The sequence below is a fragment of the Triticum dicoccoides genome, chromosome 2B (assembly GCF_002162155.2).
Source record: "Triticum dicoccoides isolate Atlit2015 ecotype Zavitan chromosome 2B, WEW_v2.0, whole genome shotgun sequence".
Taxonomy (NCBI): domain Eukaryota; kingdom Viridiplantae; phylum Streptophyta; class Magnoliopsida; order Poales; family Poaceae; genus Triticum; species Triticum dicoccoides.
Window position 1 is genome coordinate 647,296,935 of NC_041383.1, and position 72,089 is coordinate 647,369,023.

Sequence of the window (72,089 nt, forward strand, 5' to 3'; positions counted from 1 at the left end):
GGGTATTCTTCAAAAAGAAATACTGGGCTACCTATTTTCCTAAAGAACTGGTGCATGAGCATTTAGCTTTATTTATTTATTTACTTATTTATGTTTAGGGGACCATGAGCATGTACCTGGGCCGGATTCATGTGAGAGCCTCCCTTCCAGTTAATTATGGGCTTCTCTATTGGGCCTTCATCAGTGGGCTGCATGTTATCAGCAAGTGGAAAATGTGTTCCTACAAAAAATAGTATGAGCTACGTATGGTACGGGGCACTAAAGGATCGAACCGTGCAACGACTTCCAGAACATTGTGTTTGTCATTCTAACAACACATTTATTCAACCAACAGACGAAATATACTACTGATTGTACATTGAAAACAGCATCAGCAGCAACCAGGGCTGGGGGTGCAATAGAAGCAGTAAGCAAGCCAGAAGACTGAAGATGCAGCTCTCTCTTCCAAACCAAACATCAGCCATCATTACAAAAGGGCTGCCAAAAAAGAACAAGCATATGCATCAAACTAAATAAAGATCCTACTACACCAAGTGTATGCATCTAACTAACTAGATCAGTTAGACATTACTATTTATTAAGCTGTGGAGATTGGCTGACGGCTTTAACCAGATGGGTGCCTGATGGGGGAAACTCCAGCCAGCAGGTCGAAGTCTGATACTTGCGACCCTCTCTCCTACTTTGGGCTGTAGAGCATGGCGGCACATATCAGGGTATGGTGCATGCAGAGACGTATGGTACGACGTGTACACACAGTTTTGCCTGATGAAAGAAACCATGCTGTCATCATGATCCTTGCCATCGGTTATCTCCTGGTTAATCGTATAATTCAGTTCGACAAACAGAGAGCGTGTACCAAGGCTAGTTACCAGCCTCCAGTCAAAAATTCCTGAAGGCCCAGAGAAGCTGGGATCCTGCTCAAAGACCTTGCAGTGACTGTGATTGTATTCCATGAAACAACATGTCTGGCACGTGCGAACGATCATCAATCTTTCGTCGTCGTCTGATCGAGCCAGGAACCACCTGCAACTGCCATGCCGCTTTTCTTTGTAAGGTTCTGGGATTAGGAAGGGTAGGGACACCAGGCGGCCTACAACATGATATCAAGTTGGAGTCAAATAAAAAATGGCTCTTGATTTAGTCAATCTTAAGAATAGCATGTTATGAGCATGAATATTTTTTTAGTAAATGTTGACAGTAATATAAGCAAGGCATCATGATATCATAGGAAAGTAACATACTGCTGTAACAGCCATTTGTAGCGATGACTGGAGTAGGCCAGCAATACGTCCAGCCATAGAAGGAGTCGACAGCGTAAATGAAGCCCTTGTGTTCAATGGCATCAGAGAACCATGGAGGATGTATGATCCTGCGATGGACGTGCAGATTTATCCACTTACCGCAGTGACCTGTCAGATAGGCGAGACCGCGGTTGAAGAACACACTTAGCCTGAAATCTTTATAATTCGCAGATCTTGTGGGCACTTGGCAGATTACAACCTTGAGCAAATCAAACTTGGGATCATGTTGGCTACTATAAGATTCCGAGTATTCTAGGCTGCGGTGCCAAAGCAGTGCAGTGTTAATCGAAGGAAGGGGGATCAATCGCCAGGTGTAGACCTCCACAAGCATCCAGCTGCCGCGACCATCGACGGGCACCATCCAAGACGTGTTCATGCCGACCCAGTACATACCATTAATGTAGCTGAGGCTGACGGGGATCGGATCGCAGTGAAGGGGGTTGATGCTCACCACCCTACGATCGTTATGCTGCGTGACATGCTATTTCTGAAGATCAGGCGGCATCAGCAAGCAAGGAGCTGGCTTAAAAAGCTCTGGCCTAAGGGATTTGAGTAAACGGTACAGCCCCGACGAGCACACGGCGAGCGGCATGGTACTGAGATTGTCCACACGCGAAACAATGAGCTTGATTACCTCTGTGGGGAGCGAATTCCAGCCACTCTTTTGGCGGACGCTGCTCGGTTCTGCCATTGTTAGTGCTTGGGTTTTGGACGAGGGGGGAGGCGCCTTAGCGGGGATGGAATCTTGGACGAGATTATGTGCGGACAAAGATGCAGAAGAGAATATGTTCTGCGGGAAGTGGACAGGTGATGATGACTACAACATGCCGCTTGACTTACGAGACACATACCAGCAGCATAGGGTCATATCGATGCCAGACAACTTGCTTGAGTTATCACAGTACTGGTACTCCCTACAGTACCTACTACAGTACTATGCCCTAGCTTGCTAGAGTAGAGTAGTAGAGTAGGACTCTGCTCTACTACTAGCACCGGAGGAGTAGTATATTCTAATCTAAAATAGTTACAAACTTCAATGACCGATCGTGGAACGACTACGAACCATGCTCAAAGACCATGTCTACGCAGTGTTTGGACTTATATGCAAAAAAATAGCAAGATGCCCGTGCATTGCATGGCACACCATCATCACCAACTCGGTTTTTTCTCTACTCCTACTCCTATAAAAGACTCAGTTGGTGATGATGGAGGCGAGGAGGTGTGTTCAGCCGGGCGTGCAGCAGACGGCGCAGCACTATTCGATTTGTTATAAAAAAAGTAGTAGAGATAGAGACATAGGAAGGAGCACGAGGTAAGGCCTTATCTATAAATGTGGAGAGAGGTGCGGGTATCTTTTGTAAAATTGTCATAGTTGGCTTTCTATCCGTCAGATATAGATCGGACGGTCTATATTACAAGATGGCAGGCATACCATCATCACTAACTCGGTTTTCTATAAGAGTAGATATATATAGATATAGATAGATAGAGACTAGGGAGTACTAGTAAGGGCACCATCTACTGCTTCGTGTGCTACTCCTGCACTCCATTCGGCGGCCGCAACATCCCGTACAGCCACTCCCTCCTGCGCTCCATTCGGCGAGCACTGTTGAAATCTGGGGAGCGCACTCTCGAGACTGCTGGCAGCCACGACTTCATCGATGACGACTTCTTCCCTGACCTCGGCAACCTCTTCCTCAACGACATGTGCGACAACCTCAACGCCAACGGTGCTGCTCCCGTTGCACTGTATTTGTTTCTGTCCTTCCTGTTCGAAATCGTGGTAGAATTCATGTTTCTACTCTGTATCCTACTACTATGCTAGTCCACATGATTAATTTCATCTCTGTTATAGCCGTCATGATTTATTTTGTGCTTATTCGGATTAAATCTCGTAGTAACTTGCTCATAAATTCAACTGGCGCAACGTCCCCTACAGCCACTCCCATTTCATGGACGGCCTGGTCGATACCTCCAAGGAGCCCTTCGTCCACTGCTATGAGTGCCCGATGCCGTTTTGTGGCTCGCCGACGGACATGGTGCATCACCTCACAGATGCGTGTAGCTGTCACTGCTGGCCCTTGGCAGAGAACATCAAGTACGACACGTGCTACCGGTTCACTATGCCAGAGTCGCTGGAGGATCACCGCCGCCTGCTAGCCTCGGAGGAGGACGACAGTGTCTTCCTCTTGATCGTGGGCACCGGCGAGGCCCGCGCATGCCGCCGCCCCGTCTCTGTAATGTGCGTCAGGGGCATCGCCGCTAACGCTGACACTGACATGAGGCAAATGTACGGGTGCGTGGTCAATGTTACTACCCCTCCGGGTCGCGTGGGCGGTGACACCGGCCTCATCAGACAAACTTGGACTCTGGGGAGCTGGGACTATCCCGCCAATGTGGACTTGGAAAACCCATGGCATCCGTTCCATCCTTTACCCGCCGACTCGGTGCACGAGGACTCCAAGGAGGTTCACCTGGACATACGCATTATCAAGTGCACTTAGAAAACATGTAGTGTGTGTGAGGGTGCTTATGCCCCGTGTCTTTGCCGCTTTTGATTCTGTAAGCTTGTCGTTAAACTTGAGTGGCTTTCGCCGCAGTCCTTCCTTTGAACTGCTCCTCTCAGTGAGTTGATGTAAGACATTTTGGGTTTCATTTGATAATGGAACCGGGGAGGAGCCTCCCTGTTCTTCTAAAAAAATACGCATTATCAAGTTAAATGTTGATCATTAGTCTTTGCTCAATGTAATCCGCTGTCTAAAAATGTGGAGACTTCCATGCATGATCTTGCTCTATTGGAGTATCGCGCATGAATAAAAGTGTATCCGTTTATGGTTTAGTCTAGAATCTTCCATGTATGAATTTTTACTACAGTACTGGTGAAAGACTTACGATGAACCATTTCTTACATCTCCTCTGCCCCCTTGCAAGTCATCCTGATTTAATCCCTCCGTCTAGGTGTATAAGGGCATGGTTAATATTACTTAATAGGATGGCCAACTGTTGACTATAAGAAAGTGCCATGTCATCTGTAGCCAACATGTATAACAATCGATACTCAAAAACTAATTCTTAAAGATCATTTCTTGCAAGGCACAATAAGTGTTATTTCTTCACAAGTTTTGGGTGCAGGTTGAACAGTTGAACGCTTTTGTTTGCAAAATATACCTTTTTATCTATTTCACCCGGATGTTTGTGAGCTCTAGAGATGAGATAATATACGAAGAAACCTATCTATACCCGTTACACATGAGATGACCCCCACATCCTTTGTCAAATTAAACAACTCCCCGATCAATGCATTTCACTCTTCAGTGCAACGCATGGGCACCTTACTACTATAGATTAGTACGACCAAAAATTGAACTAACATTATATATAGTACAATAAATACTGATGCATGTCACCTAAAATTATATCATTCAGAACTATGTTCAAATAAGAATCCAACGATATAGTTTTTGTTGACATGCACTAACATTTTGTCAGTTAAATCTTCAGTTAAATTCAATGGGGGACTAATAAACCACGACCGATGTAGTACAAGTGTAGAGGGCGGCTCTGCACGGGAGTCTCGCCTCTCACCCCGCTCGTGGCGCGGCAGTAAAGCCGTCATATCACAAAACCCAACCACTCCCAGTAATAAATGGCCTGGTAAAATAAACGCACAAGCAACCATCACATCCCTCTTTCTTTTTTGCATTTCATCTCTCTGCATTTACTTTCTTCGGTTCATCTTCCACACTCGATCCCTAGCTACTACTCCTAGGGCCAGTTCTTTTGGCGGCTTCCCCAGCTTTTCCCACAAGACTAGTCACAATGGAGAGTAACAATAAGGCGCCTCACTCATTTATTTGGGATTCTAAACTACTACTCCGTCCTGGTTTATTCCTCACCATTGTAATTTGTGCTGAATTTTGACCAATGATTTAACTGATAAAATGTTACTACCTCTCTCTCAGTTTACAGGGCGTGTGCGTACCCCTAGGTCGTCAATTTGACCAACCTAGCACAAGTCATATATTACAAAATATATACCAAACATAAACTTCGGAGTTTCTATTTTCAGAAGGTATAATTTTTGTGTTATATAGTTTATATTAGGGTGATAAAATTGGCAACCAAGGTATACGCGCAGGACTTGTAAAATGAAACGGAGGTAGTACTCAAAACACTTAGGCGCGGTGCATCTAGGTGTGTAAGTCATGTTACGAAAACCAAATAATCCCAAAACACTTAGGCGCGGTGCATTAACTTCTACCTTGTTTCTTGTTTCTTGACATATCAACCAATAAGAGATAAAGAGTGCGCATGCTTTTAATGACTTGAGATATCAAACACGACATGCAGTGGTTAGTTCATTGCATGCAATACTATTAATTAGCAAATAAACATTAACGTTTCTCGTTTTCTCCTCCTCCTTGGTCACGGTGCACAGCCTAAGATGACTTACTCACCTAGACGGATGGAGTAGTGCATGTGACATGCACTAACATTTCATTAGTTAAATTTATGATCAAAATTTGACACAGATTACAATGGGGACCAATAAACTAGGATGGAGGTAGTAGTTACGGGATTACTAATCTAGAAGCCTAAAAGAACTGGCCCCTGGTACTCCTACTAGTAGTAGTACTCAAGTTGGAATTCCAATTGCATGACACAACTTGTTAGGCAAAAAATTCGATACAGGGTGTAGGAAGTGGTTTGGGAATTTGCATGCCTTTCCAACCAGTGAGATGCTCCGTACAAAGTACGACAGAGAAATAACCACAGAGAAGGAAGCTAAAAGTAAACAATCAAACGAGCATTTTTGCATTTGTTTTGCATTGAATCGTTTCACAAGCTTAACTAGTGTTGTTTTTCTACTTTTACAAAAACCGCATCGTAATGTTAAAACGTGCATTTGCACGTACATAAGTAATAGTAGTACTCCCTTCGTCTAGGTGTACAAGTCTTCCCTCCTTCTTGGTCACCGTGCACAACCAAAGATGACTTATTGACCTTGACGGAGGGAGTAGCATAGTCTGCAAGCATATATCGAGAGAGACGTGTAGTCCGATAGTATATAGTAAAGTTTGTGCTATATGCACGTACTTGCAAAATGCGTAATAATACACAACGTTTCCAAACATTCCCTTTTACATACTTAATTAAGGACGCTAAAAATTCCTGAACATTTAGGATTTATCATTTGCATCCCAAAACTAATGAGATCTCCTTACGAAACAAAAATTATACTCCTCCTAAAAGCCACGGCGCTCGCAGGAGCGCTTGCAGCGCGCCACGAGTGCCCTGGTGTGCGGCCGTTTCCCAGCGCACCGACACAACGCCTCTTCCTCAGCCTCGCAACTCGCGAGGTGCTGATTGGTGGCTTGTCGGCGGGCGAGCGCGATCTCACCGGTGTGGTGATCCGGCAACAACAGGTACTCCTCCTAGCTGGAAGCGTGCACCCGGTCCACGTACTGCCAATCATAGATGAGGCGCTTGGGCCCGACTGCACCCAGGGCGTCGGCACGGGCGTCCTCCGCCACCCTCATGGCCCTCGCACGAGCCTTCTGCCAAAGAACCAATTTCTTGACTCTCTCGGACGCGACATGGATCTCCTAGAAAGCTTGTTGCGCAGTGCGCTTCTCTTCCTTGGCCTTCTTCTCCACCTATATTTTGGCGCGCTGTGCTGGAGGAAAAGCTTCCCACAAGGCGACATCCATTTCTTTCCAAAGCTCCTCAAGGCTGGGGGGCTCGGCGGGCGGCGCGGTGTTCTCCTCGTAGCGGGGAGCCGACGCGTCCTCCGACGCGCGTGCTGGCGAGACTGGGAACGCCGACGCGTCCACCTCGACGCATTGCAGCGAAGAGAGGAACACCGACGCGTCCTCCTCGACTAGTGGCGGCGAGGAATGGAACAGCAACGCGTCGCGTCGCGGCGAGGAGTGGAACACCGACGCGTCCTCCTCGACTAGTGGCGGCGAGGAACGGAACGGCGACGCGTCGCGTAGCAGCGAGGAGCGGAATGCCGACTTGTCCTCCTCGACTAGTGGCGGCGAGGAACGGAACGGCCACGCGTGACCGTTCGCGTGGTGCAGCGAGGGGCTCCTAGGGCTTGGGAGGGGCGATGCCATGGTTGTCGATGTGAGAGGGAGGGGGAGGAGATAGCGATGAACGTGAACATGAGGGGGAGGAGATAGCGATGTCATGGGAGGCGCAGTATTTATAGCATGCAATGGCACACCTACGTAAGATATGGACTGAGCTGCACTGACTTAACTGCAGGTCCAGTTGTGTCACTGACATGTGGGCCAGTACATTGCCGGGCCCGTATGTCAGTGACCCAATGCACCTGAAGTTAAGTAAAAGCTACGTGGGCATATTTGTTGGAGTAAATTACGGGGGAGCGAAGGGGTGGAAATATTGCTGGTCACAATGGATTGGACAAGCGTGGGGGGAGGAGAGTCATGCATGCAGATTTTTTCACACGGGGTGGAGTGGTGGGACCGCCGGAGGGAGAAGGAGAGTTTGGCAGGCATATTGTTTCCACACATGGAGAGGAAAAGATTTGCAGACGAACGAGCTTCCTGCAGGTATGGGGAATGGTGCATAATATGTCATCTTGCATGCCGGACTAGGTATAGTCTCAAGTCATTAAAAACATACATGCCCCACACATGTTCATATTTCAAGGTGCACTAAATTATTGCATGCGATGATTAAGGCTGGACATCATGGTGGTATCTTAGCTGGTATCATGCACACGGGAATAGCAAACATGCTGATGTGGCAAAGAATTAAAGAAGAGAGGGGGGTTAGAGTAACTAGTGTTCATGCATGCATTGGTAAACACATTTTTTTGTGAAGAACGACAACATTAGTTGAGTACTTTTGCAGACTTCAAAAACTATTCCACCGCCTCTACTATCTTGCTAAGAGTAGGTGAAAATTTTGAGTCGAGCCCTTTAAACTAGAAGGGAGGTAGTGGTACTCTAATAGCTAGGTGTGTAAGTCTTCTTATGAAAACCAAATAATCCCAAAACACATAGGCGCGGTGCATTAACTTCTACCTCGTTTCTTGTTTCTTGACATATCAACCAATAAGAGATGAGGGCGTGCATGCTTTTAATGACCTGAGACTGTGAAACATGACATGAAGTGGTTAGTTCATTGCATGCAATACTATTTAATTAGCAAATAAACATTAATGTCTCTCATTTTCCCCTCCTCCTTGGTCACGGTGCACAGCCTAAGATGACTTACTCACCTAGATGGAGGGAGTATCAACATTCACAATGTCAAATCAATATTTTTACACTCATTATAAAACGTAGTTCTTATACTCATTATAATCAGTATTGTAGATATTGATATTTTTAGTATAAATTTGGTCGTGGGATTTCATTGATGCCTGTCAAAGCGTGGAGGAAGCGGAGATTAGGGCTTGCATTGCCGGTCTCTACATAGGTAGTACTCTTCATAATCCTGTAATTTTAGAGACTGATTGCACTTTTGTGGTAGCGTCTCTTGCATCGGGGGACTATGACAGGTCTGCTATGCGGGACCTAAAGATGAAAGTGTTGAGCATCTCGAAGTTGATCAACAATCTTCAATTGTCAAAGATTAGCTGTTCGGCCAATAAGGTGGCACACTTAATCGCTAAGTATAGCTTTGACAATAGATTAGATGGTATTCTTGTAAATAACGTACCGCCCTGTATGGTGAATATTGTATCAAATGAGTGTACTGGTGTGGCTGGTTAATTAATATAAGGTGGTGTTAAAAAAAGTATATATTTGGTCAAACACTTTGCAAATAGTTGACGGGAGTAAAAAGGACCAGAGGGAATATCATGCACGCGGAGTAGGCAATTTTTTTTTCTCATTTATAGCCGGTCGAAATCTCAAAGGGCGCGACCGCGCGAGGGAGGCGAAGGTCGTGGGAGGCGCGACGGTTGACAGAATTAAGTGAAGTTACATCCACGCACCGGCATGGTGTGCGAACAGGCAGAAGCTATACCGTCAGGCCTACAATATGGGTCTAGTAGACATGACATAGTGGGCCCCGCATAGTTCTCGAGAACTCTTTGGGGGCTTGCAGCCGTTTATCCACCAGGCAAGCCAGCAACCCCACGCCATTCGCACGCCCTACTCATCCCCGTCTTCTACCTCACAATAGTTCGCTCCTAGTCATCTCGTCCTTTCACATTAGTTCGCTCCCAGTTTTTGCGGGGTACAACAGTTCAACTTCTCCTAACCCTCCTCCAAAATCCATGGCCTCCCAAATCTCCATGGTCGCCGCTGAGTACCAGGTTAGAGCCATCACCGGCGATCAGTTCATCATCATCTACACACGTGGATCTGCGACGGTGAAAGCATGGCTTGCTCGCTTCCTACGCATGTTCAACAGTTCAACGGATGAGTGGGTCGCTGGGCTAGATGTTGAGTACACCACAGTCCTGGGACGAGAGAAGGATCTAAAGGACGAAGAGAGGAAGATGCCCGTCGTGATCCAGGTTTGCGTACATAACGTTTGCTTGGTCTACCACATATGCCATGCCGATGTTGAGTGCCAGGATTTTAAGAATTTCCTCAAGGACCAAAGAGTGAAATTCTTTACTGTAGGCTTTAAGAACGACAGGGATGTCCTGCGTCGGATAGGTCTCGTTGTAGGCCAGCCCTTCGATCTCCAGAAGGCAAGCCTGGTGTCCTCCTCTCAACCTTCAATGCTGACCCTAGCAGCAGCCATGATTGATCCTTCGTATGCTAAACTGAAGAAACCTCATCATGAGTTTCATCATGCATGGGAGTCGAAGACATTAGATGAAGATCACATCCTGTACGCAGCAATGGATGCCTACCTTTGTTTAAATATCTACATGGGTTGATGAAGAAGCAGAGCCCAGTGTCCGGTTCAAGCAAAGAAGCGTCGGCGAAGAGGAAGAGGAAGAGGGACGAGGACGAAGTCGAGTACGTGGACTCGGACTCCGAGTAGGTGGCAGTGCCGTCGCTCATGCTGGTTCTACTACAGTGTCAAGTGGACTAGTTGTTTAGTTTATTTTCAAGGGTGTGTTGTGCTGGGGCCCCAGCAGAACTATGTTTTTAATCTTTCTCGTTATTTGAACTCTTTAGTACGTAGAGTAGTACTAGTACTATGTCTTACTACTGTTCTTCTTGCAGTTGGTACTACTGCTCGTACCTTCGTGTTCCTACTATACTTAATACGTTCATACTAGTAGTATAATTCGGGTCAGTTGATTTGTGAACGAAGTTCGACGGAGCGAAGGAAGAAGACGGCAGAAGAGGTGGAAGAAGCCCTTGTAGCCATCCATGTTGCATCAAACAGCTCACATGAGTCGACTGACCCAAATTGCTCCTTCAGATTGCAGGATCCACGTGGCATTCAAGGTCTCGAAGGTAGATTCCGCGTCTGCACCCGGTTTGCGGGCTCGACGCGCGCGCGACCGGATTCCGCCGCGATAGCCACCATGCGCGCCTCCTCCGCGCGGGCGGAGACGACAATGACATGCTAGTTTCTCCTCGCCAGCATGCTGGAGCACGCGCACGTCCTCCTCTTTGTACGCTGCGTGCATAGACGCGGATCCACCAGTTGCTCGTGTGCTTGGCAGCGCGACGGCATGGCAAGGAGGGACTGGAGACGACGTGAGGGGCGAGCCTTCGGCTTCATGGCACAGGGATGGCGGCGACACGGCGGTGATGGGCAAGAAATTGTTGTCCGGAGTGGCGGCGGCATATTGATGAGTGCGCGCATGGGAGCTTACTTTAGTTTTATATGAGGTTGGTCAAACTTAAAAGAAAACCGTACTAGTACACGTAAACATTAGACTTAGGTAGTGCTTTTATTAAAAAAAATTGAAGTTAGTACCACAGCCACGATACGGAATCCTGTGCAAGTGCGTGAACCACGACCGCGCGGTCGATCGAACAGCGCGTCACCGTGTCGCGCTCGAAGGACATCCACCGAACCTTTTTGTGTGTGTGAAAACAATCCTCGAATATTACTCAACTTTTTTTCCTGGGAAAGCTCTTGACGCTGGAATATTTCCATATATTTGAATTTAGCTCCAGTTTGTGTTTATTTGGATTTGGACGTTTTAGGGGCGCCCTAGTTTTTTTAATACTTATTTTGTGTGTGTGACTGTGAGAGAACGTGTGTATGTGTCCATATGTGTGTTGTGGCAGAAGGGCAATGTGGAGACGGTGTGTGTGTGATACAGACATAGAGAGGTGTGAATGTGCAGATGATCATGCATGAGTGAGACATAGAAAGATGCCGATACGTTGTGTATACATGAGAGAATGGTCTTCTAGTTTACTTGTGTGTGTGTGTGAGAGAGAGAGAGAGAGAGAGAAGGTGTCGGTGTCAAAACCGTCGGATCTCGGGTAGAGGGTCCCGAACTGTGCGTCTAGGCGGATGGTAACAGGAGACAAGGGACACGACGTTTTTACCCAGGTTCGGGCCCTCTCGATGGAGGTAAAACCCTATCCTGCTTGATTAATATTGATGATATGGGTAGTACAAGAGTAGATCTACCACGAGATCAGAGTGGCTAAACCCTAGAATCTAGCATATGGTATGATTGTTGTTCGTCCTACGGACTAAAACTCTCCGGTTTATATAGACACCGGAGAGGGCTAGGGTTACACAGAGTCGGTTAGAATGGAAGGAGATCTTCATATCGTATCGCCAAGCCTACCTTCCATGCCAAGGAAAGTCCCATCCGGACACGGGACGAAGTCTTCAATCTTGTATCTTCATAGTCCGGGAGTCCGGCCAAAGGTCTTAGTCCGGCCATCCGGACACCCCCTAATCCAGGACTCCCATAGTAGCCCCTGAACCAGGCTTCAATGACGACGAGTCCGGCGCGCAAGTTGTCTTCAGCATTGCAAGGCGGGTTCTCCTGCAAATTCTCTGTATCCGTCGAATAGTGTCCGGCTTCTAGTGCGTGCTGCCCTCCTCTGCTTCTGTGCCCCATAATGACCATCTTCCACGTGTCAAACGAATGCGAAAAGCAAGGGGATTTTTTAAGTTACCCCCCTGGTTGCGTTAATGAGCCGCCCATAAAAGAGACGGGGATTTAGATCCAATTCACACCATCTTCCCTCTGCGAGATTTCATCAGATTGCCTTCGACAGAGATCCATTCCACCATGGCCGGTCGGTGCAGCTCCTCCTCTCGCCCCTCCAGCGCTCAGCCCGGAGATTGGGGGCAGTGTTCCATCCCGCATAGCGAGCTAGTAGTGCTTCAGTCCAAGGGGCTTCTCCCCCCAGCATATATGGTCCCAGTTCGAGGCGGGATTGCTACCTATAGCGACGGAGAGCAGGCGGAGAGTGTCCCCAATCCCTCTCGAGGAGAGCGGGTATGCCTAGTCCCTTATTTGATGAGAGGACTCGGATTTCCAATTCATCCATTTCTTCGAGGGTTGCTAGAGTTCTACGGCCTCCAGCTACACAACCTCACGCCCGCCTCCATTCTGCACATTGCGGGCTTCGTGGCCCTCTGCGAGCTGTTCTTGGGCGTTGAGGCCCATTTCGCTCTGTGGAAGAGGTTGTTTTGCCTTGTTCCTCGTTCTTAGGAGGGGTCTATTTATCAAGTGGGCGGAGCCGAACTATGGCGCATCGCCGGGACCGGATATCTATCCGACACCCCAAAGAGGGTGTCCGAAGACTGGCCCTCGGAATGGTTTTATATAGATGACGTCCCCCTGCCAGACCCTGTACGGATCGGCCTCCCCGAGTTCAATAATGCCCCATTGAAGAAGTGACTGAGTTGGCGCCCACGGAACCCTTAGAGGGAAGCTGACAGGGACGTCCTGTACCTGATGAGCCAGATAAGGTTGTTGGCTCATTCCGGACTGACCATGATCAAGGTCATGGCCATATGCATCACGCGAGGGGTGCATCCGCTTCAATACAGAGGCCACCCCATGTGGGATTTCAACGGGGAGGATGATGCTACCCGGTGCGGTCGCAAGGGGTCAGATTCTGCCGCCACTTTAACGAGAATCTTATCCGCTTTGTACAAGGGGGAAGAGGAAGAATTCCTCCGCGTCAACCCGGAAGGTGGATTCTCTATGTACAATCCTCCTAGTTGAGTGAGCGGACACTTTCACTTGCCTATCCGTTCTCTAAATTCCCGTAGTTGAGTACTTAGACCTGTAATGTTTAAACGCAGGAGCTGCGCTAGGCTGTGAAGGAAATAAACAACTCTGCTCCACAACCCGAGGATCCGGAACGGTCCCTCGATCCGGACTCCCAAGAGGATCCGGACTTATGCGTGGAGTTGGTTGATGGAGTATTTCATCAATTGAGCAAGGATAACTCTTTAGTGGCCATCACGGCCGACTATCCCGGACTACTTCCAGCCTCCAAGGTAACTAAGACCGAAGTCCCAGTATTCTCATGTTTTATCTTGCATGCCGTGCACTAACAATGTTTCGCAGGGTAAATCCTTGAGGCGGAAGGCCGAGCCCACGGTGGGCAGCCAACAAGGGCCGCTGAAACCAGGCGGGCCAAAAAGAAGTGCGGACCAGATCGAGATTCCGGTGCAACGTTATGGTGTGCGGATTTAACGCCTAGGGTTTATGCCCTTGAGTCCTACTAATGCTCATGATTTTCTTAGAAAGAAGAGAGCCCGCCCGACTATGTCCGCCGGCCAAGGTTCAAGGACGGGTCCGGAAGCGGAGGTGGACACGGGACGCGCCTCGGGCGCTCCTCTGACAGAGGGCGCCGACGGGCTATCTGCCACTAATTCAGAGGTGGAGAGTGCCCTAAACCACAAGCGTCGCCGGACTGTTCTCCGTGACGCGTGTTTTTCCCCAGAGGCGTTGGACGCCTTTAATACAGGAGATGCGTATCTCCGTGCTGCTCAAAATGGTCTAGCCAGAGCCACGGAGCAGTATGTGAAAGACATACAGGTGAGTAGAATTGACGGTTATATATGTCAGTAGCCCCCGAGACTTGAAACAGTGAAGATAACTGTTTGAAGGATCATGTGCTATGCAGTGTCTTACAAAGAAGAACACGCAATTGTCCCAGGAGCTCGAAGAGTGCAAGGCTCAGCTCGAGGCCGCATTGGCTGCTTCAGAGAATGTCAAGGGGACGCCCGCAGGTAATATGTGCTTCGAAAGGTACCTCCGTTTTGAAATGCGGCAGGCGTGCAACCCTGACTATAATAATGCAGATGAGGCCGGAGCAAATCCGGACCAACAACAACTCCTACGCCAACTAAAGGCTGGCGAGAACATGCTGACGAGGGTGAGGCAAGAGAAGAACAAGCTTCAAGACGCCAATACCCAGCTAGGCGAGGAACTGAAAGATGTTCGCATTCAGCTGTCTTCTGCCATGAAGGAGAATCGGCGACTTCGACGCGGCATTTTTAGTAAGTGCTTGAACGAATCTTCAAAAAAAGAATTCTGCGAGGAAGTCGATTGACAGAGCTATGTCTGTAGGTCTGCTGACGGGTCGTCCGGCGGAGGAAATGCCCGGTTCATCGGGAGACCATCTTCCCGAGCTGTTGCAACTACACGAGCGAGTTCGGCAGGCAATGCAAGGCATCATCCAGGCTATGTGGCCATCCCTCTCCGTGCCCGAAGGCCTTGAGGAGCTTGCCAAGAAGCTGGAGGGAGTGCGGCAGCGCTTCCGGTTATGGAAGATATCGGCTTGCCGTCAAGGTGCGAGGGAGGCCTGGGCCATGGTGAAGACTCGGTACACGAAGGCTGACCCAAACCACATGGCCGAGGTCGGCCCTATAGGTCCGGACGGAAAGGAGATCCCGGTTAGCTTGGCATATGGCCAGGTGGAGCTGGCTGCAAAGTATTCCCAACAGCACTGTAAATTAGACCGCCTGTTAGATGGCATTGAAGAAGAATATGCCGAGTCGGATTGACTATGTAAAAATGACATAAAAAATGTCCTCTAGCTGGATTGTAGATCGTTTGTCATTGTGGACCTTTTCGCTTCGACCTCTGGACCCTATAGTCTGGAGTGTGTCCGAATACCCTCTTGGTTATGTAAGAACCGGGGCATGCATGGGGACAAGGCGTAGGGGTCATAAGTGCTTTAGCAGACAAGTGCCCAACTAGTTATGTTATATTACATGGTTAGTAAGAAACATCTTCCAGAGAGAATAGTTCCGTTAGGGGTTACTTTCCCTGGGAGGCATGCCCTAAAGTGCATGTCCGAACTGCCAGAAAGAGCAGAAAAAGCATCTGGGGGGCAAAAAAGTAAATATGAAAGATCATCTTTTAGCTCACCGACCGAATATTCCCTTAAGAACGCTAGCTTTCGGCTTCACCCAGTCTGAGGTACACATCCGGCTGACCCGGCAGTAACAGTCTCAGAGGTGCTCCCTTTACCACCTAGCCGAATGAACAGGAACGTAGGGGTAAGCACAGGAGCCAGGCAACCCAGCTTGGCCAAAACTTAAGTCATATCGATGCATATAATGGTGTATAAAAGGTTCATGCGGAAGCATTACACATGTTTTGGGTGTGAGGCCCGTTTTATATAAACTTCTTGGTAGAGAAGCCCCCAGGTATTGCGAGCACAGGTAGCGCGTCGGGTGCGTGCGAATATTGCACATGCGAGCCCCTAAGGGCTTGTGAGAAAAAGGGGGAGGGAGAAGGAACAAAATCCCGGACTGCCAAAAATAATAAAAAAAACAAAAAATAAAACAAAGGGACGAGGGAAGGAGACGAACACGGAGTCCGGTGCTAGGCGTAGAACCTTCATAGGCGTGCTGCATTCCATAGGTTCGGCTCGAGTCGGTTGTCCGATGCGCCTCGCAGACGGTACACTCCGCCGGTCAGTACTTGGTCGATGATGAAGGGGCCCTCCCATTTGGGCTTTAATTTATCCTTTTTCTTGTCCGGCAGGCGTAGAACTAGTTCACCAACGTTATACGTTTTGGCCCGTACTTCTCTGCTTTGATATCTTCGAGCCTGCTGTTGATAGAATGCGGAGCGAGCCTTTGCCACGTCGCGCTCCTCTTCCAATGCGTCCAAGCTGTCCTGCCAATCGAGCTCGGCTTCTCTTTCTTCGTACATGCGCACTCGAGGTGAGTCATGGATTATGTCGCATGGCAGTACTGCCTCTGCGCCGTATACCATAAAAATGGTGTGAATCCGGTAGTGTGATTCGGCGTGGTCCGCAGCCCCCAAAGTACGGAGTGAAGCTCGTCTACCTAGTGCGTGTCAGATTCCTTGAGGGATGGCAATAGTCTGGGTTTGATGCCGCTCATAATGAGACCGTTGGCCCGTTCGACTTGACCATTAGTTTGAGGGTGATAGACTGAAGCGTAGTAGAGCTTGATGCCCATGTTTTTGCACCAAAGTTTGACTTCATCGGCCGTGAAGTTTGTGCCGTTGTCGGTTATGATGCTGTGGGGGACACCGTAACGGTGTACAACCCCGGAAAGGAAGTCTATCACTGGTCCGGATTCGGCCATCATTACAGGCTTGGCTTCTATCCATTTGGTGAAATTGTCCACCATGACCAGTAGGTATTTTTGCTTGTGGGTTCCTCCTTTAAGGGGTCCGACCATGTCAAGCCCCCAGACCACGAAAGGCCAGGTAATGGGTATAGTTTGTAGGGCGGTAGGCGGCATGTGACTTTGGTTGGCGAATAACTGGCAACCAACACATCGTTGCACTAAGTCCTGAGCGTCTGCCCGAGCCGTTGGCCAATAAAATCCGGTACGGAAGGCCTTGCTTACAAGGGCCCGGGCTACGGCGTGGGGCCCGCCAAGTCCGACATGGATTTCAGCCAAAAGGTCTCGTCCTTCTTCTTCGGAGATACACCTTTGAGGGACTCCGGTTGTGCTTTTCTTGTAAAGCTCTCCCTCGTGGACTTTGTAGGTTTTAGATCGCCGCACTATGCAGCGGGCCTCGTTTTTGTCCTCGGGAAGTTCCTGCCTAGTTAGGTAGGCTAGGAATGGCTCTGTCCAAGGGGCAATGACTACCATTATTTTGTGGGCTGACAGCGTTGTTTCGTTGGCGTAGCCCCTAATTGTGTCAGGATGCTCGGTGAGAGGCAGTGTAGTTGTGTCCGGGCTATTGTTTCCGGATTCTCCGTCCCATGATACAGATGACTTGAACATCCTTTCTAGGAAGGTGTTGGGAGGGACGGCCTCGCGCTTGGTGTCGATGCGTGCCAGCACATCTGCTGCTTGGTTATTTTCCCGGGCTATGTGATGAAATTCGAGCCCCTCAAACCGAGCTGACATCTTTAAGATGGCGTTGCGGTAAGCTGCCATTTTCGGGTCCTTGGCGTCGAAGTCTCCATTTATTTGGGATATTGCGAGATTTGAGTCCCCGCGGACCTCTAGGCGCTGGATGCCCATGGAGACTGCCATTCGGAGGCCATGTAAAAGGGCCTCGTATTCGGCTGCGTTGTTCGAATCTGTGTACATTATCTGAAGTACATATTGGACTATGTCCCCGGTTGGGGATGTCAGGACGATGCCAACCCCCAGGCCAGCCAACATTTTGGAGCCGTCGAAGTGCATGATGCAGTTGGAGTAGGCGCCATATTCTTTAGGGAGTTCGGCTTCAGTCCGTTTGGCAATGAAGTCGGCCAAAACCTGCGACTTAATAGCTCGCCTTGGCTTGTAGGTTATGTCGAACGGGAGGAGCTCGATGGCCCATTTGGCAATCCGGCCCGTTGCGTCGTGGTTGTTTATAATGTCATTAAGGGGTACTTCGGATGCCACTGTTATGGAGCACTCGTGAAAGTAGTGTCGCAGCTTCCTGGATGCCATGAACACCGCGTATGCTATCTTTTGATAATGCGGGTACCGTGACTTGCATGGAGTTAGCACAGTGGACACGTAGTACACTGGTTTTTGGAGGGGGAACTTGTGTCCGTCCGCTTCTCGTTCGACGACGAGCACCGCGCTGACAACTTGATGGGTTGCTGCGATGTATAATAGCATTGGTTCGCCCGTGTTGGGCGCGGCCAGGACCGAATTTGTTGCCAATATGGCTTTTATTTCTTCGAGTCCGGCCGTGGCGGCCTCCGTCCACTCGAAGTGGTCGGTGCGCCGTAGGAGGCGATAGAGGGGTAATGCCTTTTCTCCTAAGCGGGAGATAAAGCGGCTTAGAGCCGCCACGCATCCTATCAGTTTTTGTATTTGTTTGAGGTCCTTTGGGGTATCTAATTGTGACAGAGCTCGGATCTTGGCTGTGTTTGCTTCAATTCCTCTACCGGATACGATGAAGCCCAGGAGCATTCCGGCTGGTACGCCGAAAACGCATTTTTCTGGGTTGAGCTTAATGTCATATGTTTGGAGATTATCGAACGTGAGCCTCAAGTCGTCTACTAGAGTATCGACGTGTTTTGTTTTGACGACCACGTCGTCTACGTATGCTTCGACTGTTTTGCCGATCTAGTTGGCCAGACATGTCTGAATCATGCGCTGATATGTTGCGCCGGCGTTTTTGAGCCCGAAGGGCATCATGTTGAAGCAGAATGGGCCGTACGGGGTGATGAATGCCATTGCGGCCTGGTCTGACTCTGCCATCTTGATTTGATGGTAGCCAGAGTATGCATCGAGGAGACACAATGAGTCGTGTCCTGCAGTGGCGTCGATGATTTGGTCGATTTGAGGGAGTGGGAAAGGGTCCTTTGGACAGGCCTTGTTTAGGTCTTTGAAATCGACACATAGGCACCAAGATTTGTCCTTCTTTGGTACCATCACCAGGTTTGCTAGCCAGTCCGGATGTTTTATGTCTCTGATGAACCCGACTTCCAGCAGTTTTGCTAGCTCCTCTCCCATGGCTTGTCTCTTAGGTTCGGAAAAGCGCTGTAGGGTCTGCTTGATGAGTTTAAACCCTTTTATGATGTTCAGGCTGTACTCGGCCAGCCTGCGTGGGATTCCTGGCATATCCGAGGGGTGCCACGCGAAAATGTCCCAATTTTCTCGCAGAAATTCTCTGAGTGCGGCGTCTACATTGGGTTTTAATTGTGCCCCGATGGAGGCTGTTTTTGTAGGGTCCGTTGGATGGACTTGGAATTTGACTATTTCGTCTGCCGGTTTAAAAGAGGTGGACTTGGATCTCTTGTCTAGTATCTCGTCGTCCCTGTCCACCGTGGAGCGCAACGCCGTTAACTCCTCGGCCGCTAGGGCCTCAGATAATGCCTCCAGGGCCAGTGCGGCTATCTTATTTTCAGCGTGGAGCGCTATGTCCGGATCACTTGCGAGAGTGATGATTTCGTTGGGCCCGGGCATTTTGAGCTTCATGTACCCGTAATGGGGTATGGCTTGGAAAATTGTAAATGCTTCTCACCCTAGCAAAGCATGGTAGCCGCTACTGAACGGGGCCACTTGAAACGTGACCTCCTCGGATCTGTAATTGTCCGGCGTGCCGAACACCACATCCAGTGTGATTTTTCCTGAACTGCACGCTTCCCGGCTTGGGATTATTCCCCTAAAAGTTGTGTTGCTTCGCTCAATGCGGCTCCAGTCAATTTCCATTTTTCGCAGGGTTTCCTCGTAGATGAGGTTGAGTCCGCTGCCGCTATCCGTGAGTACCTTTGTAAGTCGGAAGCCGTCCACTATCGGACTGAGGACCAATGCGGCTGGTGCTCAGGCTGTCCGGAATTTAGGTTCGTCACTGGCGTTAAAGGTGATAGCCGTGTCACTCCATGGGTTTATTGTTGCTACTGGTAGATTTCGGCGAGGTTGCGGAGCATTCGTTTCCTTGCATTGATTGATGTGAACGTCTTGAAGACTGTCAACACCGTATTGGGGAGGTATTCTTCGTGTGCTGGAGTTAAAAGCTCCTCGCCGCTTCTGGCTACCTATCGTAGTATCCAACATGCTCTGAGGCTGTGCGTTGGTGTGGCTTTCCCTGAATTATGAATTCTACAGGGTCCATTGAGCCATCCTTCCAATACGGTCCCGTACCCTGTAGAGGGTTTTTGTTTTTTGATGTTTGGCTCATATGCCTGGCGATAATGCGCCCTTTTGTTTCGGACTCGTGTTATATTCGGGGTCGGATTGTCCCAGAATTTATCTTCGGTTGTCCGAACGCTTTCAATCGCACAGTACTTTCGTACTATGGATGTCAAGTCGGCGAATCGTGTAATTTCGCGGTGACTTATGGCGTTGAGGATTCCGATGTCCGTGCAGTTGTTAAGGAAGAGTGAAATTGCTTCTTTCTCACGGCAGTCCTTTATCATGTTCATAACCAGGAGGAATCTGGCCCAGTAGTGGTGTACTGTTTCTCCGGACTCTTGCCGTATTAGGGATAAATCCCGTATAGTTGGGTGGGTGGGTGGAAATAAATCCGGAACCCTGCCCGATGTGAGATTCAGGGGCCGAGCGGTTTCCGAATTCAGAATCTTGCTTTCTCGGATATTATTCAATGAATCGGGCCTACTGCCTGACTTTAGGTTCAGGGTTCGTGCGACATCCTCCCCTCCGCGGGTTTCCGGATTGGAGGGATCGGGAATCCGGACGCATCTGGTCCTTAGGGCGGGCGAAGACTCGCCGCATTGTTCTTCCACCACTTCGACGTGCTGGGTGATCTTGGGAGAGTCGATCTCTCTCTGATCAGGTTTAAGCCCAATCTGGTCGTAATCAGTAGCGACTCCCAGGGCCGCGATGCGATCCAAGAGTTCGTTCAGGGAGAAGAGCTCCATCGGATCTAACTGTTCGGCGAGCTCCGAGCTGATGTGAAGATTGCTTTCGATGGCCCGAGAGGTCATCGTTGGCGCGGCGAACGGACTGGCGGTCATTATAAACCTGCCTAGCCAGAGAGTTTGGCCGACAGCCAAAGCTCCTTTAGCAATGACGCCGTCTTTAAAGACGGGGTGCGGCATCCTTCCTGATGGTGACGACACAGCGGAACTCTCAATGAAAGCACCAATGTCGGTGTCTAAACCGGCGGATCTCGGGTAAGGGGTCCCAAACTGTGCGTCTAGGCGTATGGTAACAGGAGACAAGGGACACGATGTTTTTACCCAGGTTCGGGCCCTCTCGATGGAGGTAAAACCCTACTCCTGCTTGATTAATATTGATGATATGGGTAGTACAAGAGTAGATCTACCACGAGATCGGAGTGGCTAAACCTTAGAATCTAGCCTATGGTATGATTGTTGTTCGTCCTACGGACTACAACTCTCTGGTTTATATAGACACCGGAGAGGGCTAGGGTTAAACAGAGTCGGTTACAATGGGAGGAGATCTTCTTATCGTATCGCCAAGCTTGCCTTCTACGCCAAGGAAAGTCCCATCCGGACGCGGGACGAAGTCTTCAATCTTGTATCTTCATAGTCCGGGAGTCCGGCCATCCGGACACCCCCTAATCCAGGACTCCCTCAGAGGGAGACACAGAGAGACATAGAGAGAGAGGAGCATCTGTAACCCAACAACCATCTCTCTTGATTCGTCCGTCCCTCGCACGATCGCATGCAACATATGCATCAACGCGCATATTTTGACACCCTAACTCGGCCCCTGCCCACCTCAAGGCCCACACAATTTCTTCGTGAATACCCATTTGTCTCCTTAGGTTTGTTTTCGCTCAATATCTGACACACACACACAGCACAACACACACACACACTCCCCCGAGCACACAATTCATCCCCATCCAAGGTTATACGACAACCACTCTCGGTTGTGCTTCTTTGCACCCCAACATACACAACACCTCAATCTTCAAAGAGGGCATCGAGCAGATCGAAACGGCGACCACACCGCGCTAGAGAATGCGATGTCATTTGAAAGCAGGGTGATGTGACGACGGCTGACTGACTCCTCCCCCACCCTCTCTCTCTCTTGCACAAAATTACCAATCCCTCTCTCCCCCACACAAAATTGTCAATCCCTCAACCCATGAGATCCTCCCCCTCTCGTCCATGTTTTTCCAGCTCTCTCATCAAACATGTTGTCTCTTCTCCTTCCACGTATAAAGAATCACGTATATTACATGTCTCCATCTTTCTCACAGACCTAACTTCTTCCTCTCTCTTTCTCTTTGTCTCTCTCTCTCTGTCTCGTTAGGTTTGTCTCCTACTCTCTCGTCCACATACATACAATCTTTCCTGCCCTATCTGCTCCATCTTCAAAAGCTCTCTCTGCACGTTTCATTCACACAATGGGATATGTCAAAATGTTGCTTCTATAATGGCTGATGTAGAGTTTTGGTTGTTTTTGTTGCATCCTACAAAGTAATAACTATGAAATGCATTTAGATTCTCATTTGACTGGGATTATGTGAGTTTGAGCATGTTGTGAAGTACTATAGACCTTGTATACATCTTGGGATTCGACAATGATTGTAACTATTGAATTGTATAGACCATTACATTCGAAGTCAATAGCCTAATATATTTATTTCACAATTTCAATAAATGATTAGTTCACTACAAACTAAGAAACCAAATGTGTACTCCCTCCGTTTTTATTTTAGTCCGCGTATTAGCATTGGTCAAAGTCAAGTTTTGTAAACTCTCAAAAAGCTTATAACAAAAAATATTAACATATACAATAACAAATAAATACCATTAGATTCATTATTGAATGTACTTCCACATCATACATATTTGTTATGGTAAATGTTTATATTTTTATATAAACTTGGTCAGACTTTAGGAAGTTTGACTTCGGTCAAACCTAATATGCAGAGTTTACTACTACTACTCGCTAGTTGCTTAGCCGAATTACTCAACACGCCACACGGGGAGTCAAGTGTCACAAAATTTTGAGGTCGGCGGGAAAATCTCCCGCGACCCTGATTCGAGCAGTGGGAAGTTACCATCATAGCCTTCGTAACAGGCCTATGGACGACGCTTGGTAGGGGTCTGTTTTCGTAACTTCAGGTTCACCCTACCCAGCCAGCCCCACCCCGACACCCAGAGTACTACACCTGAATACTCCCCATTTTCTATCCCCACCGCAAAATAGACTTCTCCACGGCACCGCAGCCTTCGTGCTCCTCCCCTTTACATCGGTGCACTCGTCCACCGCAGCGCATCTGCCTCATCGACGACCTCGTACGCCGCACTGGAGCCGGTCCACTGTCGTCGTCATAGATGGAGCCTCTTCCCCGGCATCGTCTTCCACGGTCTCGGATCTGCTTCCCGGAAGCCGACACCAAGAGCATAAGTACCACCGTCATGGACAATGAACTGACTCCCGTTGCCGACCATGACTCACAGAGGCCGCCGCGACCATCGTTCTCCTCCTCGATTGGTAATGTGTGTATTGAATCACTTAGCAGTACATGTGCAGTTCCAATTTTGTTCATACCTACCCTTCAATTTTCCTGGGTGCTATTGTTCCCGTAAAAGTAATTGGTTATAGCCTCCATTGTCCAACATAATATTAGCTTGTATTTGTGTGTCGCTCTTGTATCACGCTGTGCTTGGGTAGGTTTTTCATCTGCAACCAACAGTGTGGCAAATGATGGAAAGGTTTTTAGAACTAGCAAGATGCCCATGCGTTGCACGCATCAAGATGCATTTGTATGAGTAGTTTATCTTGTGGGAGAAAAGGATGAACGAGGGAAGACCTTATTTGCAAATCTAGAGAGGGGTATGGGTATCTTTTTTTATCTATCTATGTTGAGAACTATCCTCTACTCTCTAGTACCTACTTCTCGATCTCAGCACTGCAAATGCTTTTTTAAAGCGCCGCACGTTGTGATTCTGTTGGAGATGCTCTAACATGGCAGACGAGTGCTTTAATGTTGCCCACAAGATGCGCGAGTATTACTAGTAGTATTTTTCTTGCCATGTTGAGATTTTAAAACCACGAGTGTGAACATGAGAGGAGCAATGAAGACCAAACACGGGATATTCGGGACATCTTCAAGGAGCGTGGCAAGTTAAAGAGGAGCTGCACCGAACCTGTGAAACGAGCTTTGGTAAGTAACACCATTTCAATTACTTTCGTTTAGCCTGGTGTTCTTTGATGTGTATATGTTGTAGTTTCTGTTTCTCTTAAGCGTGGTGTTCTTCGATGTGTAATAAGAAGAGTCTTAATCGTCCTAATGCTTTCGTTTTTAACTTGATGTAGGAAGTGGGTGTTCTCACCTTGTAGTCTGTTTTTATATTTCTTTTCCTTTTGAATTCACTTCTCCAAGTTCTGTTTATCTGGCTTCTACTAAATGGATCTAGGTTTCTCTGAGTATTGATCTAAAAAAGAAGTAACTTCATGTCAGGATGCAGTTCCTGCGAGGAGGGAAGTATGGTCAACCTCGAGATCATGTTTCCAAAATGAGGCTGGATTACACACAAGGTGCCAGTTCCCTAATGATGCTGGATTAGACACAAGGTGCAAATTCCCATATGATGCTGGATTACACACAAGCCAGGTGGAGTCATCAGCTGTTCGTGTCCTCGTGGCATTAGTAAAGGCTGAAAGAAAGCATGCAACAGCCCTTTAGGATGTAGCTGAGTTCCTGAAGAAGCGAAAAGAGCAATCAGATGCTCTCTTCACCCAAGCCAAAGAAGAAATGGAAGAAGCCAGAAATAAGCTAGCAGAGGCAGAGCATGCTAGGCGTCTCCTGCTATCTAAAACTGTTGTCAATACAAAATTTCCTTCATAATAGCTAGGTTCAAATGTTTATCCAGTCAGCATGCCTGTTGTGATGTCTGTGCATCTACTGATGTGGCACAAAATGTTTTTTTGGGTCATGTAATAACAACAATTACTTCCCAAACAATAACAGATGAAGCATTGGACATGGTATAGTTCATGCGCAAGCCCGACATTCGAAGTTCAACTTCCACATAAAACTCATGTTCACAGATATCTGCACATTCATACATAATGTCCACAACCATGATTCACTTCAAAACCAAAAAAAATGTGAGGAGAGTTATAAATAAAGAAAAACCTCTACTAGTTCCTTCTACCAATGCGAGCACAACAAGTCAAGACCATGCGTAAATTAATTATATTTTAGTCAATTTTTTGTGTTCTAAAATGCCTGCCGGCTCGCAGAAGGATGTGTTGCCAGCACACACGCGGATTCAATTAGGGCAGGCGGGGCAGTCTTAAGCTGGTTGCATGCGGCAAGGAGGCGTGCTCAGCCGGTCCTGCAGCGAGTGCGGCCCTCTTGGCCGACACGCCGGTTCAATGCCTGCGCTATGAGAGGTCGCGTCCATGTCAGAGCAATCACTCCCTCCAGTCCTTTTTTGTTTGGGTATAACAAAATCTCGTTTTCCATTCACATTTTACAAGTAAAATTCGTGGACAAACTTTAACCCAAAGTACGATGGGGACTAGTAAACTAGAATGGAGGTAGTAGTTTTTTTAATCAAAGAAGGGTTTCCCCTTCCGATTACTGAAAACCAGCATCTAAATCTAAACCATAGTATTTGCCCTAGAACTACCAGGTTCAACATCTCGTAACATAAACCCATACAACCATACGCCATGGAGGTACGTAGTACTATGAATTCCATTTTCACTCCATACCAATCGTTCTAAAAACTACTTACTACTTATAACGTGCCATTGAAAATCGGAACTCTTAACCCCGCTAAAAAATGATATTTTAAACATGGCTACTCGATCTGTGGCAACTGGCGAGACACCGCGCTCCAAGTCGTTCACCTCTGGTCCCGACCATCAACTCCTACAAAGGTGCTCCACCACGTACCCGGTACCCGCGAATGCAGCAATCGTGCACCTAGGGTTTTATGGTTTATTTGTTAACATCGCCTTTACGTAACACTCATGTGTGCGAGACAGCGAGAGGTCGACTGTGTGTGTGCATCTCTTCTCTTCGGATATGTACTCCACGGTTTGTCTGGTGTCCAAAAAATTATAATAACTACTAGCAATGTGCCAATGCGTTGCCACACGATCAAAGTAGATTAATACATATTCACCAATTTGATAGAAAAAAGTCTAGTTTTGAAATACATATATCACTAAAAATATGTTATGTTTCACTCAAAATATATTCCTTTGGCGGTTTTGATGAGATAAGGGAGGAATGTTGTTGGTTTCAAGATTCGAGAAGTGGTATATGTCTAATTTCTACTCTTACTAGCAAGATGCCCGTGCATTGCACGGAACATCAAGATCTTGTGGGAGAAAAGGATGAACGAGGGAAGGCCTTATCTGCAAATGTGGTGAAGAGTGTGGGTAAATTGCCATATTTTCCTTCCTATCCGTCAGATATAAATCGGACGACCTACATTACAGGATGGCAGGCCCACCTTCATCACCAACTCTATTTTTTATCCCTCCTCTTATATAAAGCATTGTCGATGATGATCGTGTGCCTGCCATCCTGCAATATAGACCGTCCGATCTATATCTGATGGATAGGAAGGAAACTATGGCAATTTTGCAAAAAGATACCCACAGCCCTCTCCACATTTGCAAATAAGGTCTTCCCTCGTTCATCCTTTTCCCCCACAAGATAAAATACTCATACAAATGCATCTTGATGTCCCGTGCAATGCATGGGCATCTTGCTAGTTGTTGCAAAAAGCCCATGTGTGTGTGAGAGAGAGGGAGAGTGGAGGAGGACGGAGTGCATGTGTGACAAAGACACAAGTAGTGTGTGTGCGATAGGTATCAGCTTAAAATGAGGCGATAGTGTGTGTGTGCACGATCGAGGGCGTGTCTCAAGAAGGGAATAAAAAGCTACATAGATACAAGGAGCGGGAGAGAGACATGTATGCGATGGTGGAAGCATGAGTGTGCGGGTGTATAAACCTATCTAGAGGCTAGCTAGTCGATAAATGTTTGTGAGAGAAATATGAGTCGGGGTGCGAAAGCAAGAGTTTTGTGTGTGTGAGAGAGAGACGGTAGTCGGGAAGGGGAGTGGAAGCAGGAGTTGTGTGTGTGTGTCTATGAGAGAGAGATAGGAGATGGTAGTCGGGGTTGTCTGATCGGTGTCAGTCTGGGATGGAGACGAAAAGGAGACGCAACAAATGTTGTGTCTACAGGAGAGAGAGAGAGAGAGAGAAATCTTAGTGGTATGAGTCATATGTAGAGACATATAGGGTGTGTGAGAGAATCCCATAGAGAGAAAGACAAAGTGAAAGACGAGTGGAGACTGTGTGTGTGGTGGTGAAAAAGAAAGCTTAGGTACCGAGTGATACCAGAGAACAGTAGAGATGTGAGAGATAATGAAAACCGTGTAACGTATAATAATAGGGAGAGTGTGACACTTCTCAAGGGAGACGTCGAGAGACCATGTTTGCGAGGATAGGAGAAACATGAAGTGAGCGTGCGGGTGAGCTAGAGAAAAGAGAGTGATAGCTACCTGAAGGAGCATGCATGCGAGAGAGATGAGCGTGAAAGGAGTGAACAAAAAAGGGATTCAAATATTTGAATTCGAGATGATGATACATGTAATCCATACTCGAACCAAAATTGATCTATCAAACATGCATACTCATATGAATTCATGCACATCTATGTTATTTAATATGTAGATATTACTGATCCATACATTTTAGTAGAACATAATTTGGTTAATTTTTTTCGAATTCAACCTTAAGATTTCGAGATCGTTGTATTTGTAAATCATATTATACATATAAAGGAGCAGAATTCTTTGTTGTGCTTTTGAAAGTATATATAAAAAAATGATGTATATAGAATGTAATTCAAATTGAAAATGAATCCCGGCCGAAAAAAAATAGTAGAATACAAACGGGATTCGAATTGAGTTGGCACGGTAAACGTGCACTGTGCAAAATTTGAATGAAGCGGGGAAAGTCGCAGTAACCTCCCGAAATCGAAATCTGCGAGATGGAAATCACTACTGCCTATCCTTGCCACGCAAAGCCTATTTGCTGGATATCTATAGGTTTCGATAGGGGTAGGTTTGTAATTTCACCCAAACGTGACGTAACCGCCTCTCACCCGGATTCATACACGGTGGGCGCCAAAACACAGTGTGCCCTCGGCCAAAATCAACTCCCTCCCCAATTCATATTCATACACGATGGGCGCCAAAAACAAACTCTCGTCGGCAAATATTCGGTGTATGCGAGATTACCGTCCTATCCCCAACCGACTAATGTTGTTGTGATGTAGTACAAATTTGAAACGGGGGCTAAGTTTGTAAATTTCCTCGCATTTGAGACAAGCGCGCCCTGAATACATGGTTCTCCCCTTCCTCTCTACCTCCCTTTTCCCCATTCGTACTCCGTGGGCGCCAAAACACCCTCTCCACCCCACCCTCTTCCGTCTGCCGCCGTCGGCCACCCCATCCACCGTCGTCCTCCTCCACCATGCCGGAGCTGATACCTCAACGCCGCTGTCCATTACAAGAGATCGACCTCTCTCACACGCCTTCGGTCCGGGATCCTTGCATCCCGTCCTCTCGCTTCATCCCCGTCATCGTCCACCTTGCCGGCGACGCTCCTACGACTGTCTCATCCACCGCGCCCCGCCGCCACCGTCTACTCTCCTAGATCTGCTTCCACGCCACCGACAACCATCGCTGCCGTAACACTGTCAAATTCTCAGCAGATGCGTACACGTCGCTGCACCAGAGGCGGTACTCTTTCGTATCTGCTCAACTTATTTATCGCAACAAGAAAATAGATCGCCACTGCTTTACTCTGATTTCTTGTCTTGGTTGCGAAGTTGCCTTTGTCTGGTTTGCACCTTCAGATCCGCCATGGCATGCTCAGCACTATACTCCCAATGCTTATGGTTTTCCCCTTTTATATTCCACACTAGTTATATCACAGTAGACTAAATTTCAAAATTGGGCCAGTCGATTTTTCAGAGCTCGCCGGAGTTCGCCGGTGCGATCCAAGGGGCTCGGGTGGTTGTGGGGCCTCGCCGAATGAAGAAAACTCAACACGGGTGGGGGTGGGGGTGGCGGAGGAACACAGGCGGTGGGGGCCGGTGGTCCGGCCGGCGGCCCGTGCGGTGTTCTGTATGGGAAGAATCAGAGACGAGGAAGAAGAAGGGTTAGGAGACGTAGGATCTTCATCCAACCGCCTGAAATGGTCGAGGGACAGCTGGGAGTTGCATTCTTAATGCGTTCTGGTTCATCATGTGTGGGCACTGTGCAACCAACATTTTATTATCCAAAATCTGCTTGCTCTTCTTTACCATGTTCCTCTTCCGTTCTTCTTTAATATGTACTCTCTCCGTTCCTAAATACAAGTCTTTGTATAGATTCCACCATGGATTACATATGGAGCAAAATGAGTGAATCTACACTCTAAAATGTATCTGGATACATCTGTATGTGATCCATAGTGGAAATCTCTACCAAGACTTATATTTTGGAACAAAGGGAGTATGCTAGTAGTACAGTATGTTCCTTGTACTGAAGATGAGCAGGGACATTGGTAGTGCAGAGGTCTATACGGTCGGTTGTGATGGACACTTTGAGCCTCTCTGATTCGTAGGATCTTGTAAACATAGGAATAGGATTTGTAGTGGCCTGCCCACTTGAATCCTATAAGAATAGCAAGGAAATGCGTGGAGGTGTGTCGCCTTTGATGGTTATACTGATATTAACAGTACCGCACCTTCACTTGAAGAGAGCTGGTATCCGAAGCCTTTCTAGCCGTACAAGCAATACTAGCACATATATTCCAGCAAGTTCCACTTTGCTGATTTTACTCTGATGCTTAAGGTTTTCCCGTTATATCTACACTATGATCTGTGTAGCTGCTTTGTGTCGCACTAGCAGCAGTCCACTCTTGAAGCTAAACACTGACATGACTTACAAAATTGGCACCAAGGTATTGAGTGCCATTCTGGATGCAATGAAACTCATACGCTCCCCACCTGTTGACTCTTGTTCAGAATATGATCCTAATGACTATTCTAACCTCAAGGAGTTAAAGGCAGATGGCCTGTCCTATTCACCCATCAAGGTGTCTATTCTAATTTGGCAATGTTTTATTGATTGCGGGTATCTTGCATATGTTGTCTTGCATTTCTTCTACTTTGTTGCACCGCCATCTGCTTAGTTTACTCATCATATATGTCGAGATGCCATGCCCATCCATTATCAATACATATTCCATCTGTCATCATACCATGTTTTTTCACTCAAATGATGTTCGTGTGCATCAGACATCAAAAAGGAAGAGGGTGATTGCCGAACCTGAAGGAACACTAGCAAAGTCCTTGAAAAACGTGGTGGTGCCAGAGAAATCAGACAACACCCCACTTATATTAGATGTACAACCAGTGACACAAAACATAGGACCGACTCCAGCAGACTGTACCCATACTTCACTGGCAACACCACTAGACCCACCACACGGGACCTGTACTCCAGCAAAAGGTATATCGATTTCATTTGCCATAGCACCAGATGTACCACAGAAAAATCCCACTCCAGCAAAAAGTACAGCAAGTCCACCATTTTCACATCTTCCTGTCGAACTTACGTGTAAGTGCTATTATTCATGGTTATTACTTTCCTGTTTTCTGCTGATTGAAGACATCAATGATTTACATTACATTGTTGTAACTAGGTGAGGGTCAATCTAGATAGTCATGACGAGCAAAGCTTGCTTGTGCTTTTCAAGGAAGCATTGCAGCCGTATCGGTGTTACCTGAGGAAATCACACTTTGGTGGCAAATCTATAAACGAATTTCCGATGAAGTCTCCTGTGCTAAATTTAGAAGACATTGAATGGAAAAACCTTGTTATGCACTGGTCTCGTTCCCAGGATGAGGTACTGTCTATGTAATCACATGACAATTTGAACTTCTAATTTTCCGCATGTGCCTTACGGATCTTGTTTGCAGGAAATCTGCTCGAAGAAGAATTCCGGTTTGAAAAGAACGACAGGATATCGCAAATATGCTGCCCGCTGCTTTGCTCTTGTTAGTACCTATTGTCCTGTATCACTGTACTTGCATACATACCTGGTTCATTATGTGATAGCAGTATGGATGATGGCTTGCTTATCAATTGTTCGCTCCAAATTATCTGATCTATATGAATGGTTACATTAGTGTAGAATATATCCAATGCCAATGTTTTTTTAGCTTTGCATTGTTCATGTAAGTACATGCTGTCCTTTATCAGTGTACTTATAATGACAGGTAGTTGTTCATGTACCATCACTCTGCAGCTTATTTTCCTTTGCCCTCCATTTTCTACACATCAGATATATATTTACTCTTACCATAAGGTTGGTACTAAAGAACTTTAGCTATGCATTGCTCTTGGCTGTACCTTTTGCCTGTATCGCTGCACTTACATTTATAGCTACTTGGTTATGTAGCATCACTCTTCATCTTATCTTAAATATTCTCCATTTTTTCGTATATTATCACATCTATATTTACTCTTAACAAAATGTAGGATAAAGGCAATGCTTATGAAGAAGATTCTGTGGTAAACTTCTTGAATTGCTCGCCCATCAGCATGGACAAGGCCTTTATAGAGTCTGTCTTCACCAATAATGTAAGTTTGTCCATCTCAAGCCTTCAAACTTTGTTGTATATATTTGGTTAGGCATGACTGCAACAACTGTTTATTTTTGGTGTTTGCATCAAATTGCATGTTTAAAGTTTATTATGTAGTACATAAACAAAAGTTTGTCCTTTCTCAATTTAAGTTTTCAGTTGTACAACCAAGTTCTTTATTCATACCATGTACATTAAACTATACAGAGCAAGTGATCTTCTTTTGCATTGCATGTATGCTTCTGTTCTTCATTCGTAATACAGTGGTGTGGTGAACCTACCCACTACAGCACAATGTCATATTCTGCAATGTCTTAACTATGAACAATGTCATATCATTCTACTACTCCCTCCGTCCGAAAATACTTGTCATTGAATTGGATGTATCTAGATGTATTTTAGTTCTAGACACATCCATTTTAATGACAAGTAATTCCGGACGGAGGGAGTATTATTTAAACCGTCTCTTTATTTGCCAATCTGAAATGGGATAAATTGACAGCACACTAACCATTGATACTTATGAGTTCTTGATCTGTAATCCAGTGGTGTCGTGAAGCTGCCAACTCCTTCACAATGTCATTTCCTGCCATGTCTTGACCTGAACAATACCATATTGTGTTAATGCAATTTTAAACTGTGTCACTTTATTCGTTAGTAAGAAATGTGATGAATTGTCAGCACTGATACTTTTATGTGAAAAACCTATCATCTGTCTACTTGTTTATCTTTCAGAGTGAGGAAGATTTAAGTGTTGAACAAGCGCAGTATCATCATCTTGCTCAGCTGCTTGCGCTGCAGCTCCCCAGCAGGGCTAACCTTTCTTGAACTCTATTGAAGTGTTGTCGGTTTTGTATATTATTTTGTCGGCGTGTTTATTTGCACTGGTGGCGATCTTTGATGCCCAGTGTATGTAATCTGCTGTCTGCTTGTGCTTTATTATCATAGTGGAGAACTTTGATGCCCAGTGGATGTAATATGCTGTAATTTCTTTATTGTATAGTCTAGGTTTTTTCTTATTCACGATGATGCAGTTATTTTACTGTATATATATCCTGTCTTTGTAGTAAACCGGCCAAACCGTAAAATTACGGTACATAATCGGGCCGTCATGCAATCACGATGTAGGTTGGGCCTGAAACGTGCTGAACAGCTAACGGGCCGGCAGCAGCCCGAAATGAACCCCGGCCCATGATTGTGTGAATCAAATCACGGGCTTTTAACAGGCCAAAATTGTCTCGGTCCTTGTTTGGCCCAATCAGATATCGGCTGCGAGCAGGCCGGATGCAAACCGGGTCGTAGTTAGGCCCAACTATATGACGGGCATTTAACAGGCCGAAATTAATATAGGGCCGATATGTTAAACGGGTCCTTAAGAGGCCAAAAATAATGTTTGGCCGAATTACTAAGTGGGCCTCTAGCAAGTGGGCCCAAAAGCATAGTGTCCAGTTGACGGGCCGAATCTGATATGGGCCATAATTGAGCCCATAGCCTCTTAAAGGTCCGTACCTGATCTGGGCTGTAATTTGGCCCAGAATGTGGTAGGCTTTTAACGGGCCGGATCTTATATGGGCCACTATTAGGCCCGAAACGTGGCAGGCCATTAATGGACCGGATCAAATATGGGCCGACATTTGACCCAAAACATGGAAGCCAGTTAATGGGCCGGCCTACTAGGGTCCTCAAATTCTTGTGGGCCTATAGCTGGGCCGGCCCATTAATGTCGGCGAAATCTCATGGGCCTTTAGCCGGGCCGGCCCATTATGATCCGCAAGAATCTTTTGGGCCTTTACCTGGGCCGGCCCATTATGGCACACAAAAATCTTGTGGGCCTTTACCTGGGATGGCCCATTATGGCCCACAAAATCTTGTGGGACGTTAGCTTGGCCAGCCCATTATGGTCCGCAAAATCTCGTGGGCCTTTAGCTGGGCCAGCTCATTATGGTCCGCAAAATCTTGTGGGCCTTTAGTTGGGCTGGCCCATTTAAACTTGATGGGCCGGTCCACATGTCAACATATCATAGGCGCGTCTCGCCCATTGGATGAGTGACACGTGTGCCAGCACGGACCTGACACGTGTCTCCTCCAGCCAATGATGATTTTACACGTGGAAAATCCCCATTGGTCGGAGGTGTTAACGGGTTATTGGATCCAAAACCCGACCCGATAGCTTAACGGTGTTCCGTAACGGTGGATGCCACATGTCGGTCACCCTTGACGAAAGCACTTCTGTGACACGCGATTTATCATCATGGAAGTGGACACTTCCGTGATGATAATTTTGGTAATGTCATGGAACACTTCTACGGCACCACAGGTATGACTATCTTGATTCTGTCATAAATTTGTCATGGATGTACATGCATGACAAAAAACGCGACCTACTGTGACAAACACGTACCATCACGGAAGTGTATTTTTTTTGTAGTGATATCACTAAGCATTATGAAGCAAGAAACTCATTAAGCAACACCTCATCCCTCCTTGATAGTATTGGCTTTTCCTATAGACTCAATGTGATCTTGGATCACTAAAATATAAAATGTAGAGTCTTGAGCTTGAAGATTGAGCCAATCCTTTTATCCTTAGCATTTTGAGGGATCCACTTTTCTCATCCATGCCATGCCATTCATTGAGCTTTCCTATATTTGTCCTGGAATAGTATTAGCTCAATGAGCTATATGTTGTTAGGAATTACCAAAACCACCTAGGGATAGTTGCACTTTCAATCTCCCCCTTCTTGGTAATTGATGACAACATATAGATCAAAGCTTCGACAAAAGATAATAAGATTGAAAAACATCGTCGCTTTGAGAAGTATGTGAAATGTGAGAGCTCCCCCTAAATTTGTGCATAGTTTAAGATTTGCTTTGGACTGCAAATGCACATAGAGTTAGGTTCATGAGTTACTCTCCCATGTCACATACATCTTGGTGGAGCGCTAAAAAATGATAATATTCAAAATACATGCACTCATCACCAAGAAAAGTGAATGATCATATAGAGATAAAAAGGAATAATGTCATCCAACAAGCATTAATGTAGCATATGATCAAAGACATGATCATCATTGTATCACACAGGCAATAAAGTATCTCAAGCAAGCGAAAGCAAATAAAAGTTCAACCACAAAGACAAGAGAGAACAAAAGCAAACTCTCTCTCTCGAAGCCTATGATCTATATATTTTTCTCCCCCTTTGGCAACAAGTTACCAAAAAGTTCCTAGAAAATGCATAGTACTAGGTCGTTTCTCAGGCTTGGTCTTGATGTGGTGGTGTAGATATGACTCCAAGGACAAAGGCTTCAGTTGATGAAGTTGGAGCTGGTGTAGTAGATGCTGGAGCTGGTGGCACTGAAGCTGTAGCAGGTGCATATGATGTTGCTCTTGTGTCTGTCACAGGCACAACAGCTGATCTCTGAGCTCTAGGCACTCTAGGAAATGCCTCACTGGTTGTCTTGCCCTTCCTCTCCTGCATTTCATCTTGGAGTTGCTCAACAACAGACTAGATCTCAGTTACTTTAACATCTAAGTCATAGAACTTCTGCTCCATGATCCTTTCCAGGCTCTCCTGGTTTTGAGTCAGGGTGGCCAACCCTTTGTCAATCCTTAGAGTGGATGCTATCAAGTAACCTAGCTAGTCTTGTTTGCTCTGCAGGAAGAACTCAGATGCCTCATCAATTGTTGGCATCTTGGCAGCCTTCTCAGTCCTTGCCTTCTCCTTCTTTGCTTGTGCCTGCAGTGAAGATGGTTCATTTTCATTCATAACCACTTGGTTGTCCTCAAAGTCTGGAAAGATAGGCATGTGTTCCTTGTCCAACAAGTAAGTGCCAGTGCCCATCTTGGAGTTAATCAGCTCCTGGATCTGTGGGGCATACCCACAACTTCTCTTTTGGTCTGCAGCTGTGCTCTTGATAGTTTCAACAATGAGGCTCACGACCTTGAACTTTTGAGGCACATCAAATAAGTGTAGCAGATTGATAGCATGGCCTCTAATCATGTTATGATCACCTGACTTGGGCAAGAGTGTGTGCCTGAGGATCCAGTTGATGGTTGCCAGTCCTGATAGAAGGAAATGTACACATCCAAACTTGTGAGTTTCAACAGCTTTATCTGGGATCTCCTTATGCATGTGTGCCATAGTGTTGTGATCCATCTTCTTCTTGGCATAGACATCCAAGTCATCTTCTTTTTCCTTTGGTGCATTGATTAGACTGGCCCATTCTTCAATAGTAGACTGGTACCTTGTACCTTCAGACATCCAAATTATTCTGCCATCTGGATAGAAGTGTGTTGTGGAGTAGAATTGCATTATGAGCTCATAATTCCACTTTGTGAGCTTCTGCCCAACAAAGTCTGCCACTCCACAAGAACTAAAACCGTCAAACACTCCTGGGTAGTGCTCCTCATTATCCTTGATGTATTTCCAATCCACCCATCTCATATCACAGACTATAGGTTTCTTGTCCAGCAACACAGTCTCATAGAACTCCTGCTATTCCTTTGTATGGAACCTATAGTCCACAGCAGTTCTCCTCCTGACTGCATAAGGATCAGTCAACCTCCACTGTCTTAGTCCTGCATCCTTTCTTAGCTTCATGTTCTCAGCAACAGGATGAGCATCGTTATGATCTGGAATTTTAGGCTTCAACTTTCTCAGAACATGCTCTTCATCATCTTCTTCTTCTACAACAACTTCACGCACTGGGGCCTTGTTCTTTTCAGCAGCTGGGATGTTCCTGGTATTCCTCTTTGGTGCAGTCTTGGGCTTGGAAGCAGCCTTAGGTGCTTCTTTGGGCTTTGATGAAGCAGCCCCTGACCTGATGGCATCACCCATGAGCTTCTGAGCTTTGGGAGCTGGAGCAACATCCTCTTCTTCTTCCTTTTCCATCATGGAAGGCTTCCCAACTACCTTGGCCATGGTCTTCTTGACCCTTTCCTTCCTCTTCTTTTCAGCCACTTCTGGCTCCTTAGGTACTGATCTCTCAGTTTCCTGAGTTGATGCTCTGACTTTCAGCATAAGAGTCCTCTTGGCAGGGACTTTCCTATTCAGACCTGGCTTGGTGGTTGCAGCAGTGCCATACTCCTTCTTGAGCACTTTCCTGGAGGTGGCTTCATCCTCTTCTGCCACATAGTCTTCATCCTCAAAGTCTGAGGTTTTCTTCTTCCTGTTCCTGGTGGTAGCTTTGGGTAAGTTGCTTGGGGTGCTCCTGCTGCCATCATCTAAGGAACTGGAAGGACTAGTGCCCTCACTCATGTGAACCTGTTCCTCTGACTTGTTCTAGCTGTCACTCTGATCAAACATGTTTTAAACACAGACTGCTGACCCTGTGAATAGATGTAGATGAGATAGAGAGGATAAGCATCACAAAATATAGAGGTTTTTTTGGAAAAGATTGAATTAAAAACTTAGTTTTAGTTTTCCACAGAGAGCATTTCGGATCAACCGATTTGTGAACTCGGTGATACCGAAGCAGCTTTAGGAACCTAAACTAGTGAACTCGGTCAGATCGAGTCATAGTTCGGTGGCACTGAGACTGCTAGGGTTTCACAAAGTTCTGAACTCGGTCACACCGATTTTCAATTCTCGGTCAGACCGAGAATCACAAGTGCAATGGCCTTAGCCGAATCGGTGGTACTGAGTTTTACAACTCGGTGGGTCCGATATGGTTTCGGCGGAAACCTAACCCTAAATTTTTGATCCAAACCTAATCTACGAATAGTTTTGACTAGATGAGATAGTTTCAATCATGGCAAGATTCATGGCGAACACAATGTGCTAAGAATCTGATGGGGATAGCACAGTGATCAAGTCCATACCCTAGCTCGGCGATGGACTCGCTACGGCGACAACGGCGGTGGAGATTCCCGTTGACAGCGGCGGAGACCAGCGGCGGGAGGCGGCTGGCGATGAGGAGAACGATCCGGAGACCCTGGAGGCAGAGTGGGCTGAGCACGGGCGAAAACTGTTCGAAGAAATTTCCAAATTTTTTTGCCTCGGGTATATATAGCCCGACCCTGTCGGTGTGACCAAGAGGAAAAACTCGGTGGCACCGAGATGCATTACTGCAAGCAATTACTGCAACTCGGTGAGACCGAAATGTTCAAATCGGTTGCACCGAGATTGAAAACCTAGATCAACTTAGTGATCTCGGTATGACAGAAATGGAAGAATCGGTCAGACCAAAAATAACAAAGAAGTTTTGGAAGTTTAAGTCTATGACGAATCGGGGACTCCGAGTGCTCCTCACACAGAGTTGTTCGAATCTGACTTGATCAAATTTTGTGATGTAGCATGAATAGAGTTTGAGACAAGAAAAGCATAGATAGCTAGTGAAGGTTCTTAGGCATTATTCTCCATCCACTTGGCCAAAAGAAAAGGAAGCCAAACAAGCAAAACTACAAGTAGATGTCCTTGAATGAGAAAAATATGCAACCAACATGCTCACACAATAAAATTACAAATGAAATATGTGGCAAAGCATGCACAACCAATTCTAGCATCTATCAAGCAATTGGCGATGACTAGGTCATCTATATATGAGTATATTGACCTAGGAGTCAAATGAGAACATTTGATCATAGGTCATACTCATCGTTTAAGCTCAAGTGGGGTTACCACTTTTACATAATGCATTGATTGGTTCACACCATTAGAGTTGCTTTAGCTCAATTCTTAGAGTAAAGCTCCCCCTAGATGTGAGATCCCTCTTATAGAGGGATAAACTAACCTTGGGTTGTGTCGATGATGGCTTCATGTAGGTGTTGAAGATGTGGATGCTCAATGTTGATGTAGATCATTTGGAGCAATCCTTTGGAGTGAGTTGCACTTTCAATACCTACACTAGTTAGTCCCACAAGGAACAAACAAGGATATCCATAGACATAGAGTGATGCACACACAAGATGATGTCTATGAAAGCATTAGGTTACATTGTCCCTTTCCTTACCAACAAGAGGGTTTGTGACCCCTTGAACTAGTGCAAGATGTGAAAGTTGATTGCACTTGTCCTTGCCAAAATGATATTAGTGAAGAATGTTGGCGGAGTCACCCTCAACAACTCTCTAGTTCTTCTTCTTAGAAATCCACACCATGTTGATGGGAATCCTTGGAGTTGTAGTCGTACTTTAAGAGGTAGAACTTGGAGTAGTCTTGGGAATCCATTTGACCAAGGCCTTGGGATCTTCTTCAAATGCGTCAATTTCCTCTTGAAGCTCATCCTTGCCTTTTTGCCTGTGGTCTTGTGGCGGAAGATCATCTTGAGCTTGTGTTCCTTTGAAGGAAGTAGGATCATACTTCTCCTGTTGAGGAACAAACTTCGTCTTGGGGTATTGATCTTCTTCCCACTCAACTCCATTGGCATTGAACTTTCGTTCAAAACCAACACCTTGGTTCTTCTGGTGCCTTCCTTGCTTGCATACAATTTCCTCGAATTGCTTACTCCCGGCAAGGCTCTTGTAAGCACCTTTCTCTATAATTCCCTTCAATAAGCTATTTTCTTGCTCAATTGTAACTTGGCTAAGAGAATCATTAGTGGAATCAAGAGAACTACTAGAAGCAACAATATTGAATTTAGAATGATGATTGTTACTACTAGAGGAAGAATCCTTCTTGTTTTTGTTACTAGACTTGACTTGAGGCATGTAAGTAGATAAGAGTAAACACTTGGCAATGTAAGAAGAACTTTTCTTGCGAAGATCATCATTGATTGCCTATAAGAACTCATGCTCTTGCTCAAGGGTGAGCTTTTCAAAGCGTAACTTCTCATGAGTCCTTAAAAGTTCTCGATGATCCCCTAAGATAGTTTCATGAGCTAACTTTATTGTGTTTAGTTCTTTAGTCAGAAGCTCAATCTTCTCCTTATCATCGTCATTTTATCTTGATTAGCATGATTAATTGATGTTTCATCATAGTATTCATCACTAGAGTTGTCAACAAGTAAATCATCATCACCTAGCAAGTCATCTTCATCACTATTGAAATCAACATACTCGGGATGTGTTACCTTTGGGCCTTTAGCCATGAAGCATCTTCCAAGTCCTTCATTTGGTGAATCAAATACGTCGTAGGAGATGGTTGACACAAGAGCTAGACCGGCAACACCTTCATCTTGAGTATGTTCGGAGTCGGAGTGATAGCTTCTCTCGGAGTGATGTTCCGAGTCGGAACCGGATACCCATTCACCAAAATGAGCTTGATGTCTTCGTTTTGTATAGCTCCTTGATGACTTGTCCTTCCTTTCTGAATCCTTGCTTCTCCGGGATGTTCTTATTTCATAACGATCATCTCTACTCCTTCTCTCTCTTGGCGGTGATCCTTCTCTTCCACTTCTCCTTTTAGGTGAATCTTCTCTTCTTTTGTAGGGAGCCGTACACTCATTGGAATAGTGTCCGGGTCTTCCACAATTGTAGCAATTATGCTCTCGACTAGAAGATCTTTTGTCATTGTAGGACCTTGACTTGGAACTTCTTTCCTTGCTTCTACTCTTGTAGAATTTGTTGAAGTTCTTCACGATTAGGCTCAATTCTTCATTGAAGGTTTGTTTCTCACTTGATGATGTGGGGGCTTCACATGAGGCTTTGTAAGAACCACCTGACTTGTTGTGGAGCACCTCCTTATCCTTGAGTGACATCTCATGAGCAACAATTCTTGCAATGACCTCCGTTGGCTTGAGATTCTTGTAATTGGGCATCATTTGGATCAATGTGCACACGGTATCATATTTTCCATACAATGCTCTTAGGATCTTCTTGATGATGAATTTGTCGGTCATCTCTTCACTTCCTAAGCCGGCAATCTCATTTGTAATGAGTGCAAGCCTAGAGTACATTTCAGCGACACCTTCACCATCCTTCATTTTGAACTTGTCAAGTTGACTTTGAAGCACATCCAACTTGGATTCTTTGACGGAGTCGGTACCTTCATGCATATCGATCAAAGTGTCCCAAATTTCCTTTGCATTCTCAAGACGCCTGATTTTGTTGAATTCTTCGGGGCACAATCCATTGAAGAGGATATCACAAGCTTGAGCGTTGTATTGCAGCATCTTCAACTCTTCGGCGCTAGCTTCACGGTTTGGTTCTCTCCCATCAAAGTATTCACCATGCAAGCCAATACACACAATAGCCCAAACGGCGGGGTTATGTCCGAGAATATGCATTTTCATCTTATGCTTCCAACTAGCAAAATTAGTACCATCAAAGTAAGGACCTCTGCGGTGGTAGTTTCCCTCGCTAGACGCCATACTCTCCTAGGTTGTGAAACCAACGCTATAACCACCAAAAACTATGGAAATCAAAGCAAATGGAGACCAAAGCTCTGACACCACTTGTAGGATCTTGAAGTATGTCTAGAGGGGGTGATTAGACTACTTGACCAAATAAAAACTTAACCTTTTCCCAATTTTAGTCTTTGGTAGATTTTAGCAAACTTAGTACAAGTCAAGCAATCTTAAAACAATTCAAGCAAGCATGCAAAGAGTATATGAGCAGCGGAAATAAAGCATGCAACTTGCAAGAATGTAAAGGGAAGGGTTTGGAGATTTCAAACGCAATTTGGAGACACGGTGATCTTTGAGCCATGGTTCTGATAGGTGGTGCTATCGTACATCCACGTTGATGGAGACTTCAACCCACGAAGGGTAACGGCTGCGCGAGTCCATGGAGGGCTCCACCCAAGAAGGGTCCACGAAGAAGCAACCTTGTCTATCCCACCATGGCCGTCGCCCACGAAGGACTTGCCTCACTAGCGGTAGATCTTCACAAAGTAGGCGATCTCCTTGTCCTTACAAACTCCTTGGTTCAACTCCACAATCTTGTCGGAGGCTCCCAAGTGACACCTAGCCAATCTAGGAGACACCACTCTCCAAGAATTAACAAATGGTGCGTTGATGATGAACTCCTTGCTCTTGTGCTTCAAATGATAGTCTCCCTAATACTCAACTCTCTCTCACAGGATTTGGATTTGGTGGAAAGAAGATTTGAGTGGAAAGCAACTTGGGGAAGGCTAGAGATCAAGATTCATATGGTAGGAATGGAGTATCTTGGTATCAACACATGAGTAGGTGGTTCTCTCTCAGAATTGGTAAGTTGGAAGTGTAGGTTTGTTCTGGTGGCTCTCTCCACGAATGAAGAGGAGGTGGAGGGGTATATATAGCCTCCACACAAAATCTAACCGTTACACACAATTTACCAATCTCGGTGGGACCGAATCAGAAAACTCGGTCAGACCGATTTAGTAAACCAAGTGACCGTTAGGGTTTTTGGTGGGACCGACATGCAACTCGGTAGGACCGATATGGTTAGGGTTAGGGCATAACGTAATATCGGTGAGACCGATTACACAAACTCGGTCAGACCGATTTTGGTAATAAGCTAACCAGAGAGTTGGTCATGTAAACTCGGTGGGACCGGTTCGCTCTTTCAGTGAGAACGAAATGTTATGAAAAGGAAACAAAGAGTTTACATTGCAATCTCGGTGGGACCGATCGCTCATATCGGTGAGACCAAAACGTTACGAAGAGAAACAGAGAGATTACAAACCCATCTCGGTGAGACCGAGATCCCTATCGATGAGACCGATTGGCCTAGGGTTCGTCGTGGCAGTGGGTATGACATCTGAACTCGGTGGTGCCGGATAGAAAGAATCGGTGGGGCCGAGTTGGACTTTAGGTTTAGGTCATATGTGGATGTGGGAAAGTAGTTGAGGGTTTTGGAGCATATCACTAAGCACTATGAAGCAAGAAACTCATTAAGGAACACCTCATCCCTCCTTGATAGTATTGGCTTTTTCTATAGACTCAATGTGATCTCTGATCACTGAAAATAAAATGTAGAGTCTTGAGCTTGAAGCTTGAGCCAATCCTTTTATCCTTAGCATTTTGAGGGATCCACTTTTCTCATCCATGCCATGCCACTCATTGAGCTTTCCTGAAATATTTGTCTTGGAATAGTATTAGCTCAATGAGCTATATGTTGTTAGGAATTACCAAAACCACCTAGGGATAGTTGCACTTTCAGCTTCAATTTGCTGTCAACGTTTGAGCTTCCTAATGAATGAAGTTTGCAACCTTTTGACCATCAGATCATTTTGTGCAGTTTCACCAAAATCGAGATGAGCATCCCTGTGGCAAAGAAATTGAAGAAGCATGATTAGAATAAGATTACTGGGACTATTTGATGAGACATAAACTCATCACAAATACAGTAAGTAGAAGCCAGGAGAGGTATCAAGTATGTGCGGGGCAAAGAATTAGAGAAATATCCACAGGGAGTTATGTGGGCAGCTGGAGCAGTGGTGCAAGCCGGCTATAAAGGGAGTTGTACCTGAGGGACGTAGCTCAACCTTGAGGAGGGCAGCGGGAGGCGGCAACTGCCCACGTCGCGGCAGTGAGCAAGGGATGAAGGCAACCTCACCGGCTTTGTGAGAGAGAACGGCGGGGACCCCTAATCGGGACGTGCCGACAGTGGGTTTTCGCCGTCGGTGATGGCCACCGCATCTACACTAAGCATCTACCCCTTCCCCAAGCAGACGTGATCCGCCGGGATGTTATAGATTTGGCCACAGTCGTTTTGTGCGAGAGAGTGTGAAGAGAGCAACCCCAGCAAGCAACCGTGTAGGCTGGCCCGTCCTGACTATGTATATAGTGGACCGGTTTCCTTTTCTCTCCATATGAACCGATCATATTGTGTACATGCCACTGAAGAAAAAAAACATTATTTATAAATGACACGGCACCTACTAATTGTTCTCCTATAACCTTGCGCTTGGCATCTCCAAAATATTAACCTTGCGATTGGCTCTTCGCCTCTTCGGGAAGTCGAGCAATAATGGTACTGTAGTATATATCTTTCTGGCTATATGAGACCGAATGAATTGCTGCACATCCACCACGTGGGTGAGGGTCGAGGGGCGAGGGAGAGTGCTACTACCTCCGTCCTAGTTTATAGGTCCCTTTTATAGTTTGTGCCAAATTTTGACTAAAGATTTAACTAACAAAATGTTAATGCATGTCAAGAAAAATTATTTCATTGGATTCGTATTTGAACATAGTTTTGAAAAATATAATGTTTGGTGACATGCGTGAACATTTTCTTAGTTTAATCGATGGTCAAAATTTGGCACGAAATACAATGGGGACCAATAAACCCGGACAGAGGTAGTAGTACATACGGAGAAAAATGAGTAAATCTACACTCTAAAATACGTCTATATACATCAGTGTTTGGAGTATGTACTAGTAGTTCATATGAAATCTACTAAAGGACATATATATTCCAAACAATATGATATAATCTCTATAACCAAGGTAGTAGGGACGAGGAGTAAACGGAGGAAGTAGTAAATTTTTCTCCTCGTCCTGCGAGCCACCGCGCGCATGGGCGAGGGAGCGGGCGTAAGGCGTAGCAAGCTTCACCTCATCCTGCGAGCCACCATGCCCGTGGGCGGGGGAGACGGCGTACTAAGCAAGCTTCTCCTCGTTCTACGAGTTGACGGGACACATCAAAAGTACTCCAGTGTATAGAGCCTTGCCTCTAAGGTAGGCCCCACATGGTTTGCCTCTTTTTTTAATTTAACATAACGCGTCAAGTCACAACTTGTTTGTCCACCCGTGGTAGACGATCCTCCCTCCACCAAGTGGACAACTAGTGCACGTGACAAATTACCATGTGGGCTGCCTTTTTCCTACAGAAATGAGCTCCACCGTGTACTCGCGCGGGTGTGGTTGGGAAAGAGATGGGAGTACATGCACCGTGCATGCACCTCTTCTCTTCGTGCATGTCCCCCACCTACGTGGGTGTGTGTGAGTGATACAAACCGCGTTCGTGAGTGTTTTTTGGGGGTGGGGTGGGGGTGGGGTGGGGGGTTGATTTCATGAATTATTTGTGGGAATATGTGTCGATGACATCTCAAACAAAATTTTGCATGCAATGTGTGTGAAATGGAGGCCTATCCATATCATACATATAGGGTCGGGCAATCCACGAGAAGAGAGGGAGGGGTCATAGCTATCAATAGAGTCGAAGAGAGGATCAAGTGGGTGGGTGCGAGATCGATGAAGAGAGCCATCGAAATTGTGTGTGTGTGCAAGTCAAAGATATAGCACGACTGGCCTACCGGAACGTTAGAGGGCACATGTCAAGTTTGTGTGTGGCAGGGAGACATGACTAGAGCGCTCGATGTATCAGTGTGTGTGGGGGGGAGGGGGTGGGGGGAGGGGTAAGCGGAGGCCTAACTATAGAGGTAGAACGACTCGTATATGTGTTGAGAAGGAGAGACCCAGCTATGTCTTGAGGGAGATCGGTCGACATCCATACATAACTGAAGGACGGGAAATATGATGGGACAGAGAGAGAGGAGAGAGAGAGAGGGAGGGAGAGGGGTAGAGTGCTAGATGGGTGATGGAGTTGCTTCTCGAAGATGTTGGGAGAGGCCTACTAGACAAACTGAGGGTGGAACTGCAATGTTATCAATAAGTGTGGGGATGTGTTTCTGAGTGTGCCTGTGCGTGATAGAGCTGTTGGGGCGCATCCATGGATGATGAAGGGGAACCATGTGTTTGGTAAGAAAACCTAACTAGATCAGTAGATCAATTGTTGTTTGTCGGAGGAAGGGAGAGACACAACTAATGAGGTAGATCGATCGACCTGTGGGTAAAAAATGAGTTATAAGGACCTAGCTAGCTATATGTATAGCGAGAGATCGGTCGTTGTACGTCCATTTGTTAGAGGCAAATAAGGCCGAGCGAGACGGATAGACAGAGAGAATGGAGCTAGGAGGTGGTGTGAGAGGCCCAACTACTAGCTAGATAGGGGGAGGAGTGTGCGGTTGTGAGATCGATGAAAAGAGGGGCGAGAGTTTACACGTGTGTCTGACCGTATGAGAGACACGAGGTAAGGATACATAAAGGAGGAGATTGAAGGTGTGTGTGTATGTTGTAGGCAGGCATCGCTGGAGAGGTTTATCGATCAGTGTGTGTCGGAAAGGAGTTGTGGAGACTCTGGGAGAACAACCTAAAGAAAAAAATGAATGTGCCCGGTGGATAGAATGCCGAGGGATGGGGAGAGCGAGGAGGGCGTGTGCATGCACGAGAGAAAGTTAGTGGTAGCTACAAAGGTTAGAGGATTGTGTGGGTGTAAGAGACTAACAAAGATCATAATTTGATATGAAAGCGGAATCATATATTTGAATAGTAGATCATAGTGTTTTAAACATTACATGCATGAATATAGCAGTGATACACGTGTTGTGCACATGCTATACCATAATGTGATAATGCATGGCGTTTGCAACTCACAGCTAAATGCCGAACAATCTAAACCATACTATACATAAAACAATCTCACAATTTATTTGAATTTGTGATAATGTGTGGCGTTTGCAGCTTACAACTAAATATCGAGCAATCTAAACAATACTATATATCGAACATTCTCACATTTTATTTGAATTTGTGGTAATGTGTGGTGTTTGCAACTCACATCTAAATACTTGTAGGCATAGGGGGGCGGGGCACCATACATAATATGATAAACAAATTATACATATGAGACATGGTTTAGATTATGAAGATCTAGCTAGAGCTAGAAATGTAATGTGATTTGAAATCAAAATAAAGTGTATTCAAAAAATCTAGTTTGACTTCATATAGTACACATAGTTCATATGTAACTCAATACTAATCATGTGGTGTGCTGTGAAGATAATACACAAACGATGGTTTAACTTGACAATAATGATGATTGTAGATCTTATTAAAACAGAGAAACGAATTCAAATTCTTTGACCTCACAACAATCATTACTGTAGATCTTATTCAAATTTAGTTCATATTGAAGCGGTAGTATATACGTTTGGAATGCACTAAAACGTTCATTTGAGTAGTAGGTTGCATGCATTATACACGTAGGGAAATATTTTAATTGAACATAACATGAATTCAAAGTTTTGAATGACATTTGTAGTGCGCATTGATTTGGTACAGTACACGTTAGGCTTGTCCGGAAATTTCAACCCGCGCCTTGTTAGCCCGAAATATTTAAGATATATCTTTGTCTCGTTGTGCTCCGACAACTCCCTCCATCTCAACCCGTGCCTTGATATTCCGAAATTACAACGCGCAAGAAAACTCCCACCTCATGTGAAATCCCGAAACGCGAAATGCCCGTGGCACCCCTGAACCGAAAGAACCGCCTCAAATCGGAGGGGGGTACTTTCGTAAGTTACCCCACATTTCGGACAAGCACGTCTCTAAGCCATGGTTCCCCACTGCCATCCCATCCGCCCACCCATTCGTACACCGAGGCCGCGAAAACCCGCGATGAAACCCCACACCCTGCTCCGTCCTCCACCCAGCCGGAGCCTCTTCCCCAACAACGTCATCCACAGCAACACCTCGACGTCCCTCATCCACCGTACCGGATGAGGATCCGTCGTCGATCTCATCGTCCCGCCGGTTCAGCCACCCCGTCCTCCACTTCCAAGGAGCTGCCCCGACATTCCCCTCGTCTTTCGTGCCACCTCCATTCCCACACCGCCGTCTTCACCTGCCCTACCGGAAGAGCATCATCATCACTGTTTCCTCGGATGAAGCTGCGGCCTAATTGGCGCCACCAAAGAGGCTGTACACTAATCGCCGCATTTTCTTCTTGATTCGATCTCATGGTGCTGCCGGCGCTCGGTCCCGAGCCGACACGGCCTGGCTCCATCCACGGCGGCGTCGCCGGCCACTTCCTCCACGATGTCGCTCCCTCGGCGGCGACGTCCACATCAGTAGGAGCTGCTGCTGCTTTAGCTCTTGCTCGCACTGCTGCTCTGCTCTTGCTCTCGGTCCCCTACCTGGTCTGCTCTTGTTATTGCTCTTGCTCGCGCTGCTGCTCTCGCTCTTGCTCTTGCTTGCGATATTGCTCCGATTTGGCTACACTTCAGTCGACTAAATCGACTTTTGGGTCATTCGATTTTCAAGGGGTGGGCTTGCCGGGGTGAAGGAAGAACTAGCCGCAGCGGGGAGGGGGGCTCGCCGGAGAGGTACCCCACTATCTATCTTAGGGTTCAGGTTGGGGGCGGTGGTCGCCGGCGATGGCGGGGCATTGGCGGGGCGGTGGCGTGTGGATCACTGGAGAAAAAGCTCGGTACAGGGGGGCCTAGAGGGATGGCCGGGGTGGCGATGGACCGACTGTGGGGAGTGTTTTTGGGGCGGGCAAGGCGGGGCACCGCCGGCCACGGGCGGCAGCGGGGCTGCTGTTTGGCCGGTGGTGGTTGGCGGCTCAGGGGGGTGGAGGTTGAAGATGAACCGCAGGCCCTTGATTTAGTATCCAATGGCTGCAGAATCGACTAACTAGAGATGAAAAGGTCGGTCGACCGACGTGTAGCCTCACCTTGCTAGTGCATTCAGAATTCAGTTTCAATAGTTAGGTTCAGTTTCGACAGTGAAGTTCAGTTTTGACAGTTAAGTTCAAAGATGAGCGGCTGATGTATTTTACATCTAGCACTTTGTGGTTATGTATTTTACGTCATGTATTGGAAATGCTATTAGAATTCCACTCAGGTTAACATTGTTCGTTGTCTCTCTTGTCCTGCTTCAGCCTCGGCGTCGTACAACTCACCGGAGCTGCTCCAACGACGAAACCCTCTATCACAGCGGAGCAGTACCTTGGGCTCCATCTCCAGACGCCTAAGATCTTCTTCCCCTCCTCCGACAGCAAAGTCAGCTAGAGCATCCTCACCGGCGAACCCAATCACGTTGAGATCGACATGGCTTCGCCAAAGAGGTTGTACACTTGTTGCATCTCTTTTTTACTCTACATGTTATATATATTGTCCACTGAGCACACGGATTTGTTCCTTTAGTGTCTCCTTGAAAGAACAAACGTAGGAATTTTAATTTTCACTTGTCCTCCTTTTCAAATTCCTATTCATGAAGCACAAGACTAAAAGATAGTAGCATGATAGCATTATAACCGTACATTTTCTTGTGGTTTGACTTAATCTCACCATGCTTCTTTGCATCCTGTGATCTTCCAATTGTTGTGAATCAAACACCCAGATTGGCAGAAATCCTGTGTTTTTAAATTCTCTGTTTTGCACGTGCATTCCTATCCTATTCCTGTCTATTTCCTATTCCTGCATTGTTGGAATCCTCCAATTCAAACGAGCCCTTACAGAATTACTTCTCTTACAGATAGTTGTCAAAGAAAACCTTGCGTGGTTTGTCCCGCTCCTGATGCGCCGTCGTCCACCCCAGCTCCGCTGCTCCAACGATAGAAGGGTCCAACACAGCAAGGATCCGGCCTCCAGACCGTCTTTCGCCGCCTCAGATCTTCTTTCCCGCCGCTAGCAGCCATGAAAACTGCATTACCATCATCAACCGAGCAGATGAACTCGAGGACTACACGGGTCCGCAAGAGAGGTCGCACTCTTTCGTGTCTGCTTACGTTATGCATCGCTTAATATTACATGCTACTTTATCGTCCTGCTCACCGATTAGACTCTGAGTCAGCTCCAAACTAATGGTCAAACTTGAGTTTTTAAATGGTTGTGGGGTACATATCGGGGCCGCTATCAATAGTATCTAACTACTATCTGGTTAATCTCCGGTGTCTACTATGAGTTTCATGTTGGGTGGGAAACAAACAATAAATAAGCCATTATATGTATTTTTTAACTGAAGCCATTATCTGCCTGCTATTATTGGTTTTGGGTATATCCACAGGTTGCTACCATCACTCTGGATTTCTGCATGCACTCCTTACATAATCTCACTATGTTTTATTCCTATGCATGACAGTTATTGTAAACAATGGAACTGAACATGTAGAGCAAAAGAGACGAGCCTTGCATGGCAATAAAATTTCATGCACACGTCACTCCATGGTAGGCGCAAAGGCAGCCCCCCTCCACACATTTCGGATTGTAATCGAGAGGAAGATATCTGTTCTGAGGGGGATTCAGAAGGAGAAGACAACTCCTATTTACCCCCTGAGGTCTTCGCTCTAACTTGGCATGCTGATGTTGGTTATATCATGCATATGGTGTCTTGCATTGCTTACTTTATACTTCAAATATGTCATCTGCTTAGTTTAGACATCCTTGGTGCAAATGTCATCTGTTTACTTTATTCATCGTTTATGTGAATTATGCAATGCCATCTTGTTTAGCTAGGCATCATATATGTGAATTTTGCAATGCCATCCTGCTTAGCCAGTCATCTTATATGTAAATTATATCAGGCCATCCTTTTTTGTCGTTACATATTACATTTGTCAACAATGTTAGTACATTCAACTGCTCTTCGTGTGCATCAGCCATTTGACACGGTGATGGCAAATTCTGGAGTGAAAACAAGGTCTTCAGAGCAGACTATGCTATCAGACGAAGCGCATATCTCGCTGCTTACGGATAGCTCCTCAGAGGAGGATTCAGAGACAGATGACCAGTCCTATTCCCCCCCCCCCGAGGTGTATGCTCTAACTTGGCAGGGTTATGTTGCTCATATCGTGCGTATGGTGTCTCGCGTTGCTATGTCATTTGATTAGTTTAGACATGCTTTATGTGAATGCCACATGTTCAGTGTCTAATTACCATATATGTGAATTATGCATTGCCATCTTGTTGCAAGACATTATATATGTGAATTATACAATGCTATCTTGTTGCAGAGGCATTATATATGTGAATTATGCAATGCCATGTTGTTTAGCCAATCATCATGTATGTGAATTATATCATGCTATCATTTTTTTTGTATTATGTGTTCCATTTGTCGACAATGTTTGTATATTCAACTACGCTTCCTGTGCATCAGCCATTTGAAGCGGTGATGGAAGTATCTGGAGTGAAAACAAGGTGTTCAGAGCAGGCAATGCTACCTGCTGAAGCAGGCATCTTGCTGGTTATAGAGAGCTCCTCAAAGGAGGATTCAGAGACTGATGACCAGTCCTATTTCCCCCTTGAGGTCTATGCTCAAACTTGGCAGGGTTATATTACCCATGTCAGGCATGTTGTCTTGCATTTCTTAGTTTTTACATCATATATGGATTGCCATCTGCTTACTTGCTTACTATATAAATCATATATTTTAATTATATCATGCCATCACGTTTACATAGTACATACACATCTTCTATCTGAATTATGGCATGGCAACCCATTTAATAAAGATATCATATAGTTATATCATCTCATCCTGCTTAGTGTTTACAGTCATCATATTTTGAATTATGGCATTCTATCCGTGAATGCATGTGAATTATGGCATGCCAACCTATTTAATAAACACATTATATAGTTATGTCATGTCATCCTGTTTACATAGTCTCATATTTTGAACTATGTCTTTCCAACTTTTTTAGTTAGCCATCATAATGTGAAATTGTGTCATGCTAACCTGTTTAGTTAGCCATCATATATGTGAAATTGTGTCATGCTATCCTGTTTGGTTAGACAACATAAATATGAATTATTTATTTCCCTCTTTTATTCCCCACTATCCATTGCACATGTCTATCATACAATGTCTATACTTCCAATTACTTTTCTTGTTTATCAGCCATTTGAATTGGAGAGCGTGATGGCAGTATCTAAGGGAGTAACAACACGGTCTTCAGCAAAGATAGTGCTACCAGTTGATGTAGATAGAACCATGGTTGTACTTGCCCAAGGACCAGATCCACCACACATAACCCAGACTCTCGCATATTGTACCCCTACCCAGTTGGACAGAGAACCAGCTACACCCCTTCTAACCCCAACCCCGGCAGATAGTAACCCAATTCCAGTTGACACAGCACCGTCTCCACCACAGAGCACCCAAACATGAGCAGTTAGTAAGGGAACTGCAGTGCCCAAAGCACGAGGACCACCACTCTGAATCCCAACTCAACACTTAAAGGAGAAGAAGATTTGTTCTCAGGTCGGGTTCTATAGCTATGGTTCATACTCCTTTGCTCTTGCATTACTGTATTTACTCATACCAACTATTTTCAAATTTGAAGGATGGAATTGAAACTCCAATGGTGCAACAGGTATGTTTTAAACCTATTTCTTTAACTGGTTTGCTGTTGTAACCTGCTCTATGTTGATTTCAGTTTCAATTGAATAAACAGTTATGTTCTCATGTCATGCACATTACAAGTGTTGTCATTGCTCTATAGTTACCCACACTTATATTCTGTCTATTCTGCTTTGTCTTGAACAAATATTATTTGAACTATGTCTCTATCTTGATTTGGCAACAAAAACTAGAATGATATAGACCATAAAGTGACCACGGTACATAGATATATGTTTGTTTCATGTTGTTATCCTATCCACTTTACTATTGAACTCATTTACCAAAATGAGTTTCATATACAACATGGTAAACATGTGATTTGTCTTCTTGTTTCTCTTTTAGAATGCGGACAAAATATTGGAGAACAGTACCGCATTATCCAATGGTAAAGGAAGTAATGCAGATAAGGTTCAAGATAGTGAGACATCCCTGTTGGTCTCCAAGAAAGCTGATAAAAACTATCTTGACGATAGTGAGGGAATCCAAAAGTCCTGTCTTGATGTAGTGTTCTAGTTACTGGCCACTACTGCTGGCACAAGCTCTTCGAACTCGCTGCATGAACCAGTTCGTCTTCTTGAGTCTCAACTTCAAGTTGAAAGACATCGATCTGATGTGCTGCGATAGGAAGCTGAAGGACTGAGGAAGTCCCTGCAGAATTCAGATGCATATTTTCTGGTGCAACAGCAAGCACCAAACAAGAGAAAGTTAATAAGCTTTGCTAAGCATCTTGCCAGCATTATGCGTACCCAGGATATTGTTTCTTGAGATCTTCTGAAGTGGTTTCAGTTCTGGATTTGTTTTGATGCGGCATTTATTTGCGCTGGTCGCCAACTTTGACAACCAGTGTATATGATATGCTGCTTTGTTCCCTATATTTGCACTGGTGGCGAACTTTGATGCCCAGTGGATGTAATATGTCTAATAGCCATGATAGCCTAGAGTTAGTTGCTTGCTTATTTATTTCCTTGTTTTCTTGTTTATTTGTTTGCTTGTAGTCATTGCAGTTCTTTTTCCGCGGTTTGCTAGTGGCTGCAATAACCTATTTTTTAAAAGTAGGCCACAATAACCATGGGCTAATATTTACTATAGTGACACTGGGCCTCCTACTGACCGTAGAAACAGTGGGCCTTCTACGGGCCGTAGAAACAATGGGCCTCCTATGGGCCGTAGAAACAATGGGCCTTCTGCGGGCCGTATCATCAATGGGCCTTATACGAGCCGTATGATCGATTAGCCATACATGGGATAAACAGACCGCATTATGGCCGTAAACGGGCTAGAGTTGGAATCGTCCGTTCATGGGCCGACCATAACGGGCCATTGTTAATAGGTCATATTTGATGACGCTATGAAAATGGCCCAACGTATTAACGGACCACAAACAGGCCGACTGTAACCACGGGCTGAATTTGGCCCACAAGCAGAAAATGACAGTAACGGACCGTAAGTAAATGAATGCTGGAAATGAGCCCAAGAATAAATGGGCTCTGAGAAGGCCGAAAGATAACATGGGCTGGTAACGGCCCAACAGAATAATGGGTCTTTAATGGGTATAAAGTGATACACTGTTCATTACGTGCCAGTTTCACCACGGGCCGTTAATGGGTGTAAAGTGATACACTATTCATTGCGGGCCAGTTTCACCACGGGCCGTTAATAGGCCAAGAGTTACATAGGGCCTCATATGGGCCGAAAGACGTCATGGGCCATACATGCGCCAGAAGTGAAAACGGGCTGGAATCATATTGGATGGCCCAGATGACGCTACTGGGCCTAATTCGGATAGGGCATAACGGGCCTTGGGTTAGCGGGCTGTAAATGGGCTATATGCGAACAAGCCGTTAACATGCTTTCCATGGGCCTGCCCGCCACCTTTTGACCAAGTCAAACGGGCCGGCCTTTTCACAGGAATGGGCCTCTGTTGGTCCATGCCACGTGTGGACGTATCATAGGTGCCTTCCGTCCAATGAGTGATGACATCTGTCCCAACGATGAGCCGACACGTGTTTCCTCCAACTAATGATGATTTTACACGTGGAAAATCCCCATTGGTCGGGGCTGTTAACGGGTTATCGGATCCAAAACCCGACCCGATATCTTAACGGCGTTCCGTTACGATGGATGCCACGTGTCGGTCACCCTTGATGAAAGCACTTCTATGACGCGCGATTTATCGTCATGGAAGTGCACACTTCCGTGATGATAATTTTGGTAATGCCATGGAACACTTCTACGACAGCACAAATATGACTATCTTGATTCTGTCATAAAATTATCATGGATGTACATGCATGACAAAAAACACGACCTACTGTGACAAACACGTATCATCACAGCAGTGTATTTCTTTTGTAGTGCAAGTAGGCTGCCCGGTCACTGAGCAGTAAAAGAAATGACCCACACTTGGGCGCCTCAAATGCTCGGGTCGTCCGGTGCCATTCACATCCAGCCGAAATATAGGGCAGATATGGGGCTGCCCGGGTGAACCCGGGCGCGGCCACCATGTTAGCACGGTCCACCCCGTCCCCACAAAAACCACAATCTGGAACCCTAGATCACTTCACTCTCCTTTCTCGCTTCATCTCTTCTTCTCATCTTCTCCGATTTCGATCCACTCTGATTACTCCGGCGAGCATGTCGAGTGTCGGCAGTCGCTCCGACTCCGACCTCGATGTCGAGGAGGACATTGCCCTCCTCATTGCCCTAGAGAGGTCGAAGATGGACACAGGGTCAGTTTCGAATCTGCCCCCTCACTGGTCGCTCGCCAGCGTAGTGCGGACGCTCGAGTTGGCCCCTCCCCCGTCGGCCACAGCTCCGCAAGAGCAGCGGTGGGTGCTAGCACCCGCTTCGCCGGCCCGGACGCACAGACCAAAATCGGAGGCACGTGCCACCCGCCGTGAGAGGAGGCAACATGCAAGGGAGAGGGACCCAGCAGAGCAATCAGTGCGGTGCCGCCACGGGTTGCCAGCGAAGCCCGACAAGGACGAGCGGCTCCTCCCTTGGTCTATCACCAGTCAGTTACGACAGCATAGACGGACACTCGTTGGCTATGAAGGAAGAGTGTCAGGGCGTTCTGGCTTGCCACTGAGCAGTGAGAGTGCGAGACAACGGAGGTGGCTCGGGTGGGAAAACTCAAGCGACAGCAAGATAGGGCCATCCAGCAGATGAATGGGCTCATTGTCCTTTCCGAATCCTCGTCCGACGTCGGTGACAACCACAACTCCTCGTTCGACGACTCGATCTATCAACCACTGATGATCCACAAGTATAGGTGATCTATCGTAGTCCTTTCAATAAGTAAGAGTGTTGAACCCAATGAGGAGCAGAAGGAAATGACAAGCGATTTTCAGTAAGGCATTCTGTACAAGCACTTAAATTATCGATAGCAGATAGTTTTGTGATAAGGTAAGTCGTAACGGGTAACAAGTAACAAGAGTAACTAAGGCGCAGCAAGGTGGCCCAATCCTTTTTGTAGCAAAGGACAAGCCTGGACAAACTCTTATATAAAGCAAAGCGCTCCCGAGCACACATGGGAATTACCGTCAAGCTAGTTTTCATCATGCTCATATGATTCACGTTTGTTACTTTGATCATTTAATATGTGGGTGGGTCGGTGCTTGGGTACTTCCCTTCCTTGGACAAGCATCCCACTTATGATTAACCCCTCTCACAAGCATCCACAACTACGAAAGAAGAATTAAGTTACACCTAACCATAGCATGAAACATATGGATCCAAATCAGCCCTTACGAAGCAACGCATAAACTAGGGTTTAAGCTTCTATCACTCTAGCAACCCATTATCTACTTATTACTTCCCAATGTCTTCCCCTATGCTCAAACAATGGTGAAGTGTCATGTAGTCGATGTTCACATAACACCACTATAGGAGATACAACATACATCTCATCAAAATATCGAACGAATACCAAATTCACAAATCATATTCATGTTCATAACTATAGGGGTATTAATATGCATAAAGGATCTGAACATGTGATCTTCCATCGAATAAACCAACTAGCATGAACTACAAGGAGTAATCGACACTACTAGCAACCCACAGGTACGAATCTGAGGTTTTGAGACAAAGATCGGATACAAGTGATGAACTAGGGTTTGAGAGGAGATGGTGTTGGTGAAGATGTCGATGGATATTGACCCCCTCCCAATGAGAGGATCGATCGTGATGATGATATTGACGATTTCCCCCTTCCGGAGGGATGTTTCCCTGGTAGAACAGCTCCGCCGGAGCCCTAGATTGGTTTTGCCCAGGTTCCGCCTCGAGACGGCGGCACTTCATCCCGAAAGTTTCCTAAAAGTGCTAGTTTTCGACTAGAGGTGGGGGGTGAATAGGCAATTTTTATGAAAGTCTTCAAAACAGGGATGTTATGAAGACAAACAATAGAAATGAACCTATTGACATGCAGCAAAAGGTAGACTACACTAGACAAGCCATAGTCAAGTAAGCAATATAGTGAAAGCACGAAGACTATCAGCAGCTAGGTAGTATGGATCGGAATGGAAGATAGTATGAAGCCAAACAGACAACAGTCTTCACACAGTGAAGTCAATCAGATCAGGCAAGTGGGCAAAGACTTCACGAAGACAAACTGTAAGTAGGGTGAGAAGGGAAGGATAGAACCAGTTGCTCGGAGAGGACAAGGGATTTGTTGGACGAGTTCCAGTTGTTGTGACAACTGTATGTCTGGTTAGGGAGGCTGAGATTCAACTCAGAAGACCACGTCTTCACCTTATTCCCCTTGGGATAAGGACACTTAGTCCTTGCCCAACCACTCTGGTAAGTCTTCAAGGGAGACTTCCAAACCTTCACAGACTTCGTTCACCGGCAATCCAAAATGACTCTTGGATGCTCAGAACGTGACGCCTAACCGGCTGGAGGATTCAGAGTCCTCAAGTGTAATAAGTCTTCAGATCCCGCAGACAGAACGACTTCAGTGATGCCTAACACTCTTTGGCTCTGGGTGTTTGGGCTTTTTCCTTGCAAGGATTCACTATGAAAGGCTTCGGAGGTGGGTTGCTCTCAAATGACAAAAGTCGTGCACTAATTCTGAGCAGCCACCAATTTATGGTGTAGGGGGTGGGCTATTTATAGCCAGAAGGCAACCCAACCTGATTTATCCGAAATGACCCTGGGTCACTAAGGAACAGACACGTGTCCAATGGTCAGATTTCAAACACACGCGACAACATAGCTTGGCCTACAAGTCATGCTGACTCATCCAGCTCTGGATAAGATTTGCTCTCATTGTCTTCGCTCGAAGACATAGGATTTGGTTGAGCATCACTTCAGTCACTCTGACTTTGTTCACTTGGACCCCACTTAACAGTACAGTGGTTCCTATGACTCAACAAAGAAGAAAAGGAAACTACAAAACAACTATGTCTTCGCACTCCATAGTCTTCACGCGATGTCTTCTCCCGTCATAGTCTTCAATGTGAATGTCTTCACAAACCACCATTGTCTTCAATGTCTTTAACATTTTTAGGAGTCATCTCTGGTAGGTAAACTGAATCAATATGGGACTAGTACATGTGTTATCCTGCAATTTTCAGAAACACATTAGTCCCTCAACCAAGTTTGTCGTCAATACTCCAAAACCAACTAGGGGTGGCACTACATGCACTTACAATCTTCCCCTTTTTGGTGATTGATGACAAACTGGTTGAGGTTTTCAACGGGGATAAAAGTATGTGAAAGTTTTGGTGTTGTGAGTATATTCATACATAAAACGAGGCTCCCCCTGAAGATGTACAAATAGATGATTTGCGTTTGAATGCAAATGCACAAGGCAGGTTTTGCTTTGTGGAGGCCATCATCAAAGTGTGAAGACAATGCATTATGCATATAAGTAAGTAAAGAAGATAATGATATGCATCATGGAAAATGGACATCTGCAGAATGACTTCAAGCGGGATTTATCATCGCATCACAAAATAGCAGATAAAGTAGCAGATGACCATCAAATTTAAGTGTTACAACTCAGAGAACAAAATGTATCAAAAGACGAGAGTTTTAATACTCGGCAAAAGTAATGTAGCCAACCATAAGGACCCGTTTGAAGACTATCAACCCATATGCTTCTCCCCCTTTTGTCAGTAATGACCAAAAAGGTTTGAAGACATAGAGCATCTACTCTTTCCCAGAAGGAGCAGATGGAGGAGCAGGGTCATTGGTGGAGTTTGGGGGTGCAGAGGGGCCTGGTGTAGTGTCGTTACACACCGAAGTGGTAGTTGGTGAAATAGCATCATCTTCGTCATCAATGACTCTAGCATGTAGAGTTGCCGCTGAGGAGGAGTACTCAGAGTCTTCGAGTGAAGGAGTCCGACGCAAGACAACATTCCTAGGAGGAGTGGAATCAAATTTGAATCTCTCTGTGAAGCCATGTTGCTGAAGATCATCTTCAGAACTGAGTAAAATTAAAGTCTTCTATGACCATCGACAGGTTTCATGAGTGAAAAATGCATTCCTGGTGGCTAGATTATGAATGCGATTAACATGCACCAAGAGACTCTGCATCTGACGCTTGGGCGAGTAATGATGCTTATCTTGTTTCTGATGCAAGGCCATGAGAACCTCTCGGTCATTGAGTACACGAGATCTCTTCCGAGGCCGTTGAGCAATTGTGCTTTCAGTGGCTTCAGTACGGGCACGATGAGGTGCACGTGTATTTCCAGCCAAAGGATAAACACGAGTGGCAGCATGAACTCCTTCAATAAGTTGAGTGAAGCTTTGACGATCGATGTTGTGAAGATAAATTGGCTCCTTGGCAGGCTCTGGGTATATGACTTCAACAAACATATCCACCTATGGCAGGAATATGAGATGGTTGCACGCAGAGGGCTGATAGTTGATAGCAGAGTGAAGCTTGATAAGACGCATTACCCATGGAGCATAGAACTTCAGACCTAATATATTAGAGCCAGATGCAGCAAGTTGTCGGATGAAGAAATCCTAAGCATTGAAGCTGATGCCATTGAGAATATAGAAAAACAATGTCTTCATTGAGCCTTCAAGCTTTGCTGCAGAAGAATGTCCTTTGATGGGCCATAGAGTTTGCCTTGTCATATGATAGATGGTGCGAGGCAGATACTCTAGGTCTTCAACAAAGAATTCCTTTGGATATTCAGCATCTTGTGGCAGTGGCTTCATCATGCTCAGCATTTGGCTCATATTGGGCTCAGGCTTCTGGAATATGCTCTCTAAAGCATTGCAATGAAACTGAGAACCAAGTTCATAAAGTTCACCTGGAGTGGGCAGGGTAGTAAGCTCAATGATATCGAGAGCTTTGGCTTCATGGTGTACATTGCATGTCATCCACTCAAGGACCCAAGTTTTCGTATCCCTGTTGTAGCTGTGAATGTGAAGTGTAGCATAGAATTGTAGAAGAAGCTCTTCATTCCAATTTTCTTTGTCAGTCACAAACTGCAGAAGGCCAGCATCTCTGAAGCAGTCTAGGGCTTCTTCCAAGCATGGCAGTCCAGTAATGGCTTCATAGTCTAAACTGCACTGTTGATAGCTCCAGAACCGGTCAGATGAGATTCTTGGCCTTGAATATGGGTTCTTGGCACTATCAAAGAAGGTGTTCTATTCAATGAAGCCATTTACATTGAACGATCTTAGCGAAGATGCAGTACCTGGAAACCTTGGCAGCCTTGGTTTTGGCTTCTGGACCCGAGGCCTGTGCTCCACATGATAATCAAATTGAGGTCCGGGAGCAGGCGGATGAACCAGAACAGGCCATCGAACAGTGACAAGCTCGCCTTAATAAAATGCTTGCTCAATGGTGTGAGGCCTTGGAGGCAGTACAGGAGCAGTGGCATTGACATGGGCTTCAGACTCCACATTGGTTTCAGACACCATATTCACTGAAGGCGCCATATTAGCTTCACCCATGACAATGTCATTGGCTTCAGTAGTGTTGTTGGTGGCCGCCTCAGTATTTTCAACCTCCACTTCAGGAGCTGGAGGGTCGGGCACAGACTCGTTCTCCTCGAGAACATTTTCTTGATTGGCGGGGGTGTGACAATTGGCTCTTCTCTTATTTCTTCTTCATCGTCTGATGCAGCCGGAATGTCTTCAGCAGCCTTGGCTTCAGACGCAGGAACCGTCGCAGAAGGATTCTCTTCAGGGAACACTTGACGTGCCACTCAGCTGGATTGTTGTGAAGTTTCCTCTAGGATGGTTGACATGGAGACTGATGTCCTGAGGCCTTTGCGAAGCCGTTGGAACACGGGCGACGCCTTTTGTGATGGTGTGGTCTCCATGTAATTGTCGTCATTCACCATTGGGCTGGTGACTTGTCCTGGTGGAGTAAGGGGTGTTGCACCTTGAACTGGGTTTCTTCTTGCGGGCGCTCAACCCATGAATCATCCTGGGCAATGGGCGTCAATGGAAGACGAATGCTGATGTATTCGCTGCTCGTTGGAGCAGGCGATGATACCAACTGATGTTCTAGTTGAGGAAGGACTTCATCATCTTCAACATTGTCTTGCGGACCAATGTCTTCAGCTGTGGAGGGGTCAATAGCGGGAATATCTGCAGCTTCAGGAGCCTCTGTGTAAGCAGGCTCGTGAAGTACTAGCTGACGCTCTTGGTGGGGAGATGCAGGACGAGCAACTGAGAGGGGCTCGACAAAAAGGGGCTCTGAGGGAGCAGCCCGATCCATCTTCGAAGACTTTGTATTTCGCTTCTTGATCAGTGGAGCATCATCAGACATTTTTGTTCTTGCGTTTCCTAGCTTTGGCCTCGGCTGCCCTTGTCTTCTTCTGTTCTGAAGCAACTGTGAGGACCTTAGGCTTCGAGCCAGTCATGCTGGCAGGGAAGACTATGCTAGGTGCTTCCCGTCCTGACGCCTCAGCTTGGGTCACAGTCGGCTTCTTCTTTTTGGCAGCCATCTTGAGGTCGATGCTTGGACGCCCAAGAGCCTTGTGATTTTCAGCTTCATTGTGAGCCTGAACACATTTTGCAGTGAGTTGTTTCATCCGTTCTCTTGAACCTTTTGCTTCTTAATGTTTCTTGTGAAATGCTTCCTTGAGGTCATGTAGCAGCTGCTTGAAGTTCTGAAGATCAGTGACACTTAGCTTGGGAATGTGCTTCTTGAATTGAGCCTTTTCATAGTCAATCTTGTCCTTCAGCTCAACTATCTTTTGAGCCAGAGCTAGCTCATTTACAATGGCACTATGGAAGGAGACGCTGATGCCAATGGGAAGTTGAAGATCATCAATACTACGGTCCAGATTGGCAAACCATTCCTCAATGAAGTTATTTAGGATGTCCACATCAAAGAGGGGCAAATCGTTGAAGATTTCCGCCTCTTGTTTGCTCTTTATCAGTAGCTCAAGAGGATCGTCACCTAGATCATCGTCACTGGACAGATTAATGGCTTCAGTCTCATTCCTCAGAACAATAGCCGGGGTCAGTGCTTGACCAGAACTCAGGATGGGCTTCTTCTTTTGGATAGATCTCTCAGTCTTCTTGGAGATGTGAGAGAGATCTTCAGATTGCATATTAGATGTAGGAGGAGAAATTGCCAATGGCTTCACATGTGAAGCTTTTGGTGCGACAGAGGGTTTTGAAGCCTTTGTCTTCTTCTGTTTCTGTGGTTTAGGAGGAGCTGGCACTTCATTAGAATATGTGTCATCAGCTGAGTGATCCACAGTGGCCCCTTGAACTGCAATGTGAGTGATGAGGCCTTCGAGGTTATAGAAGGGGCCGATGACGTTGATATTGGCATCACGGGTACCATCATACTGAGGAGCAGATGGACCGGGGTTGAAGTCGAGTCCAAATTCTTTCTTGTTCTTCACTGCAGAATCCTTGGCAAACTTGAAGTTGCGCTTGAACAGATTGTCTTCGCGACACCATAGCAGAGAAGGTGGGTCGGCATTCTCTAGCTGTGGTCCGAGAACCATGCAAGGGTAGAAGCCATGCTCAATGGCTTCGGACTTGGACTTGGGTGGAAGATTTTTGTATAAGATATCTCCCCAAGGTCGCTTGATGGCATTCTTCTCGGCATACTCAACAGTGATGAATCTATACTTAAACCATTCCTCTGCCCAATATCTTCAAATCCATTTGATTCAATTTTTGCGTTCACCATAGGTTTCTTCAGTGTCTGTCTTGTATAGTTCATACAGATCTGGTGGCAAATCTTTGGATGTATTCCCACTATGCTATCTGCCGCCCTTTCTAGCTAACTTTTCTGTGGCCATGAAGTTCAAACTGAATGGCTTCAGAACTTGCAAAGGCTTTCGATGGCTGGTCAGACAGGAGCTGGCTTCAGGAGAATTGATGTGACACTGTAAGAACTTTGCAAATGAATGCATACTATGAGAACCAAGGGATTCTCCCATGGACATGTACCTGTGATAGCATTAGACGTGTCAGGGAAGGGGAAGAGGTCATATGCATTCTCAGAAGATTTGAAGATAAATCAATTTGAAGATATTGACCTCATAACGAGAAGACATTGACTTGTTTGCTGAGAGTTGGTTCCAGATTTGTACGAATCCAAGAATAGGTACAAGTGAGGAATCTAACTGAATGTTGAAGCATAAGTGGATATACTAGGCATTGATATGAGATGCATAACGGGATAGATTCAATAGTTTAAGCATAGAAACCACTTTTGGTACAGAAGGATGAATCTATCGGATCAAAAAGGCAGTAAAAAGAAAGTTTTAATTACCACACAAAGAACTACTAGACGGAACAGAGGAGGAGGCCGAGCAGTTCAATCTCTCGTGCCCTAACTTGGCGACGGAAGACACCTACGGCGGCGGGGGAGAAGACGAGATCCGCGGCCGGCGTGAGGACGGCGTCGGTGAGGTCGCGGCAGCTAAGCGCTTCATCGCAGGAGTCGTCACGGGCTAGCAATGGCGCTAGGGTTTGAGGAAGGTGTAGAGGTGGAAGAAGGATTTTTGACCATGATGTGATGTGTATTTATAAGGAAAGGGACAGCACAACACAATTACACAGGTGCCCCTGGCGGTTCACTCAGAGGGACACATGGCAAAGATGCAACACATTGGAAGTTGTTCCATGTTCCCACGCACACCTGGATTGTTGGGTGGTCATTCCGGCTTCTCCGATTTTCGAGCAATAAGGATGCAGCATTTAAAACCATGTTAAAATTTTGTCAGATTTTCATCTGCTGACAAGGACTCAGAGAAGATAGTCGACAAGTTTCAATAGAATCCATATGATTTGGACAGATAGAGTTTGAGGTAGAAGCATAGAACAGGTTAGGGTCCGATCAAATTCACTGTAGGACCTTGAAGTATGTCTAGAGGGGGGGGGGTGATTAGACTACTTGACCAATTAAAAACTTAACCTTTTCCCAATTTTAGAGTTTGACAGATTTTAGCAACTTTGGACAAGTCAAGCAATCATCACACAAATCAAGCAAGCATGCAAAGAGTATATAGGCAGCGGAAATTAAAGCATGCAACTTGCAAGAAAGTAAAGGGAAGGGTTTGGAGGATTCAAACGCAGTTGGAGACATGGATGTTTTTGGCGTGGTTCCGATAGGTGGTGCTATCGTACATCCACGTTGATGGAGACTTCAACCCACGAAGGGTAACGGTTGCGCGAGTCCACGGAGGGCTCCACCCACGAAGGGTCCACGAAGAAGCAACCTTGTCTATACCACCATGGTCGTCGCCCACGAAGGACTTGCCTCACTAGCGGTAGATCTTCACGAAGTAGGCGATCTCCTTGCCCTTACAAAGTCCTTGGTTCAACTCCACAATCTTTGTCATAGGCTCCCAAGTGTCACCTAGCCAATCTAGGAGACACCACTCTCCAAGAAGTAACAAATGGTGCGTTGATGATGAACTCCTTGCTCTTGTGCTTCAAATGATAGTCTCCCCAACACTGAACTCTCTCTCATAGGATTTGGATCTTGTGGAAAGAAGATTTGAGTGGAAAGCAACTTGGGGAAGGCTAGAGATCAAGATTCATATGGTAGGAATGGAATATCTTGGCCTCAACACATGAGTAGGTGGTTCTCTCTAAGAACTGGTAAGCTGGAAGTGTAGGTTTGTTCTGATGGCTCTCTCCACGAATGAAGAGGAGGTGGAGGGGTATATATAGCCTCCACACAAAATCTAACCGTTACACACAATTTACCAATCTTGGTGGGACCGAATCAACAAACTCGGTCAGACCGATTTAGTAAACCTAGTGACTGTTAGGATTTTCGATGGGACCGACATGCAACTCGGTAGGATCGATATGATTAGGGTTAGGGCATAACGTAATCTCGGTGAGACCGATTACACAAACTCGGTGGGACCGATTTTGGTAATTAGCTAACCAGAGAGTTGGTCAGGTAAACTCGGTGGGACCAATTTGCTCTTTTCGGTGAGACCGAAATGTTACAAAAGGGAAACGGAGAGTTTACATTGCAATCTCGGTGGGACCGATCGCTCACTTCGGTTAGACCGAAACGTTACAAAGGGAAACAGAGATATTACAATCCCATCTCGGTGAGACCGAGATCCCTATCGGTGAGACCGATTTGCCTAGGGTTTGTGGCAGTGGCTATGACATCTGAACTCGGTGGCGCCGGATAGAGAGAATCGGTGTGACCGATTTTGGCTTTAGGTTTAGGTCATATGTGGATGTGAGAAAGTAGTTGAGGGTTTTGGAGCATATCACTAAGCACATGAAGCAAGAGGCTCATTAAACAACACCTCATCCCTCCTTGATAGTATTGGCTTTTCCTATAGACTCAATGTGATCTTGGATCATTGAAATATAAAATGAAGAGTCTTGAACTTTTGAGCTTGAGCCAATCCTTTGTCCTTGATATCTTGAGGGATCCACTTTCATCATCCATGCCATGCCATTCATTTAGCTTTCCTGAAATATATGTCTTGGAATAGCATTAGCTCAATGAGCTATATGTTGTTATGAATTACCAAAACCACCTAGGGATAGTTGCACTTTCAATCTCCCCTCTTTTGGTAATTGATGACAACATATAGATCAAAGCTTTGACATATGATAATAAGATTGAAAAACATCGTCGCTTTGAGAAGTATGTGATAAGCAAGAGCTCCCCCTAAATTTGTGCATACTTTAAGATTTTCTTGGACTGCAAATGCACAAGGAAATATGCTCATGGGTTACTCTTCCATGTCACATACATCTTGGTGGAGCGCTCAAAATAATAAAGTTGAATACATGCACTCATCACCAAGCAAAGTGAATGATCATATAAGGATAGGTAAGATAATAACATATAATCAAGCATAAGTGTAGCTTATGATCAAACACATGATCATCAATGTCTCACAGGTAATGCATAGTATCTCAAGCAATCAAAAGCAAACAAGTTACCAAGAAAGACAAGAGAGAACAAAAAAACAGCAAATCTCTCTCTCGAAGCCTATGATCTATATATTTTTCTCCCGCTTTGGCAACAAGTTACCAAAAAGTTCATAGAAAATGCATAGTGCTAGATCGTATCTCAGGCTTGGTCTTCACTTGGTGGTGTAGAGATGGCTCCTTGGACAAAGACTTCAGTTGATGTAGAGGGAGCTGGAGGAGTTGGTGCTGGAGCTGGTTGCCCTGGAGCTGTAGGAGCTGTAGCTGGTGCAGATGATGTAGCTCTTGTGTCTGACACAGGCACTGTAGCTGACCTCTGAGCTCTAGGCACTCTGGCAAATGCATCTGTGGTTGTCTTGCCCTTCCTCTCCTGCATGTCATCCTGCAGCTGCTCCACAACTGACTGAATCTCAGTTACTTTGACATCAAGATCATAGAATTTTTGTTCCATGATCCTTTCCAGGCTCTCGTGGTTTTGAGTTAGGGTGGCCAACCCCTTCTCAATCCTCAGTGTTGATGCTATCAAGTAACCAAGCTGCTCCTGTTTGTTCTTCAAGAAATACTCAGATGCCCCCTCTTGAGTTGGCATCTTGGTAGCCTTCTCTTTCCTTGCTTTCTCCTTCTTCTCTTGAGCTTGCACTGATGATGGATCATTCTCATTCATGACAACTTGATTGTCCTCAAAGTCTGGATAGAGAGGAAAATGTTCCTTATCCAACTGATACTTTCCTGTGCCCATCTTTGAGTTTATCAACTCCTGAATCTGTGGGGCATATCCACAACTTCTCTTCTGATCTGCTGCAGTCCTCTTAATGGTTTCTACCATAAGGCTCATGACCTTGAATTTTTGGGGCACATCAAAAATGTGAAGCATGTTAATTGCATGCCCTCTTATCATGTTGTGGTCACCTGATTTGGGCAAAAGAGTGTGCCTTAAGATCCAGTTGATCGTAGGCAGCCCTGACAGAAGAAAATGGACTGACCCAAATGAAAAAGTCTCAAGGGCTTTGTCGGGGATCTCTTTGTACATATGTGACATAGAATTGTGTCCCATCTTCTTCTTGGCATATATATCCAAATCATCTTCACTCTCCTTTGGGGCATTGATCAGATTTCCCCATTCCTCTATGGCTGACTAATATCTTGTTCCTTCAGACATCCAAACTATCCTGCCATCTGGATAGAAGTGTGTTGTGGAGTAGAATTGCATAATGAGTTCATCATTCCAGTTGGTGAGCTTCTGCCCAACAAAATCTGCAACTCCACAAGCAATGAAACTGTCTTGCACTCCAGGATAGTGTTCTTCATTTTCCTTTATGTAGGTCCAGTCGACCCATCTCATATCACACACTATAGGCTTCTTGTCCAACAAGATTGTCTCATAGAAGTCCTGCTGCTCCTTGGTGTGGAACCTGTAATCTACAGCAGTCCTTCTCCTGGTGGCATATGGATCAGACAATCTCCATAGCCTCAACCCTGAGTCTTTCCTGATCTTCATGTTCTCAGCCATAGGATGAGCATCATTGTGGTGTGGAATCTTGGGTTTGAGCTTTCTTACGACCTGCCCTTCTTCATCTTCCTCAGCAGCAACCTCAGGCATTGGGGCCTTGTTCTTCTCAGCTGCTGGTATACTCCTGGTATTTCTCTTTGGTGCAATCTTGGGCTTGGGGACAGCTTTGGGTGCTTCTTTGGGCTTTGATGTTGCAGCCCCTGACTTTATTGCATCACCCATAAGCTGATGTGCCTTTGGTGCTGGTGCAGCAACCTCTTCTTCCTCTTCCATCATGGAAGGTTGACCAACAACTCTGGCCATGGTCTTCTTGACCCTTTCCTTCCTTTTCTTTCCTTCTACAGCTAGCTCTTCAGGCATCTCAGGTACTTGAGTTGATCCTCTGGCTTTAGACATTGGCTGTCTCCTTGCTGGCCTTTTGATCTTCATGTCTGCCTTTACTGCAGTTGAACTGAGCACCTTCTTGAGCACTACCTTCTTGGAAGTAGCCTCATCTTCTGCTGCCACATAGTCCTCATCCTCTGAGTCTGAGGTTCTCTTCCTTCTATCTCTTGTGGCTGCTTTGGGCAAATTTCTTGGAGTGCTTTTGCTCCCTTCATCTGAAGTGCTTGAGGGATTAGTGCCCTCACTCATGTGAATCTGCTCTTCTTCCCTGTTCTGACTGTCACTATGGTCTGACATGCTGCAAATCATTGACTGCTGACCCTGTGAATAGTTATAGTTGAGACAGAGTGGATCAGCATCACAAAATGCAGAGATTTTTGCAAAAAAATAATTTAAAAACTTAGTTTTAGTTTCCACAGAAAGCATTTCGGATCTACCGATTTTCAAACTCAGTGATACCGAAGCAGTTTTGGAACCTAAACTAGTGATCTCGGTCAGACTGACTCACAATTCGGTGGCACCAAGACTGCTAGGGTTTCACAAAGTTCTAAAATCGGTCACACCGATTTGTAATTCTCGGTCAGACCGAGACTTACTAGTGCAATGGCGTTAGCCAAATCGGTGGGACCTAGTTTTTCAACTCGGTGGGTCCGAGATGGTTTCGGCGGAAACCTAACCCTAAATTTTTGAATCACATCTATTCTAAGGATCTCATTGGCTGGATAGAAGTGTTTCAATCGTGGCAAGATGCATTACGAACACAATGTGCTGAGAATCAGATGAGTAAGCACTGTGATTGAGTTCATACCCTAGTTCGGCGGTGAACTCGCTACGGCGGCAACGGCGAAGAAGAAATCTGTTGACGGCGGCGGAGACCAACGACAGGAGGCGGCTGGCGACGAAGTCGACGATCCGTAGACCTAGTAGGCAGAGCGAGCTACGCGCGGGCAAAGGGGTTTGGAGGAATTTCCAAATTTTTGCCCGTGTCTATATATAGCCCGACACTGTCGGTGTGACCGAGTTGATCAACTCGGTGGCACCAAGATGCACAACTGTTAACAGTTACAGCAACTCGGTGTGACCGAAAAGTTCATATCGGTTGCACCGAGATTGATAACCTAGATCGACTTAATGATCTCGGTGGGACCGAAATGGAGGAATTGGTCAGACCGAGAATCACAAAGAAGTTTTGGAAGTTTAAGTCTATGACGAATCGGGGTCTCCGAGTGCTCCTCACACAGAGTGGTTCGAATCTGACTTGATCAAATTTTGTGATGTAGCATGAATAGAGTTTGAGACGAGAAAAGCATAGATAGCTAGAGAAGGTTCTTTGGCAATCTTGTCCATCCACTTGGCCAAAGAAAAAAGGAAACCAATCAATCAAAACAACAAGTGGATGTCCTCGAATGAGTAAAATATGCAACCAACATGCTCACACAATAAGGTGAAAAATGAAATATGTGGCAAAGCATGCACAACCAATTCTAGCATCTATCAAACAATTGGCGATGACTAGGTCATCTATATATGAGTATATTGACTTAGGAGTCAAATGAGAACATTTGATCATAGGTCATACTCATCGTTTAAGCTCAAGTGGGGTTACCACTTTTACTTAATGCATTGATGTGTTCACATCATTAGAGTTCCTTTGACTCAATTCTTAGAGTTAAGCTCCCCCTAGATGTAAGATCCCCCCTTTAAGGGATGAACTAACCTTGGGTTTTTTCGATGATGACTTCATGTAGGTGTTGAAGATGTGGATGCTCAATGTCGATGTAGATCTTATGGAGCAATCCTTTGGAGTGAGTTGCACTTTCAATACCTACACGGGTTAGTCCCACAAGGAACAAAACAAGAGTATCCATAGACATAGAGTGATGCACACACAAGATGATGTCCATGAAATCATTTGGTTACCTGGTCCCTTGCCTTACCATGCAACATGAGGGTTTGTGACTCCTTGAACTAGTGCAAGATGTGGAGGTTGATTGCACTTGTTCTTGCCATAAAGATATGAGTGAAGAATGTTGGCGGAGTCATCCTCAAGAACTCTCTAGTTCTTCTTTGGGATCCACATCATCTTGATGGGAATACTTGGAGTTGTAGTTGTACTTGATGAAGTAGAACTTGACGTAGTCTTGGGAACCCACTTGACCAAGGCCTTAGGTGCTTCTTCAAATGCATCAATCTCCTCTTGAAGCTTGTCCTTGCCTTTATGGTATTGTGGTGGAAGATCATCTTGAGCTTGTGTTCCCTTGAAAGAAGTAGGATCATACTTCTCTTATTGAGGAACAAACTTCGTCTTGGGGTATTGATCTTCTTCCCACTCAACTCCATTGGCATTGAACTTTCGTTCAAAACCAACACCTTGATTCTTCCGGTGCCTTCCTTGCTTGCGTACAATTTACTCGAATTGCTTACTCCCAGCAAGGCTCTTGTATACACCTTTCTCTATAATTCCCTTCAATAAGCTATTTTCTTGCTCAAGTGTAACTTGGCTAAGAGAATCATTAGTGGAATCAAGAGAACTACTAGAATCAACAATATTGGATTTAGCATAGTTATTGTTACTACTAGAGGAAGAATCTTTCTTGTTCTTGTTACTAGACTTGACTTGAGGCATGTACGTAGATAAGAGTAAACACTTGGCAATATAATAAGTACTTTTCTTGTGAAGATCATCATTGATTGCCTTTAAGAACTCATGCTCTTGCTCAAGATTGAGCTTTTCAAAGTGTAACTTCTCATGAGCCCTTAAAAGTTCTCGATGATTTTTGCAGCTAGTTTCATGAGCTAACTTAAGAGTGTTTAGATCTTCAGTTAGAAGCTCAATATTCTCCTTATCATTGTCATTTGTTTTATATTGTTTAGCATGATTAATTGACATTTCATCATAGTATTCATCACTAGAGTTGTCAATAAGTAAATCATCATCACCTAGCAAGTCATCTTCATCACTATTGAAATCAACATACTCGGGATGTGTTACCTTTGGACCTTTGGCCATGAAGCATCTTCCAATTCCTTCATTTGGTGAGTCAAATATGTCGTAGGAGTTGGTTGACACAAGTGCTAGACCGGCAACACCTTCATCTTGAGTATGTTCAGAGTCGGAGTGACAGCTTCTCTCGGAGTGATGTTTAGATTCGGAACCGGATACCCATTCACCAACATGAGCTTGATGTCTTTGTTTTGTGTAGCTCTTTGATGACTTGTCCTTCCTTTCTGAATCTATGCTTCTCCATGAGGGTCATCGTTCATAACGATCATCTCTACTCCTTCTCTCTCTTGGTGGTGATTCTTCTCTTCTACTTCTTCTTTTTGGAGAATCTTCTCTTCTTTTGTAGGGTGTCGTACACTCATTGGAATAGTGTACGGGTCTCCCACAATTGTAGCAGTTGCGCTCTCGACTGGAAGATCTTTTGTCATTGTAGGACCTTGACTTAGAGCTTCTTTCTTTGCTTCTACTCTTGTAGAATTTGTTGAAATTCTTCACCATTAAGCTCAATTCTTCATTGAAGGTTTGTTTCTCACTTGATGATGTGGGGGCTTCGCATGAGGCTTTGTAAGCACCACATGACTTGTTGTGAAGTTCCTCCTTATCCTTGAGTGACATCTCATGAGCAACAATTCTACCAATGACCTCCGTTGGCTTGAGATTCTTGTAATTGTGCATCATTTGAATCAATGTGCACACGGTATCATATTTTCCATCCAATGCTCTTAGCATCTTCTTGATGATGAATCTGTCGGTCATCTCTTCACTCCCTAAGCCGGCAATCTCATTTGTAATGAGTGCAAGCCTAGAGTACATTTCAGCGACACCTTCACCATCCTTCATTTTGAACTTGTCAAGTTGACTTTGAAGCACATCCAACTTGGATTCTTTGACGGAGTCGGTACCTTCATGCATATCGATCAAAGTGTCCCAAATTTCCTTTGCATTCTCAAGACGGCTGATTTTGTTGAACTCTTCGGGGCACAATCCGTTGAAGATGATATCACAAGCTTGAGCGTTGTATTGCAGCATCTTGAATTCTTTCGCATTAGCTTCACGGTTTGGCTCTCTCCCATCAAAGAATTCACCTTGCAAGCCAATACAAATAATAGCCCAAACGGCGGGGTTATGTCCGAGAATATGCATTTTCATCTTATGCTTCCAACTAGCAAAATTAGTTCCATCAAAGTAAGGACCTCTTCGGTGATAATTTCCCTCGCTAGACGCCATACTCTCCTAGGTTGTGAAACCAAGGCTATGACCACCAAAATCTATGGAAATCAAAGCAAATGGAGGCCAAGGCTCTGATGCCACTTGTAGGACCTTGAAGTATGTCTAGAGGGGGGGTGATTAGACTACTTTACCAATTAAAAACTTAACCTTTTCCCAATTTTAGAGTTTGACAGATTTTAACAACTTTGGACAAGTCAAGCAATCATCACACAAATCAAGCAAGCATGCAAAGAGTATATAGGCAGCAAAAATTAAAGCATGCAACTTGCAAGAAAGTAAAGGGAAGGGTTTGGAGGATTCAAACGCAGTTGGAGACACGGATGTTTTTGGCGTGGTTCCGATAGGTGGTGCTATCGTACATCCACGTCGATGGAGACTTCAACCCACGAAGGGTAACGGTTGCACGAGTCCACGGAGGGCTCCACCCACGAAGGGTCCACGAAGAAGCAACATTGTCTATCCCACCATGGCCGTCGCCCACAAAGGACCTGCCTCACTAGCGGTAGATCTTCACGAAGTAGGCGATCTCCTTGCCTTAACAAACTCCTTGGTTAAACTCCACAATCTTTGTCAGAGGCTCCCAAGTGACACCTAGCCAATCTAGGAGACACCACTCTCCAAGAAGTAACAAATGGTGCGTTGATGATGAACTCCTTGCTCTTGTGCTTCAAATGGTAGTCTCCACAACACTCAACTCTCTCTCATAGGATTTGGATCTGGTGGACAGAAGATTTGAGTGGAAAGCAACTTGGGGAAGGCTAGAGATCAAGATTCATATGGTAGGAATGGAATATCTTGGCCTTAACACATGAGTAGGTGGTTCTCTCTCAGAACTGGTAAGTTGGAAGTGTAGGTTTGTTCTGATGGCTC